The 71608-nt window shown below is 36.3% G+C and overlaps 6 protein-coding genes, 1 long non-coding RNA gene and 1 pseudogene across 8 annotated transcripts; 6 read left to right on the forward strand and 2 right to left on the reverse strand.

Moving 5' to 3' along the window:
- Positions 1-403: 403 nt before the first annotated feature.
- Positions 404-4732, forward strand: LOC133860834 (GDSL esterase/lipase At2g42990-like). Its single transcript, XM_062296459.1, has 3 exons — positions 404-1053; positions 1382-1871; positions 4248-4732. The coding sequence occupies exons 1-3, from the start codon at positions 682-684 to the stop codon at positions 4439-4441; spliced, it is 1056 nt and encodes a 351-aa protein (XP_062152443.1). The 5' UTR covers positions 404-681; the 3' UTR covers positions 4442-4732.
- A 13088-nt stretch (positions 4733-17820) lies between these two features.
- LOC133861162 (GDSL esterase/lipase At2g04570-like) lies at positions 17821-21012 on the forward strand. The gene is made up of 3 exons (XM_062296886.1): positions 17821-18285; positions 19325-19817; positions 20520-21012. Exons 1-3 carry the CDS (start codon positions 17920-17922, stop codon positions 20711-20713), a joined length of 1053 nt encoding a protein of 350 aa, XP_062152870.1. The 5' UTR covers positions 17821-17919; the 3' UTR covers positions 20714-21012.
- Positions 21013-23521: 2509 nt separating this feature from the next.
- Positions 23522-24431, forward strand: LOC133860857 (uncharacterized). The gene has a single exon (XM_062296489.1). It carries the CDS (start codon positions 23564-23566, stop codon positions 24173-24175), a length of 612 nt encoding a protein of 203 aa, XP_062152473.1. The 5' UTR covers positions 23522-23563; the 3' UTR covers positions 24176-24431.
- Positions 24432-27702: 3271 nt separating this feature from the next.
- LOC133861002 (centromere/kinetochore protein zw10 homolog) lies at positions 27703-34820 on the forward strand. Its single transcript, XM_062296691.1, has 14 exons — positions 27703-28405; positions 28613-28750; positions 28970-29143; positions 29365-29526; positions 29690-29923; positions 30006-30155; positions 30507-30599; positions 31091-31186; positions 31563-31691; positions 31866-31943; positions 32055-32213; positions 32303-32453; positions 32570-32652; positions 33322-34820. Exons 1-14 carry the CDS (start codon positions 27833-27835, stop codon positions 33403-33405), a joined length of 2304 nt encoding a protein of 767 aa, XP_062152675.1. The 5' UTR covers positions 27703-27832; the 3' UTR covers positions 33406-34820.
- A 2253-nt stretch (positions 34821-37073) lies between these two features.
- On the reverse strand, positions 37074-42691 carry LOC133861377 (protein disulfide isomerase-like 2-3). Its single transcript, XM_062297161.1, has 9 exons — positions 42475-42691; positions 41385-41543; positions 40871-40984; positions 38966-39123; positions 38712-38811; positions 38134-38310; positions 37899-38044; positions 37595-37741; positions 37074-37516 (listed from the first exon to the last, which is right to left on the reverse strand). The coding sequence occupies exons 1-9, from the start codon at positions 42619-42621 to the stop codon at positions 37342-37344; spliced, it is 1323 nt and encodes a 440-aa protein (XP_062153145.1). The 5' UTR covers positions 42622-42691; the 3' UTR covers positions 37074-37341.
- A 4539-nt stretch (positions 42692-47230) lies between these two features.
- Positions 47231-47871, forward strand: LOC133859243 (2-methyl-6-phytyl-1,4-hydroquinone methyltransferase, chloroplastic-like; annotated as a pseudogene).
- Positions 47872-62892: 15021 nt separating this feature from the next.
- Positions 62893-71480, reverse strand: LOC133861219 (triacylglycerol lipase 2-like). 2 transcript variants are annotated; one of them, XM_062296955.1, is made up of 13 exons: positions 71226-71480; positions 70974-71046; positions 69961-70025; positions 69375-69484; positions 67258-67365; positions 65216-65330; positions 64975-65115; positions 64624-64734; positions 64399-64542; positions 64280-64320; positions 64099-64178; positions 63899-63994; positions 62893-63432 (listed from the first exon to the last, which is right to left on the reverse strand). In XM_062296955.1, exons 1-13 carry the CDS (start codon positions 71343-71345, stop codon positions 63113-63115), a joined length of 1524 nt encoding a protein of 507 aa, XP_062152939.1. In that variant the 5' UTR covers positions 71346-71480; the 3' UTR covers positions 62893-63112. The 2 variants fall into 2 exon arrangements, with proteins under 2 accessions (XP_062152939.1, XP_062152938.1); XM_062296954.1 differs by lacking the exons at positions 67258-67365; positions 69375-69484; positions 69961-70025; positions 70974-71046; positions 71226-71480 and adding an exon at positions 65429-65679 and having other exon boundaries at positions 65216-65326.
- On the forward strand, positions 66253-66795 carry LOC133861221 (uncharacterized). The gene is made up of 2 exons (XR_009898979.1): positions 66253-66487; positions 66587-66795. It is a non-coding gene; the product is annotated as an uncharacterized LOC133861221 (long non-coding RNA).
- Positions 71481-71608: the final 128 nt, after the last annotated feature.

Genomic DNA, 71608 nt, shown 5'->3' on the forward strand with positions numbered 1-71608 from the left:
TTTGACCACAAAGACGCAACACATTCAATCTTGTACTCGAAGAACTATGTTCGATCCCATACTCAACATGATGACTAGTTATGAAACCAAATGATACGAACCTTAAGTACGTAGAACTCATCATTGAAAATCGGCTTATAAAGTAAGGGTGTTAAAAAACTTATATACACATGGTTAAGATTGTACGTAAACCATGTGAAAAACCAACTCTGATCCTTAGCCAAATAGAGTAATTGGGCCATTCCGGAAAGCCTGTTTAATTAGGATGACCAAAATACCCCCTTCTCAAGGGCGCGGTCGGGGCACCCCACCAAAACTACGTACCATCCCAAGCCACTTTCTTTCTTTTCTTCTTCTAGGCATTATAGGCACGATCTAAACATTCCATTTAAAATAAACGGCGAATGAATACGTACAAATGTATTGCAGCCCCTAAAATGCCCCAAGTAAATGGATCCCATTATTGAACCTCGTGTTGGCTTTCTGATCCACACCCACCTAGTTCGTCGATAAACTTGCCGCTAGCCATTAAAACCCCCACCAAACCAGTCCCCCACAAATACCAACGAAATTCATTTCTTCAGCTCCCACCATTATATTGCAATTGTCAGGAGCCCATTCCATCCAATCTCTAGCTAGTGGCCGGTACCCTGAGTCAAACAACTGAGGCACAGAGTACTCATGAGAATGGCATACATATACATTCCATGGCTCTTGGTAGCCCAGTTTCTGCTGCTAGTCCCTTTAACTACAAGTAAAGTTCCGGCCATCATAGTGTTTGGAGACTCAACCGTGGATGCAGGAAACAACAACGTCATTCCGACTCTTCTCAAGAGCAACTTCAAGCCTTATGGACGTGATTTTCCTGGCGGCCGCCCCACGGGACGGTTCTCCGATGGCCGTGTTCCTCCCGACTTTATTTCTGAGGCTTTTGGGCTCAAACCATTAGTACCCGCCTACTTGGATCCTGCCTACACTATAGCAGATTTTGCCACTGGAGTTTGCTTTGCTTCTGCTGGAACAGGCTATGACAATGCAACTTCTGATGTATTAGTAAGTTTCAAACCATGATATATCAAACTTAGATCACTTTATAAACGGAAAGGGATTGATACATCGAACACCAACATTGTAAATTTTTGAAATTTGAGAGAAATTGAATAAGCAATTGTAGTTTAGGAAGTACGTGAAGCAATTCCCATTAATATTCTCAAGTTTAAACTCAAGACGTTTACTTTATTTTTTGAGTTTTTAGCTGGTATAACACTTTTAGTTTAAATCTTGTTAAATAATCAATTATCTCAAAAGCTTAATTTGACATGCATGGCAACGTCTAATAGTACGACCCATTCTCAACTTTTGCTAATTTATTTTGCTGCAGAATGTGATACCAATGTGGAAGGAATTGGAATACTACAAGGATTACCAAAACAAATTGAGAGCTTATCTTGGCAAAGAAAAGGCTAATGAAATTTTTAGCGAGGCCTTATATTTGATGAGCTTAGGAACAAACGATTTCCTAGAGAACTACTACATATTCCCAACTCGGCAGTCTCAATTCACCATCAAACAGTATCAGGATTTTCTCGTTGGCCTTTCTGAGAAATTCATTAGGGACCTGTATGGTCTTGGAGGTCGGAAACTATCCCTTACTGGGGTTCCTCCAATGGGGTGTTTGCCACTGGAGAGACTCACAAATTTTCTGGAAGATCATGACTGCAATGAGGAATACAACAATGTGGCTTTGGAATTTAATGGGAAGTTGAACAATATGGTGAGAAGGCTGAATAAGGAGCTTCGTGGGCTCAAAATTGTGTTTGCCGATGCATATCACATTGTCTATCAAATGATTAGAAGACCTTCTTTATACGGTAAGTTTATCCTTTGCCATCACTTATTTCATATATATGATTGGTAATTTTCCTTTAGAATCATATAAAATCATATATGTTTACTTATGTCTAAGAAAAGAAAGCATATATCTTTGCTGTTTGAGGGTGAGGTAGAGACACTTGGAGACGTCGTTGCTAATTTGCTAGAAATGTTTGTTTTATTCTTCTTTAAATGTTTTTACTATTTTTTGTGGAACCGTTGTGATTAATTCTTTTTTTCTTTTTTCTTTTGTTTAGAAATCATTAAGATCATTAGAACATTAATTTTTATAGGTTTGTAGATCCAGCCTATTGGCTAATTAGCTTCCACTTCATGACGTTGTCGCAGAAGTCCTTGCAGGGACTCAATCGAATTAAAGCCAATTAAGAGTAAATCTCGATTGGATTCATTTGTTCGAACAAGTCTCCAACTGTCCGGTCTAATCTAGAGAATTATTTGGACAAGTGGAGATTAGGCAGGTGTTGTCAATCTCAATACCCTTGTATGATATTGGATGATAAAGATCTTGATAGCTCAAATCAATCCATCTATCTTACAAGTATCAATGGCATTCTACTTAGAAGTAAATGTGGCAATTCGTGTTGTCATGATGGGTTAGGGTCATGTTGAGATATGCATGCATGTATAGGTATATGACTATATATGTTAATTATGACCCAACTAATTTAATTAAATGGGTAAGACGTACCCTTTAATCTTAATCCATTAATTTCATGTTGGGTTAGAGTTCTGTCGAAACATATGTATAAGATTATATATATATATATATATATATATAGGTCAACCCAAACCCGACCGTTTAATTAAACGGGTTATACCTCTCAATCCTAATTCGTTAATTTCAAATTGGGTTTGCAAGTCATGTCAAAAAAATTGGACTCTACTTGGAGGAAACATATTATAAATGTGATGGATTAATTAAAACTAATTGAACTAGCATGATTGTGATGTTAATAACACAATTTTTAGTTTAAATTTTAGGATATATATATATATAGACATAATCAAACCCAATGGTTACTGCATGGTTTGACTGTTATTTGGTTGAAAGAGACTTTTATCAATATATAAGAGAGACTTGCCAAAAAGGGTTGCATTGACGACAGATCGACCAGGCAAAAGCCATGTTCTCTAATTTATGCTCAGCCTCCGTATATAGTGAGGTATGCCAGGACTGGGCCCAAACCCTAACCCTAGCCAGTGTTCCTATCATAATTCATAAAGTCTTTCACACTGGGCTTGCGTTAATTATAGCTAGGCATTAAAGAAGTTGGTGAGGGCTTTAATGAGAGTTTTAAAGCTAACCAGTTTTCGTTGGGATCGAAGATATTTAATTTATATTGTTGCAGCATTCATTAGTATCATCAGCTCACTTAACTAGTTTACTACGTTTGCATTTAATGCCTTGTTTGTTTTTGTTAAAAACTATTTTACGTCGAAAAGAACGGAACATGATATTTAAAAATATTACTACTTTCATGTCTATTTATTATATTCATTTCATTTAATATTGACTCATTTAATATTATACCCCACATCACGTTAGGTATATGTGACGGATGAATATGAAACATAGCATTATTGTTTTAGCACCCCCCTAATATTAAATCATCAATTATTCTAAAATTTTTAAATGAATATAAATAATGAATTTAATCATTTAATTAATATTTAATAATAATTTACTTCATATTTCTTGCTTTGACAAAATAAAATAAAATGCATTACAAATTATCCAATAATGCTAACGTCGCTGTTTCAACCAACCCTTAAATTATTATTATTATTATTTTAATTTTTAACAATGACAAATCTAAAAATTGGTTAGAATTATCATATGAACATGCATCATGAAAAAGTTGTATGATAAAAATGTGGTATATAGAATTATCTACTTTGTATCTCTCAAAGGACCAGGATTCGGATTCTACCCTTATTCAGTCATCACAATTATTCGAGGAAGTTTAACAAACACAAAAATTAAAAAGAATCTTTTTTTTTTTTTTATAATTAATTAATCAGTTATTATCCCTGCAAAAGTTAATTAAGCATATATTTTGTAAAATTATTCATACAACAAGTTATTTCAAAAATTCTTTTTTATTTTTGAGTTATTTGTTAATGTATTTAAAACGACAAATTAAATTAAAAAATGCAAATTGAACACAGAAAACAAGAATAACGTACAGTATGTTGGCAATGGCAAACATATATATATATATATATATATAGCCTGAAATTACAGCACCATGTTAGCAAATTCCATGCATATATATATGGTTAATCAGATCCTACAAATTGTTATAATTAATTATATAGGAAATTGAAATTCTTTTTGATCGATTGGCATGCAGGATTTGAGGAAGTAGGAATGGCATGTTGTTCGACGGGGACGTTCGAGATGAGTTACCTGTGCAGCGACAGCAGTCCACTTACATGCACGGATGCGACTAAGTATGTATTTTGGGATGCCTTCCACCCTACAGAGAAAACAAATCGCATAGTCGTCGATCATTTATTACACAGTCTTCGAGGAAAGTTTCGTTGATCGATCGATCGATCCATTAATTAATCAAAACTAATTAATAAATAAATCTATCATCAATTTCTTCTGGATTTTTATGATATATATACATATATATATATATATTTATCAGAGGATTTATTCAGCTCTAGCTGATCAAAGAGAGCATTAGGGGTTGGAAACCCACTAATGCATGTACTATTTAATTTTATGTTGCATATATATATCTTTGTGTTTTGATAATTAAATTTACTTATGAAAAAACAAGGTTATAAATTAAGTTGAATTTTGTCAACTCGATCAACATTTATCATATTTTAAGAAATTCTTAACTGTTTAATTAATTGTATATCACTTGATTTGAGCAATTTAATTTGAAAGTAAAAGTGCTTAGGATTCATGCATGCATGGAACTTTATTAGGAAGAAATCCTTAATTAAATATTATCACTATCATATTATCTTAATTGAATTATTTGTTAATTTTAATGTGAAGCTTGGTAACTAGGATTTGAGATTTTGAGATGATAAGATTAATTTATTCAAATGTTTTTTCTTATTTTATAATTAATTAATGAATGCTCTTAAAAAAAAAAAATACCCCTATAAATTCGAAAAAAAAAAATTAATTAATTAATTTTTTTATAAAAAAAAAAACCAATTTTTTTAAAATATTTTAAAAATGAAAACTTTTTTATTTTTTCTTTTAATTTTTAAATTTTCCAACCCTTGGTTTTTATGTATTTATTTTAGTGTTTATTTTTAGTTTTTTTTTTTTTTGGAATTCTAGTATTTTTTTTTTTTTTTTATTATTATTAAGGGTATATTCGTCATTAGGGGGAAACATTGATAATTTTTGGTAGTTTAGAGGGGGACATTGTCTAAATTAAAAGTTTAGAGAAGACATTGTCAATTAAATAATAATTTGAGGGGTACGTGGACTTTATTTTTTTTAAAAAAAAATCCTGTAGAATAATAATAATTAAAAAAAATAAAAACAGATGCTATACAAGAACACTATCTGTAAGTCCCCCAACTACTACATATTAAAGTTCATTCTCATTGTTTCTACAAAATCTTCCTTTAGCCAAAAAATTCTAGCTTGGACTTCCCACTTGATCTATCTGCCTTTAGATTTTCTCCTTTGTTTTCAACGGGTTCCCATGCCTTATATCATTCCTCAACCTCCACATTGAATAACCATAAGCACTCCAGCTGAGTCTGCCCAAAACAGCTTTTAATTTAAAGACTTTTGTTTTGTTTTAATTCCACAAGACTCCATTGAACAACACCATCCCACTCCACATACTCTGTATCAACTCTGCATAGCCCCAACCTTCGGCATCTTCACCCTAATGGCTTCCCATGCGTCCGTTAGAAAAATATAAAATTAACGAAAGCAAAATAAAAATGTATGTATGAGAATGATTGAACTTTTGAATAGTGAAGTGAATATGAATCTGTCTCTTATACAAATATTGACTCTCACTTATACAATAAGTTTTGCAATAAGAAATACATCAATTTTGTTCTCACGATACAATATTGTCTGAATGTAGTTTGCAGCTAGATTGCAAATTCTGAACATTACTTTAAACAAGAAATATTAATTCTGTAACAGCGGAAAAGAAGAAGAGAATAAAAGGTTACTAGTTATCAAATTTGCTGAAATTTTTATTTTATAGAATTACAAGAGCAATTTATTGCTGTTGAAATGGTAGTTTCTAATTGTTGAAAAAGCAGTTAAATACTTTTAAAAAATATGACTGTTGATCAAACAACAATTTTTTTATTTTTTTTTTACAATTAAAAAATGAATGTTGAAAAAGCAAGTATTTATCAAAATATTCTAATGAAAAATATGTATGTTAGAATAGCAGTTGTACACATCAGAAAAAATGCATACGTAAATAATAAGCTTGTGCATGGCTCGTGTGAGTAGGGGTGGGCAAATTATCCGACTACCGCCTACCGACAGCTTACCGAACCGACATCGACTGCCTACTGACAAAATTCGGTTCTGTAGTCGGTAGAAAATTTTTTAACCGAAAGCTGGTCGGTTCGATAGGCGGTTAGTTAAACGGTTAACTGACTTACCGAACCGCCCATTAACCGGCCGTTTAACCGAACCGCCAAAATCCGAAACAAAGTCATTTTAGTAAGACTTTAACCGACCAATTAACCGAACCGACGTAAAAAAAATCAAAACGATATCGTTTCATTACAATTAAATAACCGACTTAATCGAAATTTTCGAAAATATAGTTTGTTGGAATGAAGTCGGTGAATTAACCGACTTAACCAACAAAGTTGGCGTAATCGACTTAACGGCCTACCGAACTGACACTCACCCCAGCGTGGAAGTGTGCGATGATGTGTAAGGGCTAAGTGTGTCAAAGCGACTATGCGACGTGCATGCGAGTGGCCAATGCTTCGCAATAGATGACGCATAGCATGTGTGATTTGTTCCAAAGGGAATCAACCTTGGCAAATAAGTTCCAAATTAATATGCCTAAACATGGCTGATTTGTTCCAAGTATATATCCACCCTTTAAACCTCAATCCCCCCTTTCACTTTTTGGTGTGCACACAATCTTCCAAAAATCTTTGGCTTTGGCTTTAGTCAAATCAGAACCTGACCAAAGATATCTATTTAATTTTTTCTCCAACATCTTTATAATTCTCTTAGGAAACTCTAAGCAATCGAACGAAAAAAAAAGAAAATTTTTTTTTTAATTAATTCAGAATAAAAAGAAAAGCTGAAAGTTGGATATGCTGTTTACAATAAAAAAAAATCTTGGAACTTAATTGCATTTACTTATTTTCTCAATAAAAAAAATTAAAAAAATAAAATAAAATTATTTATGGTTGTGGAAATTGATAGATACTTAATTTCTTTATTTTTCAAATGGGTTGTTTGACTTCACTGTCGTTGAAATACGAGGCATCCCCCTGGCGTAGAATTTGCCTGGCATATGACAAAATTTGGGCCAACCATCTTGACTCTAGCTAGCCACATTAATTAATCATGCAACTCCACATCAATTTAATTAATTGCTGGCCGGTTCTAAAATTTATAAATACTTTCAGTAACTCCTAATCGATTCGATGTAGAATAAGTTTACATATGCATGAGACTAGGCATTACAATTTGTAAAGGAAAATGACGATAATTATTAGAAAAGTACTGGACCGATAACCATTTTATAGCCCTTTTATAATTCTATGATGTAGCGGTGCTTTCCGAAAAAATTATTAACGTACGCAGCAGTGCGATGTGGCTCTGTCACGTTAGCTCAAAAACAAAATATTGCTTAGTTTCTTTCATAGGTGGCCGACCATCTTTCATGGCTAGCTCAGGAGTGGTCGTGACTGAACCCAGCATGTCATCTGGTCGCTACAACCACCCAACTGTACCCTTGCATGCATGGTGGTTGGGGTGGCGCCAACTACAATAACTTGAATTATATATATATATGGGGCCGCCACATCATAAGCATAAGGATCAACAGTTAATTATATTTGATAGCTCGCCTAGAAATTAAAGTATTCAATTTAGCATGCATGTCCATCGAATACAACTTAATATATATTTTGAATCAAATTTCACGTTTTGCTGTGTTTAATTAATTAATTATAAAAATCTGCTTCTACGCATAACTACAAAGAGAGAAAGTTCTTTACCAGTTTTAGGCTATGGAGTTTTTTGTTCCTCCATAGTGTGTACCATTGGAGGGGTAGTTTTCTCCCAGTCATTAGGGCTGTGGAGCTTTAGTTCTCCGAGTCTTTACTGGGCTTTGGAGTTTGTGTTGGTTTTGGTTGGTTTTTCTTCTTCTTCTCGTTTTCTCTAACAGGAGGTTCATCTTAAGGCGTCCGGTGGGGAGTTTTGTTATCGTTCGTGTCGCCGGTGGAGCGTTTTTGGGCTTAATCTGCTTAGCTATTTTGATGCTAGATTTACGCTTATCCATTGGCTTCTGAGAGACACGCGCCACTCAGATGGGTCCACCGGTGTTTTATGGTTCTGCCGTTGTTTGTTTCGGCCGTGGGGGTCATCGGTGACCGGCACGTGATCGTCACGCGCCAGGGAAGTCTTCTCTTTGAGCAGCGCGTGGAGGTCTCGCTCCGCCGTTTTTCGCCGTGCAAAGGCGGTGCCTGGGCACAGGGTGGCTGATCTGTTGTTTGGCAGCTCCGGGGGAGGCGCGTGTTGTACACGCGCCGGTCTCCGGCGATGATAGTGCCCCCATTCCGACGACTTGGGTTGATTTTCTGTTAGATGTGTTTGTGTATTCTCCAGTTGCTATGTACAGTTTTACTTATGTGTGGCTCAAATTTTACTGGAATTTTTTTTGTTAGGGGGGCTTATTTATAATTTTAGTAGAATTTGAGATTCTGCATAGGTAACTGTTTTTTAAGTTAGTTCCTTCTGGCTTAAGAGTGTGGGAGGTATGTCCCTCATTTCTAAAGATGTAAGCATGTAGGCTTTTAAAATTTATAATAGCACATGCTATTAGTTCAAAAAAAAAAAAAATAATAATTATAACTTGAAGGATCACAGCTAATTAGGTCACTTTTTTGGTTATAATTAAATTGATTGATTAACCATGCTGCAAATCAAAATATCCATGGATATAGCTTAAGACTAAAGAGACTGCATGCAGGGAACACTCGCAATAAATTAGTTTGTATAGGAGATAAAAGTATTTAAAAGTCTCAAAACCTAGCACCTGCTGCACCTCCATTACTGTTGGGGGGCTTTCAATGCCTTTAGAGCTTCTCACTTTCTTGGGCGGTTGCAACCAAACGATGGGGACATTAATTAATATAATTCTCTCTCTCTCTCTCTCTCTCTCTCTCTCTCTCTCTCTCTCCAACCCCATTTGGCTCTCTCAAATTCAACATGAAAGAAGTTGGAAGCCGATCAGTGCGTACAAATAGTTACTGTTAAGATATTTTTAGCATTGTCTACTTTTGATGTTGCAACATCAGCATCAAATGTTCATTATGCTTGTGAAATACTTGTATCAAGTACGTAAAGGAAAACAAAGTTAATGTTGGATCTTTTAAGATTTTGATACGACATCACAAGCTCAAATGATCTTTTAAGATATATGAAATCGTGAATATTTGAAGAGTACGTAGGATAGAATTGCGTATACCTTGGTCATGCTAAAGCTATTGGAAAAAAGTATTGTTTGGATCGACCTTAATTTTATCAAGTCACCATGTCTTCAAATCACTCTCCTTAATTAGGGTTTAAAACTAATTAATCAATCCTTAAGGTTTAATATGTTATCAAATCACTCCTTCCATTTCACTTCGATCCATTAACTTTTTTGACAAAATGTTACATCAAATTCAATAGTTTTGCGACACTTAATTGTACGTATACATTATATAATCAGTTTCACCACGTCAAACACATATTACGTACGATGGATTGTGACGTCAATGACGCATTATAAAATGCCATGTCATTAAATATACTTTGTAAGCAAATTACTAAATCTCATGTAAAAGAAGAAACGATTAAAAAAAAATAATAATAAAAAAGAAAAGAAAAGAAAAGAAAGAAAAAAGTGTGAGACAGGGGCAGCCACATGACCATCCCTATGCTATGAAAGGGGTTGGCTATACTACCCCTCTACTGTAAGAGGGAGTGGTCAACAACGGATGGGCGGTTGCGTGACCAGTACTTCTCTCACAATTTATAGATGGGGTGACCGTGCAACCACCATTCCCTTACTTTTTTATTTATTATTATTATTATATATGAGATTTAGTGACCTGCTGATAGGCGTAGTTTTTTTAATAACATGCACTACCAAAAAAAGTCGATTTCTGGACTTTTTTTATAAACAGTTTAAAAAATCGTCTATAAAAGAATAATTATAGTCGTATTTATTTCAAACCGTCTATAAACATATAGACGGTTATAAAATGACCGTCCATAATTAGAAATTACAGAAGGTTTGAATATAATCGTCTAGAAATACATTGATGGTTGTTAAAAAACCGTTTGGAATTTTCTAATTCCTGAAAATTTCGGACGGTTTTCTACCAACCGTCTATAAATACATCAACGGTTGTTAAAAAACCGTATGGAATTTTCTAATTCCGAAAAATTCCGGACGATTTTTTACCAATTGTCTATAAATACATCGACGGTTATTAAAAAACCATTCGGAATTAGAAAATTCCAGACGGTTTTTTAACACCCGTCCATAACCCTAATTCTAAAAGGAGTAATATTCATTCCCTAGCTCGATCAAGATCCCCCTTCTAGGTCTCTCACACACACTCTCTCTCTCTCTAGCTCAGGATCTCACTCTCTCTCTCATCTGGCCGGCGGCCGTCTACCGACCCATTCTCCGGCGCTCTCTCACACTCAGTCTGGCCGGCACTCTCTCTCTCTCTCTCTCTCTCTCTCTCTCTCTCTCTCTCTCTCTCTCTCTCTCTCTCTCTCTCTCTCTCATCTGGCCAGCGGCCGTCTACCGACCCATTCTCCGGCGCTCTCTCACACTCAGTCTGGCCGGAACTCTCTCTCTCTCTCTCTCTCATCTGGCCAGCGGTCGTCTACCGACCCATTCTCCGGCGCTCTCTCACACTCAGTCTGGCCGGCACTCTCTCTCTCTCTCTCTCTCTCTCTCTCTCTCTCTCTCTCTCTCTCTCTCAGGATCCATCGGCCAGTTCTCTCTCTAGCTCGTACTCCGTTCGGCCGCTATCTCTATTAGATCAAGAAGATGTTGGCAACACCCGACGCATCCCTGCAGCTAGCAACCCCGGGAGCCCACCCCCGACGCCCGGTACGTGTATAGGTAAGTGCTTCAATTTTTTGGCCTTTTTTTTTTGTGTTCATGCTATTAATCTTATTTTTGTTCGAATTTCAAAGACTAAAGATATTATCATTACCTGCTAAAAGGATAAATTAATTTTAATTCATGCATGAACTGTTTTTACAATAATCCTTTTAAAAAATATAAATTTATGCAGGAAAAAGTATGCAGTAAAATCAGTTTATTTTAGAGCACTTTGTAAAATCTATCCTTAGAAGTATTTCAATATATATTAGATTAAAATCTAAAAATCGCCAAAAAAAAAAGAAGAAGTTTCTAAAGCTATATATTATATACATGGTAATATATATATATATATATATATATATATATATATATTGTATAATTAAACAAAAAGATATATAGTTATGTGAAACTTAAAAAAGAAAAAAAAGAGAGAGAAAAGCGACAAAGGAAAAAAGAAGAAGCAGTCCTAGAATTACTAGAAGAAGAGACAACGTAGATAAAAACAAAAAATGTAAAGAGGGATAAAGCTTTTAAATGTGGGGGTGTGGAATAAAGGCGAAGATAATAAAAAATAAAGTTTTTTGGATAATTTAATAAAGGAACTAACTCTTTTTTCCCTCCACGTAGAATGTGAAAAGGAAAATTTACCAAAACAACAATAGCTTAACTACTAAAAATTTGAACTGCTAGCTTCAAAGTTTCTTTACGATCGAGGTTATATTCTATAATTCTACCTAAAAAGGTTAATCCACTTTCATCTCCCTATATCTATAGATTTTCAGTAACACTTTCAGAATTAATTACGACATAATTAATGACCATGTTAGTCTTCATGGCATTTTGTTAATTATTTGCGGCATTGTTTATATTATATATATAATTACTACACATGCATCTTACCTGCATGTATATGATCGATCATAATTCCAAAAAACAACTAAAATCATGAAATTATCCGGTAGTAATATTATATATCAGTAAAACACCAATAGTATCATGGATATATGAATTGAGATCTTGGGTTCAAGTGAAGCTTTTAGCCAACAAATATACAAACAATAAACCTTTGGCTTGACAAGATATAATAGTGTTTTTTTTATATCTAAAAACTAAGATTCTTTCTGTCAAACATATAATAAGTGATTCTATTAAAAAAAAAATATCGTAATTGATACTCATTATGTTATACATCACTGTTGGATTAGAAAGTTGAACTATTCTCAGGTCTCAACTGTTACTCTCTCTCTCTCTCCAACCTTTCATGTGATGGGTATGAATTGGAATGGCATTGTCCTTGTTATTCGAAGTTTCAATATCATATTCCCGCTTGTATTTCCTAATGATAGAGCCTAAGAAAAATCATTATTCTAAATCATGATTGGTTTTGCAAACTAGTCTATATATATATATATATTATCATTATAGACTCAAGCTTGTATTAGGACTTCTGAGAGACTTTTGAATTTTATAATTCTATTTTAGTTCTCCCTGTGTATGAAAGAAATATGAGTTGGCCCGTATTCACTTGATGTTGTTCAAATTAGCAAGTAAGCAGTTGATAATCTTATACTTATATCAACTATCTTGAATTTTTCTGCTCTTGAGGTATCTAGTCCACCCATATATATATATATATATATATATATATATATATATATATATATATATATATATATATATTATCATTATAGACTCAAGCTTGTATTAGGACTTCTGAGAGACTTTTGAATTTTATAATTCTATTTTAGTTCTCCCTGTGTATGAAAGAAATATGAGTTGGCCCGTATTCACTTGATGTTGTTCAAATTAGCAAGTAAGCAGTTGATAATCTTATACTTATATCAACTATCTTGAATTTTTCTGCTCTTGAAGTATCTTATCTCGAAATATTTAGACTATTATGTGATGTAATTAGAAAGATGGACAAGAGTTGGATGAAGTTGCCGCGAAGTTTGCGAGAGTATAATCGTGGGGTTATGGCGTTTGTGAAATTTGCACGTGAACATGAGAATAAAAAATGGGTCATTGTGTGCTTGTGTAAGAAGTGTTTGTTGGGCAAATCATGGTCCAGTGAAGTTGTATTTGCCCATTTAACGTAAGGTGCCGGGATTATTGAAGGTTACATCGAGTGGATAATGCATGGGGAATCACTTGTCCCTCCCGTTGATAACGATACAGTATATGAAGCTCACAGGACGCTTCAAGTGGATAGCATTCCACTACATGGGGGGTCCAGTGGGATGAAAGACATGCTTAATGACGTTTTCGCGATGCACGATGTTTGTGTAGAAGCCGGTGGGTCTCAAGTGGGAGTTGAAGCCGAAGTCGAGTCTGTGGATGTTGAAATTGAAGACTCTAACAGGGGGGGCGAATAAGTTAGAAGAATTGCTAAAGAATTGCTAAAGTATGCTGATACACTACTCCATGGAAATACAAAACATAGCAAATTGGGAGCTATTGTGCGTCTATATAGTATAAGTGTATGGGCGGTTGGAGCAATACATCATTCTCCATGTTGCTTGAATTCATCAATGAACTAATGCATCCAGATGCAAGTTTGCCTAGAGACACATGCGAGGCGAAAAAGTACTTGAGTGATTTGGGCCTTAAGTATGAGAAGATATCGGCTTGTCGCAAAGGTTGTATGTTGTTTTGGAGGGAAAATGAAAAGTTAGACAAATGTACATTCTGCAATGAGTCTAGGTGGAAGGATGACTTAACTAATGAAGATGGGTCGACAAAAAGTTCGAAAAAAAAAGCAGGTCAAAGTGTTGCGTTGGTTTCCTCTAATAACAAGGCTGCAAAGGTTGTTTATGTCACATCATACATCGCCACATATGAAGTGGCACGTTCAAGGCCGTACAAAAGATGGTGTGTTCAGGCATCCGACCGATGGAGAAGCATGGAAGGCATTCGATTCACGTTATCTAGTCTTTGCATCAGACCGTGAAATGTGAGGCTAGGTTTAGAGTCAAATGGCTTCAATCCTTTTGGGAACATGTCTTCTAGTCATAGTACTTGGCCAGTAATGTTAGTACCCTACAATTTGCCTTCCTGGATGTGTATGAAACAACCGTATTTTATGTTAAGCTTAATAGGTATGAATTATCTTTATATTTGATGGTAGTCAATTACTTTGATAATCTTCTACTAATTTAGTAATGATCAAGTGTGACGTAAATTTTTTTTACAAGTTGCAAATGAGCAGGGTAGAAAGAATGTTAGGACTGTTGGTAGTCTTAAGGACATATGGCACATACCTGATGGGGAAAAGTTGGTGATCGAATTCAACCTATCCTACCAACCAACCAGCCCGGGGGTCGAGAAATTTAGACGGATTTGTGGGAAGATCATAAGAAATGGTCGATTTGTAAAGTTGCATAGTAACTGGAGGAAATTACCATTGGAAGGGAAGGAAGATATGTGGCGCACCCTAACGGTATGAAACTTTTTATTTTCATGTCAATCACTTATTATTTATAGTTTTGTAACCTTACATTTTCAATTACGTTATGGGATATCATTTTTTGTGTAGAAAAAATTTTATTTTGAGCCTGTTCACCTACTTCCACACATAAAAAGATTAACGTTGATGGACCTAGCAAAGAAAAGGAGGCAATACAGGTACGAGATCAAGAAGAGTCTCAATTTGAAACAAGGTGATACCGTAGAGTCTGTGATCAGTAGGGCTTCGATAGCAGAAGTCTTCGATGCAGAAGACTTTGAAATGCAAGTTGATACGTGGTTGTCTTCGGCTGATAAGGTATTTTCATTTATTTATTTATTTTGTTGAAGAAATCCACATATTAACATTACCAAGCCGTGCCAAAAATGCACTTCTTCACACTCTGGGATCGATGAGCATCGCACAGGTTGCACGAGAAATGGTACGTATAATAGATAAACGTTCACGACTTGTATGTACTGTAGTAAGATAATAAGCTTATAACTGATAATGTTAATGATATTGTAGGAGGAAGACATAAGAGAAATACCAAACCGAGATGATATATTCATCGTCTCGCATACCAAGAAAGATGGGAACCCTATGAATGCAGCGGCTGGAGAAACTATCGTAAGTGGTAAATACGTAATATTAGTTCTATGTTCAAGTTCTCACCCTTTGATGTTTTGTGCAGGCAAAGATGAGAGAAATTATCGAGAATCAATCGCCTACAGAACGAGTGTGTTCACAGGTCAGTCTATTGGTTGCATAACGATGCGTGTGCACAAGTGCTAGGACGAGAACATTCCGGTCGTGTACGCGGGGTGGGGCTAGGGCCGACTCCCGGTAAATCCACCTCTTATACCTCCGGACAAGGATCGATCTCTAGTTCGCCTACTCCCAAAGAACTAGAGATGGTTGTTGAGATGGAACGTTTGAAGACTATGTACAAAGTGCAAAACATCAAACTGCAAGAGCAAAACAACAAGTATGCAACGCAACAAGAAGAGCTGGCAGCCGTCAAACATATGGTAGCCATGATTATGGCAGGGAAACAACCATCAATGGGAAATAATGAAGAAGATGATGTTTTGGTTTACACTTAATTTTTTATTAATCAGTGAGTAATTGTCCCTTCTTACTGTTTATTGGGCTTGTTTTATTTTTATTTCAAATTCCACAAGAATAATTTATGGTTGAAGAGGAATGTTAATAGTTAAGAGGAATATTAACTATTATATGCTTAGGTTGAATATTGGGATCCTCGTAACCATGTTTTTTTTTGTAATTTTTGGTAGTGTAAGTGCTGAAATGGCTTTGTAGTGTAAAATACCATTATTGTTTTCTCCATTATATCATTAACTCAAGTGATATTGGCAGTTAAAAGTTAGCTACTTAATTCCTAATGCTACTACTAGTAGAGGTGGGCAAATTATCCGCCTACTGCCTACCGACCGCTTACCGAACTGCCATCGACAGCCTACTGACTAATTTCAGTTCGGTAGTTGGTATAAAATTTTGTTCCGAAAGTCGGATCAATAACCGAACCGAACCGCCTTTTAAGCGGCAACCGAACCAAACCGACTTTTAAGCGGTAACTGAACCGACATAAAACGAAACAACATCGTTTTAGTAAGAACAAAACGTTTGATTTTTTTATTTTATTTTTTCTTTAAAAAAATTAAAACGACGTCGTTTCATTACCCATTTTAACCGAATGTTAACCGATTTAACTGACTTAACCGACCGCTTTACCGACTTAACCGACCGCATATTAACCGCTTTACTGACTTAACCGACCTCCTATTAAACGCTTAATTGACTTAACCGAAATAAATTCACCGACTGAATTTCGACAAAAGTCGGTTAACTGACTTAACCGCCTACCCAACCAACGCCCACCCCTAACTACTAGTTCAAGGATCTATTCTATCATTTGGAGCGAAAAAGAAAAAAATGAAGTTGCTTGTATGAGTACATAGGCGATTATATTATAATCATTAGTTGTGTTTAATTTTCATTAAGATGATTCTTACCTAACAATTTGGGATTTGTATACCTATTGCAGCAAACACTAGAAGCATAAACGAACAAGATGGTTGAAGCAAGCAATGCACACAAGGCCGTAAATCGGATTCTCCTCTGGGCTTGCATGCATTGATGATTATAATGGTGCATGGAATGTAGGTTTTAATTTTTTTGGATTTTAATTATGTATTTATATTTGAATTCTGTAATAGGTATGCATGAATTTTTTAAATATGTAAGCTAAATAGACCGTTGTTGTGAAGAGTTTGAATTTGGATTTGAATTTGAGATTTTGGAAATGGATTTGAAATTTTGTATTAGGGATTTTTTTTTTTTTTTAATTATGCATTTAAAAAATATATATATACAATTCTAGACGGTTTGGGCCCAAACCGTCCAGAATAATGCACTTTTTCTATATACAATGTTAGGGACGGTTTGGGCACAAACGGTCCAAAAAATTAGGAAAAGATTTACGGTCGGTTTGGGCCCAAACCGTTCATAAATAGTTCCGGACGGTTTGGGCAAAAACCGTCCAAGATTATTTCTAGACAGTTCAGGCAAAACCGTCCGCAACTGAAAATACCGACCAATTGTCCTGGACGGTTTAAAACCATCCAGAAAAAACTGTCTGGACCTTTTTAGACGGTTTTTAATGATGTGTTATTTACACGACGATTCACTATAGTATATATATACCTGCTATATATTCATGGTGAAAGGCCATACATGCAGCATTGATGCAGAAAACTTATACCAGTACTTAACATGGCTTATGAAACCTACAAGATGGATCTCAATTTTACTTGAAACGGAAAGAAATCATTATGGTCCATATTAATTAGATTTGATAATATCTACGTTGACACATACATTATTTAAAATTTTCAAATGATGTAGATTTAATTTATCTACGTTATTAGATATTATAAAATTTAATCTAGACCATAAAAAAAATGGAAACGATCGTTTTCGGCTTTTAGCTAGGGAACCCAGCTCTATAAACATAACGTTCGTATCCGCATGCAGTAGTAGCTAGCAATTAAATCTCCCAACTACGACCCATCTACCCTTAAGTCAGAGTCAAGCTCACATTAATTTTCCGACCCATATTTATTTATCACAAGCCTCCCTCCAGTACCACTACATGCACCGGCCAGTGTAGCAGCTAGTAGGTCCAGGGGCTCTTTCTGACAAGCGAGACAACACAGGAGCTAGTAGTCTGAAACAATGGCGTATATGTGTATGATATGGCTCCTTCTAACCCAATTCCTAGTACTATCTACCAAAACAGGTGCCAAAGTTCCGGCGATCATCGTGTTTGGGGACTCATCCGTTGATGCTGGAAACAACAACCAGATTCCAACCATTGCCAGGAGCAATTTCGAGCCTTACGGCCGTGACTTTTCCGGCGGCAAGCCAACTGGGAGGTTCTCCAATGGCCGGATTCCTACGGACTTTATCGCCGAGGCCTTTGGTCTCAAGCCAACAATTCCAGCTTACTTGGATCCTGAATATAAGATCTCAGACTTTGCCACTGGAGTTACCTTTGCTTCTGCTGGGAGTGGCTATGACAATGCGACTTCTAGTGTTCTAGTAAGTCCTAATTAATCAAAGCAAATTTCAGTATATATGTGAATTCACTGAACTATATATATATATATGCATGCTAGCTTCCATGGCTGTCTTTTATCTAATTATACTGTTTCTTTTGGTAGGATTTTAATTATACACTAAATGTGTTCTATGCAAATATAACATACCTCTTGTAACACTCCGATCTCATTTTGAGAAGAGATTAATAATTTATATAGAAGTAGTTTATAAAAGATAGTCATGAGTGCTAAGTCTCACGTTACTTAGTTGCTAGGTGAAACTAGGCTTTATAAAAGATTCTAAGAAAAATTCAAATTGACTAATCGTTTTGAGGTAATAATGATGAAGATGTGATTAACGTTTTTTCCTAATTAGTTACACATCTCTTCCATAATGCTTCTCTTGTACCCATTAATCTCCGGATCCATTGGACAAGGACGGAAGTTGGAAACTATTATGGCAGGCAGAGGCCAAAAAAATTCGTTGTTAAGAACCAATGCCATCTTAAAAAACTTTTGTTCTTAAGAATTGGTCCCCCTCCTCGATCTGTCCCTGGGCGGACCTACATGGTTCATTGGGGTCTTTAGCAACCAAAATGTTTTACAATTCGTATAAAAACGTTGTTTTCTATACCATGAAACCAACCTTAACTTTCACATGTACCTCCAATGGTTTTAGCTTTCTATATACTCTTAGGATTCTTGTCAAATATTTTCAAAATTTTAAACGTGGATTGGCCAACATGCTACAGATTCTCCAAGGCAACATACTATATGTTAAGCAAATTGTTTTTGGCAGGAATACTTGTGTTTTTTCTAAAGATTATTTTATAAACATGTAACTTTTATATATAATTATGTCTTATGACTTAATATAAAATTAAGTTTAAGATTTTTTGCTTTTATTGCACACACATAAAGAGATTATATGCATCAATGTATTTGTTTATGTACGTTGGCTTGGATCATCTACGTATATATATACACACAAAAATTCTGATTCCGCCCTACTGATTATCACCAAATGTTTTGCCTTGCAGTCTGTGATACCACTTTGGAAGGAATTAGAGTACTATAAGGACTACCAGAAGAGGTTGAGAGAGTATCTTGGAGAAGCCAAAGCAAACGACTTAATAAGCGAGGCTTTACACTTGACGAGCTTAGGAACCAACGACTTCCTCGAGAACTACTACGCCTTCCCTGGCCGGCGGCAATCCCAGTTCACCATCACGCAGTACGAGGATTTTCTGATCGGACTTGCCGGAAATTTCATCAAGGCACTCTACGGTCTAGGAGCTCGGAAAATGTCCCTAGGAGGTTTACCTCCAATGGGGTGCTTGCCACTGGAGAGAGCCACCAATCTGATGGGTGGCAACGAGTGTTCGGAGAGGTACAACAAGGTGGCTTTGGAGTTCAATGACAAGCTGAAAAGCTTGACAATTGAGCTGAACAAGGAGCTTCCTGGGATCAGGCTGGTGTTTTCAAACCCCTACTACGCATTCTTGCATATAATCAGAAGACCTTCGTTGTATGGTAAGTAAATGATGCATCCCTCATCTCCTAATCACAATCCTCTCAAATTCGAACAGTTAATTAGGAAAATTCACTTATAAAATTATCTTATCAGATAAATGGTTGAAGAACTCTACTTTTATTTGGTCTTGTGAATCGTATAAATTATCTTTTACAAATACCTTTTCGAATTCTGAAAATATCCTGATCCCAACCATCACATGAAAATCAGTTGCATATTTCGCTTTCGCATTGATTTAGTTAGACGATCTCTTTAGTTGGGGCGGTAGCTAGATTCAATGAGTTTCCTTTGACGCGCCCCTTCTGCAGGAGAATTTAATGACTTTTTGGTAGCTAGCTAGCTAGGTGGCTAATGTACCTAGGAGTAGTAGTGTACCTATGGGTGTACGGGCTCTAACACCTGTTCACAGGAACGAGACTGAAAACTTTAACTCTCAAGGGTTCGGACTGCATTGAATTTTTTTTTTCCATTTTTTAAAGGGTGCCATCATAAAGACTGAAAGAGGACTGGAGAGGTGTCATCACTTCAGTCATGGCTGTTCTCGGTCCCCACTTAGCTTCGTCTTGCCTGTTCGGGCAAGTAAATTGCAGCTTGAATAAGAGAATCCCTACTTAGCATAGCATATCCATGAGTAGGATTTATAATCCACTTATTTATCTTATCAATAGGTAATTAACATCCTTCTGCTGAATTGATCACAGGAATTGAGGTAACGTCAGTGGCCTGTTGTGCAACGGGGGTATTCGAGATGGGATATGCATGCAATCGAGATAATTTGCTCACTTGCACAAATGCCGACGAATATGTGTTCTGGGATGCCTTCCATCCAACACAGAAAACCAGTAGCATCATCTCCAATTACCTAATGAAGACCGTTTTGGCTCAGTTCCTTTGATTTAGGTTGCTTTGAGCGTAAGAAATCATTATCATGCTATATATATATATACATATATTCATGTCCAGCGCGCAGCATGCATTGCCATGTTCATATGTTTTAAACATTAGCATTAGGACGATAGCATATATATCGTACGTTCTAGCAAACGATAAATGGCTTGTAATTTAATTTCTTAGTACTGCTATATGTTTTTATTTATGTATGTATGTATGTATGTTCCTAAGCACCCATCTTAGATGGTTTTGGAGGATTGAGCTATATATATATTCAGATCAAAGCTATTTCACCATGGTTAATTAGTGACATTAATTGGTGTTTTGGAGCTTTGTAGCGCTTACTGGTTGTTGGATACCTCAGCCTCGAAAATGCGATGAAGATCTTCTCCTGAAATTTCAATTTTACTCGAGCCTCAGCATCCTTTTCTGTCATTATTTTGCCCAAATTTCTTAGAATTTAGATAAAAAATGAAATTAATGGATTAGAGTTTAGAGGTCTGACCTATTTAATTAAAAGAGTTGGGTTAAGGTTGACATATATAGTCTAATACTAATAGATCGATACGACCTGAATTCGACACACGACATGAGTACTGTCAATTTTTGACACGACCCCCCGAATTTAACACCAAATTAGTGGGTTCGAATTTAGGGGTTTTACCCGTTTTCTCGTTTAATTAAATATATATATCAAGTTAAGATCGACATATATAATCTTATACGCAGGGACGGAGGGAGGGGGGCCATCCCCCAATTTCCTAAAAAAAAAAAATTATTAGGAAAAAAAATTATTAGGTGGGAAATTTTTTTTTTTTTCTAAAAAATTAAAAAATATAAAGTAAAAACAAAAATTTAGCTTACTTCGCCCCTACAAAAAAAAAAAAAATTTGACCATTGGCCCATGCCCATAAAAACTTCTGGTTCCGTCCCTGCTTATACGAACACATGTCTTGAGAGTACTCAACACGAATTTGCATGAACCTAACACGCGGAATGAATGGACCGTAAATTATAAGATCTTACACGAATTGTCGCTCCTAAAATTAAGGTAAAATTTTTAGGAAATCCCAATCCGAAAAATGAATGAGGAATTAAAAGTGCGTTAAAAATTTCATAAAAAGGTTTTGTCCTAAAAGACAGCATAGAATGTTCGGTTTTTATTATTATTATTAAATAGTCTACCTCCATCCGGCCTCTTTGTTTTCATTCCTTTTGGAATTTATGATTCAGCAATCGATTCTACTGAAATTGTTACTTGAAAATTAAAATAATAGTAGTAGAATTTCAAATTTATCTTAGATTTTGATTATGTAATTATAATTAATTGTATGCTTCATAATTTCGTAATTCTCATAATCTTTTGTTTTTTTAATGAGCTTATAATTTATATAATACAAGATTAATCCTTTTCAAATTCGATCTCTAAACTCATGACTTTTATTTGATACCAAAAGACTTTCTTTGCCACTTATATTCTAGTTGCACTTCAAAAATCATGTTTCCAATAATCATAAATGAGTCTAATCTTTTCTTTCTTAATTTCATCTATATGATATCTTAATATTTGAAGCTAAAATGCATACCATCTCATTGCCAAATAAGTCCCAACTATAATTTATTATGAAAAATAATTGGGGTATTATAAATTTTACTAAAAAAAATAATATACAAACTAATATAACGTACAATTCATATATAATTGATAAAATAATTAAGAGAAATTAATAAGCCAATTTTTTTTTTACTTAAGATCCGTTTAGGTTTACGATTTCAAAATGTGCGATTTAAAAATATCACTTTGAAAATACAATTTTTAAAAATGCAGTTATCTATTTGGTAAAATGACATTTTGCTCTTTAAAAACGTGTCATTTTACATGCGATTTGAAAATAAAAATTTTCTTATAGAGTATAACTTCTATCAGGTCTTGGCATAAAATAGCCATTCTCTGCTCTCCAATAATAACATGCCACGTCAGTTTAGCACACCAAAGCATGCACTATAGGCTGAAAACACCCGTTCACACCAAATTCATGAAGAAAAAAAACGCCATTTGTTCCGCCCAAGCTCCAGCTCGACGCCGCTACCGCTCGTTCCGCTCCTGCGTGGAACTTGGCTCCACCACAACCACTGGCGAAGCGACGCTACTCCTTGTTCTGCCCAAGCCAGCAAGCCCCAAGCTCAGCTCTCTCGCTCTCAAGCTTCAAGTTGCCCCCAAATTTTCCCACAACTCTCTCTCTCTCTTCTCGTTTGAGCGTACACAAGAGTGAGTGATCTGAGTTTTGTGATGGTGGTGACTGCAGTTGTGGTGGCAACGGTGGTAGGTTGGGTTGGAGAGTTGGTGATGGGGAATGAGTATGGGATTTCAGCGTATTGGGGTCCTCGGTAGCTTGAGTTTTTTTGTTTATTTTTTTATTTTTTTTTTTTCATGAATTTGGTGTGATTGGGTATTTTTAGACGTCTATGGTGCTTTAGTGTGCTAAACTGACATGTCGAGTGCTTATTGGTGAGCAAAAAACTTTTGTTTTCTTCCATGACCGTATAGAAGGGGTTCTCTATATTATATTTTTAAATTGTAATATATTTTAAAAATGCATTTCCAAACAATATATTTTTTATAATTATTTTATTAATTATAAACTGCATGTTCACGTGTGAAGACTTGACAAGATCAAAGTCATTGCAGAAAAGACAAAGTTTGTCTCCTCCATCTTTTTCCTCGTCCTCATTTCCACGAGACTGGAGTGGAGAAAATACCATTCAAAGGTCAAAGGTCAAAGAAAGCACTCTAAACTATTTATAATCAGAACCAAAGAACCAAAAGCTTGAAGAATTCCACAAACCCACAACCATGAAGAAGCTTTACAAGAAAGGCCAAGTGCACCCATCATCACTGCCATCCATCGCCGACCACTTGGCTTTGCTTCCGGCGACAATCCTAACCCTCTCTGCTTCCCTCTCGGCTGAAGACAAAGAAGTCTTGGCCTACCTCATCTTCTCATGCTCCGGCACATCTAACAACTTGTCCGGCCATCCAAAAACTGTTACTGAAAGTAAAGGCGGCGATGGCGGCGGCGACCACAGTCCTATGTTTGAGTGCAACTGCTTTAGGTGTTACATGGGTTTTTGGGCACGATGGGATGCTTCGCCGAACCGCGAACTCATACATGAGATCATTGAAGCTTATGAAGAGGAGTTGCTCAAGAAGAAGAAGAGGAGCGCCGCCAAGATCAAGAAAGGGAGAAGGAAGAGGGCGTGTGATGAGTTGAAGGACGGCGGTGAGAAGGGCTCTGAAGAGAGGCCGGTGATCGCCAGGGACCAACTGGGTGAGTCAGAAGTCTCGGCGGATGTGAGCGGCGGTAGCGACGGTGATGAGGTTGGGAGTTTGGAGAAGGGGTTGGTGATGAGGAAGATTGCGAGTTTTATAGGAGAGAGGATTTGGAGTGTTTGGAATATATATTAGGGTTTAATTTAGTTCTCGTCTTGATCAGGACACAGATAAGTTTCTTTTGATATTTGCTCTCCACATGATTTCCCATTTTAATTTGTGTATAGAATGCGATTGAGTGATTTTAATTTTCACTTTTTTTTTTTTTTTTTTTGCCCTTTTTTGGGTTCTAGATGTTAAATCAAAATTTAATTTCAGTTGATCGAGGGAGGTCATGTACTGTTTGATTCTACATGCAATATTTATGTGAAGATTGTAAAATTAATGTGAATTTTAGTTGTTTTTTTTTTTTTTTTTTCACTAAAGGCAATTTCTACCATTTATTTTTATAGAAAAAATTATTAATAATTTTTTTTAACTGGAAGTAAGCCAAACTAGCTCCATTTTCCTTGAAATGGAGCATGCCCAATTCGATTTTTTCACCCGGCTCTCTCTTTCTCTCAATGCTGCTTGTTGTTGGAACTGTTTCCAGAAAAGAAATTGAAAAAATAAAACAAACAAATTAAGAGAAAGAAAAGAGCAATATTCCACTTTAGATTTTAACTCATACAATTTTTATTTTTTATTTAAAAAAAAAATGATTTGGTCACTACAATTTTTATTATTTATTTGGTTACTATAATTTCAAAATAATAATAATAATAATGGAAAGTAAGCCAAACTCCAGTTTCATTGAAGTAGAGCATGCCCAAGTCGATTTAATAATAGAAAAATGCTTTCTTTCTTTCTTCATTGACAGTTGTATTCAATTCAGAGAGTAGGCTTGAAACAGAAACTTTTTTGGTACCAAAATTTTTCACTATGTGCCATGTATCAAGTGCTTGTAATGGATGAATAAGGTTTTTCTTCAAGAATTAATAAATTAAGTGGGTTGTAATTTTCAGATCATTGCCAAGGTTTTAAATTTTCAGTTCGTAGTTTGTATATTTTCTACTTTTCAATATATTGGAATTGGGGTGGAAATTGGAGTAGCATCTGATCGATATTACTTATAGAGTAATGCTATTTTCACATTTATTTATTATATTTATTTCATACCGATTGACGTTAACTGTTTTAAATGGCTTTTTATGTCAGTCACTAAAAAAAATTCATTTAAAACACGTTACGTTAGCCAATATGAAATAAGTATGATAAATAAGTGTTAAGAAATATATATAAGGGGAAGTGGGAGCTTCTCGATTGAAAGGGCCAAACCAAAGAGGATTATATCCATCGACATGAGATTTTTCACTAGGGGTGGGTATCGTTCGGTTCAGTCGGTGTCGGTAGGGGTATTTTCGCCCACCGAACTAGCGAAGTCAGTTGAAGTCAATTAATTTACCAACTTCATTTCGACTATTTCGGTTAAGTCGATTAACTCGATAAAGTCAGATAATGTCGATTGATTATGTCGGTTATACATGAGAGTGTAAACCACTAAATTATTAACTGAGTATACCAAAATCCTCAAATTAACACTTATAAAATAAAAGTGTAAAGCATACCTAATAGTCTAAGGATGACGAAGAGGGCTTGCCTTGATGTGGTAAAGATAAGATTTGCAGGTCTAATCATAGGTCGAGATTGTCCCGTCATATAGTGTCAAGGTGGTAGATGGCTTTGAGTGGGGCGATGGCGTCGAGGTGTGCAGCATTGTTTAGAGAGTGGCGACGCCACTATGAGAGAGAGAGAGAGAGTGGCGGCGTAAATCGAGAGAGGTTGAAAGGCTAAATGAGTTAGGATTAAGGAAAGAAAAAATGAAATAGATGAATATATAATAGGCTCAAAATGACGTTTAATCATTTTGATTTCAAGTAAAACGAGGAGCAACGTCTTTGTTTCAAATGAAATGATATCACTTTGATTCAAAGTAAAACAATGTTGTCTCTCAAGTTTCGGTTTAGTTCAGTTAACAGACAAAATAAATTGTATACTAATTAACCGAACCAAACAGAAGTTGGTATACATTTTTTATTCCGATTAACCAACCGGTAGAAGTCGGTAGAAATGGTAGGCGGTCGATAGCTGTTCGGTTACTATCGGTATGAGGATATTTTGATCACTCTTATAATTTTCACTTTTTTCTTTCATTCAAAACTGCACAGTCTTTAATCTCGCATTGCTCCTAAATTATATAAATAAATAAATAAACTGTTTTATATATTTATTTATTACCTTCACCGCATACGTATAATATAAGATTGAATCTATTTAATTTGTAAAATGGATTAGAAATCCTTCACTTTCGAGACATATACTTTACGCGGTCAAGCATTTTTGGTTTGAACGTGTCAAACGGTCGAAATTCTTTCCGCGTTGATCAACTAACCATAGACAACCTCACTATCCTTGAAAATGTTGATAGTGACCTTTTTTTCAAGCTCACTATAAAAAATAAATAAATAAATGTTGATTTTCAAGCTTTGACTAATAACAATTTATTTATTTTTTAATTTTTTTCCCTTCATTCTATTCTCCTTGTCTTTCCTCCAAGTACTACCACCTGGCCTCTTTCTCTCAATGCCCGCTCCTTGTTTTCACTTTCGGAACTGTTTCTTAAAAAAAAAAAGAAAAAAAAAAAAGAAAAGAATGAAAGAAAGAAAGAAAAGAGCATCCCTGTTTAAAGAGATATTTTATATACACAAAAAGCTTGAATGAGAAATGAAAAAAACTAGCAAATAATGCCATGTTTGTTTCGACGTAAAATAGTTTATAAAAAAATAATTTCAACATTTTTAAGTATTTGGTAAGGGCGAAAATAATGGTCAATTGAAAAATAATTTTTGTTTGATAAAAAATGTTTAGTAAATTTCAAAAAATTATTTACGTTTTTTAAAAGCGTAAATCATTTTTCGTAGATGGCAAACGTGGGCAGTCGACCCTCTTTTAAACGAAACAGTTGACATTTACATTCAAGCAATTGACTATCGCTGGATTTCGACAAGCCAGATTCCGGCACATGTCAGTGCCGAAATCTGAAAAATTATGTTGAAATCTAGCGACGTTCGGCTACCATCGCTAGATTCCGGCAGTACTGTGCTAGATGCCTGGCAAACTGGTCGGATCTGACAATTCCAGACGGATTCGGTCGTTCTAGCCGGATCCGTCTGTTCTGGCCGAATCCTCTGCCAGCTGGCTAGGATCTGGCCAGGACAACTGGCTTTCGGTCAGCTGGCCGGGATTCGACACAAATGGCCTGATTTCGACTACTTTGCCGGAATTCGTATGCGCCAAATATATATAAAAAATATTTTTCTATTATTTTATATTAATATTTTTTATGTTGTAAATAAAATTTATTTTTGTTTTTAAATTAATATGATTGAATAAAAATATAAAAAATATTTATAATTTTCCGTATGCGCCAAATACCGGAAAATGATTTTGACGGAAAATATTTTTTTGAAAAATGACTTCCTTAAAAATATTTTACGACGAAAACCATTTTTCACCGAAACAAACGAAGCATAAGAATCATGGGCCAAGATTTCAGTTAGACTAGGCCAAACCTTAGCCCATTAACCCCTGCTTCTCCTTCTCAAAATGGGCCCAGTGTCACACCTCACCACAGTCCACAACTCCAAAAACTTCCCGGCGCACGTTAGGCCTCTCCGCCATCTAATCCTACACTAGCATTCAAAAACCGCCTGGCATCCCAGCACAGCCGTGGGATCGCGGCGAGGCCACATCATGGACGCGCTCTTCGACTCGATCAATGTCCGGGATCTTCTCTGTGCCCGGGACCTATCGGACCCGACCTGCCCGCTCTCCGCACCGGATCTCCGCCTCCTCATCCAAAGGCTTGAGTCCCACTCGCTCCACATCAAGTCCAAGGTCGGCTCCTACCTCCTCTCCCACCACCACCACTTCGCCTCCCTTTTCTCCCTCTGCAACGACGCCGTTTCGCACTCCGACCTCATCTCCTCCAACCTCTCCGATCTTCTCCGGTTTATCTCCGACCGTCCGATCGACGTCGAGATTCGGGACTTGATGGAGGAGCTGAGCGAGAAGACCAGGGAGGCGAGGACCAGGAGGGAGTTGTTGGAGCTGGCGAGGGCAGTTGTGGAAATTAGCGAGAGATTGAAGGGCGTGAGGGAGGGGATCAGGAATGGACGGCTGAAATTCGCTGCTGAGGAGGTGAGGGAGTTGAAGATGGCGCTTAGGGTTCGTGACGGTGGTGACGTGGCTGATGAGAGTGTGAGAGAGAGAGAGCCGGTGGTGTACGGGCTGTTGAAGAAGGAGTGGTCGGATTGCTTTGAACAGGTATGGGTTAGTAAAAGCTCTTTTTTTTTTTTTTTTTTGGTTAGGTTCTGTTTGGTTTCCGAAAATTTCCCGGGAAAGTGAAAAGAAAGCGACCGAATAGGTTCTGTTTCGTTTGTTATTTTGAGTCTTGGTGAAATGTGATCGATTGGTGATTTTTTTATTGAGTTTGTGATTGTTTGTTTAGAGGTCTTGGATTTGGCTGTGTAGATTCAAGAGGTGCTAGTGAATTTCATGAAAAATGCGGTGCGCTTCGAGCGAGACACTAATAGACTACTAGTCGGGTATCGGCTGAGCCTTGACGGAGTTGATGGGATTGAGCTCCAAACAGTTCTTGAAGCCATGGATGTAAGTCAAAGTCAATGCTTTTATATATGTATATATGGATGAGTGTGAATGTTTCCCTCTCTGTGTGTGTGTATTTACTTTCACAAAAGCTAAAGATGCCTATTGATATTTCTTTAATGGAATGATTTTGGCGACTCTAACTCGAAAGTACTTTAGTTCATGGAAAAATTCATTGTGATGAATTCATTTCTCTTAAGTTTGTTCATGTGACTTTTTTAGGTGGTGGGAATTTTGGATTATGGGCTTGCTAAGGTAGCGGATTTGATAATCAAGTATGTTGTCTCGCCGGCCGTAAATCCAGGATCACCGATTTCATTTGTAGAAGAGTTAAATCAAGACTCGAAAGGAATGACTGAAGCAGTATTGAAGATAGTACCATCAGTAGAACCTAAGGTAAAGACCATCTATCAACATTGCCTAAATTTTTCATTGCTTTATGTTGTGTATTCACATGGGCTTGCTCAGGAGTGTTTGATTGGCATTATTTTGAAAATTTTCTACTTCAGGCACTCATTCATTTAACTATGGTTGAATTCTTATTTTCTTCATACATTTCTGTTTTAAGTGGATTCTACTAATTGTGGGACTCAACATACTTTTCTTAAAATTTTCAGATTGAAAATGTTGAAGGTGAGGCAATCTATTCAGCAATTATACAGCTCATTAAGTTTATTGGCAAATGCATATGCTTTGAGAACGGTTCATGGATTCAATCTTTTGGAAGATTGACATGGCCTAGGATATCGGAGCTGATTATTTGTAACTTTCTTTCCAAGGTCTGTTTTTACCAATCTTTGTACTGAAGATAGTTTGTACTTGGTTTGTCTGTAACATTTGATTAGATCATTTGTTTGTATATGTCATTCATTTGAGATTTTACTTCAGAAAGTTTGCTTGTATACAGCTATTTATGATATTATGTAAGGTTTCTTGTTTCAGGTTGTACCTGAGGATGCTTCAAAACTTGCCGATTTTCAGAAGATCATCGAAAGTACTTCTCAGTTTGAGACAGCTTTAAAGGAAATTATGTTTATTTCAGCATCCGATAACAAGGATGAAAGGTTGAGCAACTTCGCTGAAAATGTTGAGGTTCACTTTGCATCTAGGAGAAAGACAGAAATCTTGGCAAAGGCTCGAAAATTGCTTCTACAATGCAACTTTGACGTCCCTCAAGTGAGCTTTTTGGCCTGGTATGAATACACATATAGTTATTGTGATATGTTAGCTTTTGATAGTGAACGCTTTTTCCCTATAGGAGTACACAAGGAGAGGTCCTATGTTGAAGAAGGATAGAACAGCCGTAAATTCTTATGAACAAGTTGTTGACCTGCTTTTTCTGTCCGAGAGGTGTGTGGTGTCTAAAGCAGCGACTCAACTTATGGAGCTAGTGCATCAGACACTTAAGGTAAATGACCAAAGAATAGAATAATTTGATTCTCTGTTTGTAAGGCAGGAACCATTTAAATGTAACCCTTTTTGCCAAAATGCGAATTCACAAGTGAAAATTATTCTTGAAACTATAAACCAGATCTGAACTAATGAATCGAAAAGGAATTTCATAATTTTTTACGTTAACAATTTGGTTTGAAGTCTCTTAAGGGATAGGTAGTAGCATTACTATAGTAATAATAAGAACTTGGTGTGTCTGTTTGATTTTGAAGGCATCTTCTTATATTCCTTACACTCTTTGGTTAAATTGCAATCAGCATTTATTATTGCTTTGAGAGTATGAATATGATTAATGCCAACTCTGCAGGATGTTTGTTTGTCTTCCACAAGAGTTGCTCTAGAATTCTATCGTGCGGCTAGGGATGCTATACTTCTCTATGAAGTTGTCATTCCTGTCAAGGTTAGTGCATGCAAGGCAATAGCTTAAAATGAAAGTTTAACTTCTAAACCTTTTTAGGGTTTCATTGTTGGGAATTTTTTTGTGTTGAATGCTATAAAGCTACCTTATGTATATGCAGTATACAACAACAGATTTTGGAAGGCATGGATTCAATGTTATTGAAGATATTTGATAATGGTTCTAACAATAACAATAATAAAGATATTTGATAATGGTGGTGGTGATGATGATGACTATCTACTTTTTTTTTTTTCTTCTTTTTTAACTATCCACCTCCAAATTTCTACTTGTGGTTCTCTTTTAACTTAATGTTACTTCTCAGATTTTAAAGTTTCATTAAGCTAATTTTTGATAGGTTAATCCTATGCATCTTCTTCTTTTCACCTAAGCATTTTTTGTTTTTGTTTTTTTTTTTTTTTTGTTCATGATTATATTGACAACTAGATTAATATTCTAATAATTTGTATTTTCTTCTTTTTTGACTTATGAAGCTAGAAAAGCAGCTTGATGGCATCAATCAGGTTGCTGTTCTCATGCACAATGACTGTCTTTATCTATCTCAAGAGATACTTGGGCTTGCATTTGAGGTATTAACGAATGCTTCTACATGCTAATGTATTCAATCTGTGAAAACCCACATGCATGCATATATAGCTGTTCTGGTATGGTCTAAAATATGATGAACCACAATGCACCTAGTAATTGAACTTATCATCTGAGAATCTCTTCTTTTTTTCTTTTTCCCTACTTGGTTAGCACAACTTAACAAAGCCTAATGAAATGCTGATTTCCTAGTTTTTTATAATAGAGTTCAATAAATAATGCTTCTTACTAAGGAAAATAATGGAATAGAAATTAACCTTACTTATCAAAAAAAAAAAAAAAAAAAAAGAAATTAACCTTATATGTTTTATACTTGTAAGATTTTTTGTTGGCTCATACATCTGAATGTTATTGTTTCAGTATCGTTCAGACTTTCCAAGTTCCATTAAGGAACATGCTGTATTTGTTGATATGGCTCCAAGATTTCATCTTATGGCAGAAGAAATATTGCAGAAGCAAATTCAGCTTATTTTATATAATTTGAAAGAGGTACAGTCTAGTCTTAAATGTATACATCATTTAAATCTGACTTCTGCCAGAAATTTTAGGTTTTTATTTTTATTTTTTATTTTTTATTTTTTTTGAGATAAGTAGGTTTTATCTGCCTTTTAGAACTTGCAATGTGCTATTTTATTACTTTGTAAATACTTCGTTCTATTACAGGCTGTAGATGGTGCTGATGGATTCCAGAATACCCATCGGAAGCAACAATTCGAATTAGCAAAGTTTAGTATAGATCAGGTATTGTTGTGAATTTTATGGGTGCCCTTTCAATTCCCCCTTTTTCATTGTTATGTTTATAGTAGCCTTTCTTTTCCCAGTTAGATTGAGCTATAAACATTCTTTGATTAGGTCATTTTCATTCTGGAGAAAGTGCATATCATATGGGAGCCACTATTGCTACCTTCAACTTACAAGAGAAGCATGTGTATGGTTTTAGAGTCAGTTTTTTCTAAAATTACGAGAGATATTCTCCTTTTGGATGATTTAGCAGCAGATGAGACGCTACAGGTAGTCTATCAATTGTCATTATAGGTTTTTCTAACTTTTACATGCTAATGTTTAAGACTTTATCTAATCGATTGCTATAATGTTCCCAGCTTCAAAGACTGATTTATCTGATGTTGGAAAATCTATCTTCTTTGTTTGAATCCCTGGATGCTGTCAGCCGAAAGGAGAAGTCACGAGAGGACCCTACACCCTCTCTTGATAATCTCATACCATCTTTATGTAAAATCCGTAAACTGGCAGGCATGCTTTCTCTCCAATGCTTAAATTTTCTCTTTAAATTGGCAGACAACTGATCAATGTCTTGCAACTAATACCTGATATCCTTTATTAACTTTTTTATCTTTAATGTTCCCCAGAATTATTAGATATGCCTCTCAAATCCATTACAACTGCTTGGGAAAGTGGAGAACTGGTCAGTTGTGGTTTTACAGTATCAGAGGTATGATATGATTTATTTGAACACAAATATTTTATGGGTTTAAGTAATAAATAATTATTTTATTCTTCTTGTTCTAATTATATATTGGCAGATAATTAACTGGAACTTTCGCTATGCTTTTATCAATTAGTAGGTTTAGCGTTAAATGTGGTCTGAAATAGGACTTGACAACAAAAGTAGTTCATGAAGCTTATCCCTATCAGTTGGGGATAAGGCTTAGTTAAGTTGATTATTTCATTTATACTCGAATAATGCTACTTTTCACACCCTTTTGTTATACCCATGTCACACTGACTAACATGGCATGTTTTAAGTGGCTTATAATGTCAACCACTTCAAAAAATAATAGTGTAAGTCACTTAAAATAAACCATGTCAACCAGTGTAAAGTGTGGCATCACTCTTTATTCTCAGTACTAAGGTTTAATTATTTTTTTTTTTATTTAGAAAGAAAAAAGAAAGATTTTTTTTTTTTAAAAAAAAAAAGAAAGATAAGAAAAAAGCAGCAGATATTATGATTGGACGCTAATTTAAGATAGTTCATATTGGACTAGTTTAAGTTATTCGCGAATGATGAAACCTCGTATTTACCTTTAATTTTCTTTATCTGTTTCCTCTCTGTATCTCATTTATGTTTCTCGTTGTGTTTATAATCTCTTCGTTGTTGCAGGTGAAAGATTTCATCAAAGGCATATTTACAGACTCACCCTTAAGAAAAGAATGCTTATGGAGGATAGAAAATCCCAGCTTTTAAAAATTTTATTCAATTTTTCCTTAAATTTCTGCCAGAAATAGGGGAAGAGTAAGATAAGATAGTAACAACTTCTCACGGCACCAAGGCACCAAAGATAAGAGTTTATCCGTAGGGGAAATACAATGAAAGAGAAAGCAAAAAAATGTATTCATGAGTTCTTGTAAGCTTGTCAGTTTTTTTTTTCCTCCTCTCTTTCTATTGGAGGTGGGGGGCTGAGGTTGAATAGGAAACTGAGAATGTGTTGAAAGTATAGGTGATGTATATGTATGTAAAATGATTATTGTTTTTCTTCAAGCCCATTTATCACCCTCACTGAATGGAATGGATTGAGCTAGCATTGCAAAGATGGAGTCGTTTGGAGAGCAGCCAAGTTGAATCCTTCAGCCGCACATTGTAACAGCTCAAGCACAAAGCAACCATCTAGCACTGTCATTTGGACAAATTCATTGCTACTAAGAGTGGTTAACCCTTTGTAAAGGGTGCATGTGTTTTTTTAAAGTTTTCTTACAAGTTAAAAGATGGTGTTTTAAGTCATGCATGGTACGATAGAAGACATAGTGAAGCATATACCACTCATGGCCATCCATTTGGTGAAAGCGTTTGTGATCTTGGTGGTAAGGCCTCAGGGAGAGACTAGTTCAAGAACATAAGCTTTTTACTTGCTTTCTTATTCTTGTAGGCCGTGGGGGACTCCACAAATGCACATCGTTTTTTGTAAACATGATGCATCATTTTAATTCGTTTGCTTAAGTTTTTCTTCATGGAGATCAACCAATCTTATTGTGGATTGCAGTGATTTTGATGGTTCATGTTGTTATGCCAGCTTAACCATTAGAGTCACTACAATTCATAATAAGAATGGTTGATCTTCATCGAAGAAAACTTAAGCAAGCGAGTAAAAATGATGCATTATGTTCACAAAAAAATGGTTTGCATTTATCAGGTCCCCCACGGCCTATGAGAAAGCGAGTAGAAAGCTTATGTTCCCCAATTGGTCTCCCTGGGGCCTTACCACCATGATGGCGAATGCCTACGCCAAATGGATGACCATAAGTGGCATACCCTTAACCTTGTCCTCTATCGTACTAAGTATGACATAAAACACTATCTTTTAACTTCTAAGAAAACTTGAAGAAAGCGCATGCACCTTTAACGAAAGGTCAATCACTTAACAACAATGAGTTTGTCCAAATAACAGTGCTAGATGGTTGCTTTGTGCTTGAGCTCTTACAATGTGCTGCTGAAGGATTCATGTGACTTGGCTACTCTCCAAACAACCTCGTCTTTGCAATGCATGACTCAATCCATTCCATTCGGTGAGAATTGATAATGTTGTTCTACTCTTTATACTCGATCTGCTTATGGGGCTTCAATTAGGAAACGCAAAAAAGAAATGTAGCCAAGCTTTTACCTCACTTCTTCAATGCATTAATTTTAACAAATGAGTTATCGCTTGCTAATAAAACATCAAATCCATTGTGTTCTTCAACTGGCGAATTTAAAAACTTGAATCATGTTTTGTGCGATGAACCTAAACCTAATGACAATTTTCTCACTTTTGAACGATCAAAGATCCCTTGTAATTGGAGATATCAGCTTTTACCTATGTCCTTTCCTTTTTAGACAAGAGTAATGATTCACTACCACCTAAATATACAACTTTTCACCATCTTGCCTATGTGGCAAGGTGGTCCCCTACCTTAATTTATTTTTAAAAAATAAAAAATTTCAAAAAGTAGTGGGGGACCACCTTGCCACATAGGCAAGGTGGTGAAAAGTTGTATCTTTAGGTGGCAATGAATCATTATTCTTTAGACAAGGGCATGTGAGAAGAGCTCCCTCGTCGAAGTACGAGAGTGTTGTCCGAGCAAGGAGTCCCTCTGCATAAGCAAGAGCTCCCTGCTCAAACAAGAGAGCCCCTTTAGCATTTTGATGTGCAAATAACGTGGGCTCCTATAACAAACATACATGATTTGTCTGGACAATGGTCCTCTAGGCTCTGTGACTCGATGAATGGCGAGCACTTGTATTGAAGTGCATTAATTGTTGTTATATTATATAGTACATAACACAAATCAGTTTTGAAGAAATTTATGATAGTAAGTGTACAAGACTCCACTATGCTAAGTATACACTTATCTAGAGTGTACACGTGGATGGATATTAACCGCTCACATCCACTATCCGCAACTATCCAGTATTTGCTATCTGTACACGCAGATGCAGTTAACAAAAATTATTATATGCATACCCTTTATATATATACTTACGAAAACGATGTCGTTTTGATTTAAGTATAGGTTATGTTTACATTGGTTTAGTTGGCTGTGTTGTTTACTCGTGTAACATTTGGGTAAAAAGACAAAAGTAATGTGAAATCCATATATTTAAAAAGATTAGGGCTTTAAAATGAAAAATAAAATAAAATAAGCCCAAAACACTAAAAATCAGTTTAATTTACTTTTAAAATCGTTTAAAATAGGCCTTTTTTCTTTCTTTTTTTTCTTCTTTTTCTTTTTAAGGAAAGTACTGCAATTTTCACTTATCAGGTGAAAAAATCTAGAGTTGAAAGCTCTAAGATACCAGAGCAAATTGCTCTAAAATTACAACGTCACAGATACAACTAGGAATTTCTTCCATCTATATCCTATCTATGACATGAGAAGTGGCCTTCTTTGCTAAACCATGAGTAGCGCAATTGTTGATTCTCTTGATGTGACAAATCTGTCAGTCCCTTAGCCCTTGAAGTACTATTTTAATATCCCCTATAATATGTCCATACCTGCTCCAATTCGGGCTTGTGTCCTTGACCGCAGTGACTACTTGCAGCGAGTCACCTTCCAATAAGATACTAGGCAACCCGAAGTTACGACTAAATTTCACTGCATTCAATGTGGCTAGTGCTTCTGCCACCACCGGCTCTGCTATGATGCTGATAGTTTGACTTCGAGCCGCAATCACCATGCCCTAATGATCCCGCATTATGATACCAACTCCCAATCTTCTTTTGACAGAATCAATAGCCACATCCTAGTTCACCTTGTAAATGCCTTGCAGTGGATTTTTCAATTCACCACGCTCAACCACCCTTGTGGGAGACTAATCCTCCTTATACACAATATTTCTTTTCACACCCTTCTATAATATATCCAATTTTGTGAACTCTAGGTCAATATAATGTGAACTCATGTTATTTGTCATGACAATCACTATAGGTGCGAACTATCATGTGATGATCTATACGACACTTATCATATTTGCAAACTCACTTGGCACTACATGTGTCACTTGTCATATTATCCCCTAAAATGCATGCTACCACATGGCATGCCACATGTCAATCATTTTTATAACATATAGACTGTCACATGAGTTTGTCAATAAATAATAAGAGTTGTAGTACCTCTATATTTTTTTATAAATCTGTTGCGCGTTAAAACAAGCACCCGACAAGCGAACTAGCGCGAAATTAAGGTAGTTTTATCCATTTGGCAACTTTTGAGCTTTGATATGATGCTCCTAAAAAATAAACCATTACATGGCGACAACTTGGTGAAGATTATTGAAGGGGTATTCCATGAGAGAAGTTACAAATGCCAAATTTGACATGACCACGGCTTACTTAGGAGGGTCTATTTCAATTGGTTGGTATAATTACACATATTCGATTAACAAACAAAATATACTCGTATAAACTCGACTCGACTCAATTAATGTCCGTAAACACAAGTTGCTTAGGAGGGTCTATCTCAATTGGTGGTATAAGTTCAACTCTCAGACGGAAGAAAGAACTAGATAACATTCCTCATAGGGATCACTTTCACTATAGCGAGCAGTCATTAAATAGAACGAAGAAGAAATACATTGCTTGTAGCATCAAAATCGTTTTTAGCCTGAAATCCCATTCTCTTTCTCAATTATTACGCATCAAGTAGATCATAACTCATCCTTGCTTGCAGCATCTTCCCCCATGAGTTCTTCAAGGGAGAATTCATCCTCTTCAATGATCTCTCCATCTTTACCATCCCACAGCTCCGTCTTTACAATCACGGGAGCGCCATCCAGAGGCAAATTGCCCTTCCCTCCACGCCCAGCTTCCTTCACAAACTCTCTGAGAAACCAAATAACATATATTCATCTTTCTGTCCATATCTATATTGGTATTTGAGATAGCGCAGAGATAACTTACATAATATGTTCAAGCTCAAATGCGCTCTTAAGTGGGGCATATGCACCTTTCTTCACGTTCAATGCTACCAACGCTGGATACCCATACCCACCGACACCTACACGTGTCTCAAGATCCGGCTGCTTACCAGCTGCTGCCCAGACATAGCTGTAACATGCACAAAAAATTAATTTCAGTTATGATATATTCAACTATTAAGCTGAAGAAGTTTCTCAAAACATCTGAGGTGTTGGCATAAATTATTTGATGCAAGAACGAAGTTTGATATCCAATAGAAAAATCTTAAAAACCAAACTCAGATTACCTGTATGGACTCCTTCTGAACTTCTCTGCAACTGATAATAACTGCTGAATGTAATTGTTCCTCCCTTCGGCCTTGGAATCCAAAATGTCAGGAAGGAAAGCAACAAAACAGATGGCAGCTGAACCGCATTTCTCTTCCATGACATCCTAAAAGGAAAAGTTGCATAAAGTTAATGCATTCCCCCCTTGGAAATGATTCCATAATAGAAGGTTTGGAAGTAAAGAAAAGGGCTTACTGGGCCAGTCAGCTCGGTCACTTCAGGAGGTGCAACATTTGTTTCCAGCTGCTCTAGAGCAAATGATTCAATGGCCGAGGCAGTTCTTGCACCCTCATAGGGGATTGGGCTATCTTTGTCAGCACCAAATATTAAGATGGTGGGAAACCCTTGAACATTGAACCTGCTCATTAGAGACTGGTAAAGCCAACATGTCAGAACCATGCGATTTAAAAAACCGAAACATGCATGGATTATACTTTATGAAGATAAGTGCAGAAACCATGGCAGTACTGCTGTAGTCCATCTACAACGATGTAGATGAGATATTACTTCAAAGGCATATTAACCCATCACATGAGATATTACTTCAAAGGCATATTAACCCATCACGTGGAAGAGTTTACCTCTGTGGCACAATATCTACACATCTCTTAACAACCTTTACCATTCAACCTAAACTTAACGCTACATCAAGTAAAAACAGGGACTAGCAAATTACATCTCTGCACCTAGAGGAAAATGTTAATAAATGAAATTTAGATTCAAAATTCGCATGATTTCTTGTTCCACATCACTTTCTAAAATTTCACGCTTACCTTTTCTGCATCGCAGTCAACATGACCTAGCTTCACCTTCCCCTTTAAGTTATGAGCAGCCTTCTTCCACTCAGGAGCCAATTTTTTACAATGTCCACACCTATTAAAGAAGAAAATAGGAAAAGAATCATCACTAAAACTACAAATTTGAAAGTAATTTACGTACTGCCAGCGTGTTATGATGCATTCAATTCATGCTCAAAACGTGCTATGACAGAGACCATAAATCTAACTTAGCTCACAAAACCACTTACCAAGGCGCAAAGAACTCCACAATCCAGAGTTCTTTACTTTTAAGTACCAATTCATCGAAATTGTGGGAATTCAATTCTACAGAAGCACTAGGTTCAGATTTTTCATTTGATCCTCCAGTTGCTTTTCCATTTAATCGTTCCTTTAGAAGTGCCTTTACCTGTAGAACCATGTAATGCAAGTTATGCAATTTCTAAGTTCATGCATCACACAGTTGAGTTTGATAGATGATCCACCGAGTATAAAGACATTGCACATGATCAACCAAATACCAATACTTTCAAACGTAAAACTGCAGATAACAATATAATCTACAGTTCATACAACCATCCAACTAGCCTAGACTGTCACCAATGAGAGCGATTCAAGATTTTTGTTAAACAGATTTGCAAATAACAAATATATAATCAACACATCACCCACATACACATTTGTACACAAACAAATCTACAATGAACTTTGAATTATGTGGAAGATGAAAACCTGCCAATCATGATTCAAATATCCAACCCAATAAGCAAATATAAGTTGAACCCTTTTTGAGTACATAGTAAATATCATTACCACCTGCCTGTTTAGCATATTTCTCTCACCTTGTAAATCCTTTTTTTTATGAGTTCCTCGTACCTTGGAAATTGATAATATTTACCTAATGACAATCATTCTCGTGCTTAAACACAACTATTTTCCAGAATCAGTACAAAGGAAACCAGTACATGATAACTTAAATGCATTGAAACTAGTAGCACGGGAGAAGCAGTAAGTGTAGGTATCTCACCAGCAGAATTTTTTTTCTTTTTGGTTATTAATCTGATATAAGAAAAATAAAAGCAAAACTAACAGTGAATTAAGTAGTTATTTCAAGGAAGATAATAGGTAAAGTACTGTATTCTGTGAAGAAACTGTTTTGCCTTTTTTGGAGAAAGACATCAGACCCCCATCACCAAAATCATAGTAAGGGCACATCTAATAAGAGAAGGAACATTATGTGGTGATTTAAACCAGCCAAGTTTTTCATCAGAGTAAAGGTAGAATCAATGCAGCGCCACATGTTTTAAAGATGGTTGGCCCTTTCTCCCCTTCGAGAGGCTGCCAATCTCGAAATTGGCCGGTTGGATTTGATCATAACGGGGAGGTTGTGGTTTGGGAAGACATCAATGATTTTTGGGATTGTTTGCCCTTGGATTGGGATATGGATGGTGATTTTGAGGAGGAGGCTTTGGCTATTCGGGATGCCATGGAAGAGGAATTTCTGCGTGAGAAGATGATAGCGCGCCAGAAATCGAAGGGAAAGAGGGAGTTGCTGAATTTGCAAAGTTCCGTTAACTATGGTGTTGCTTCGGACTCCTCTAGGCGTAGGAAAGGAAAGGGCCTCAAGTTGTAGGGTAGTGTTCTTTAGAGGGCTTTTGGGTTGTCTCTAGGTTTCTTTTGTGGGTTGTTTTGGGTTTTCTTTCGGGTTCTAGGGTTTTCCTTTTGGGGTTTTTGGTGGGTTTCGGGCTTGGTCCTCTTGGGGTTTTTTTGGGTTTTTTTCTTTTTTTTGTGCTGGCTTTGGCTGCTCGTGTATACTCCCGGTGTACTTAGGGGCGCCTTACGCTTTTTAATAAACTTACTTACTTATCAAAAAAAAACATTGCTATGCAGCCCATTAATTTCAGCCACTGTTTGTAACTTCACAAATGTGCACAATCATCGTCTTTTTTGGCCTCAAAACAAGCAATCTCATATTCAATTTGTCACTTTTCCAATTAGAGTATGCAACTAGCCAAAATTTAACCCTTTAAACATTTACTGGTAACATCAGCTTGCTACACATCTATCCAACCGAGAGAAATAATGTACACCAAAGAAACAAGGAAAATCTATTGAATATTTATCAATTTACAGTTGGAGTTAAAATCAAAACAAACCTGTTGAAGTGCAAATTCTGCAATGGGTTTGACGTCTCTAGCCCCTTGGTAATCTGCCGGAGGCTTTCCAGGTGCAAAAACCTTTATGGTAGGAAATCCTCTAATCCCATATTCCTACAGAGCAACCAAACAGCCCAGCCATCCAGACAGAAATTCTGGTTAATCTTGATTCAGCAACGGTATGTTATAAATCACAATAACTTCACACCAAGCACCTAATATCTTAGGTAAAAAACATACCCTCCTTCTCTTCTTTAACTTTTGAGAAAATCCACATGATTATCAACAAGTAAAAGTCTCAAATACAACATACATTATATCTCTCCACATGCATATTACACAACTAGTTTTGCTTACATGTAGTGCAATCTACTTTTCAAGTCAAGTAATTTGCCATCAATAACAATTAGAATTCCAAGTTGGCAATTACTGATTCCAAAATTACTAAAAACTATTACTCACTCTAATTGTGCGGTTCTCGGAACAAATTATCATTGAGGAAAGAATTCCAAACCTGAGCAAGGGACTGGTGTGCATCAGCGTCGAGCGCTGCCACGGTGGCGACACCTTTCAAGACAGTAGCTGCCTTCTCCCATATCGGCGTTAGAGCCTGACAGTGGCCACACCATGGCGCAAAGAACTCGACCAGTACAACTCCATTTGAGTTCAGAACCTGCCATAGGCAACATGAACTTGTCATACAGAGTCTGATCAATACTAGAATTCATCCTGCTTTTCAGATAATATCGTAAATTACAACTATAATACATAGCCTAAATTAACAGTATCAGAAATTTTACAAAAGCATTAAACAAGAATTATGGTACTTTGCCTACAGAAAGAAGAGAAATCAAGGAAATTATGTCATTAGCATTACATATCCGAACCACATGCCCCTAATGGTCGCTGAATGATAGACTATTAGGATCATACTAGAATTTTGCTTTTAAGAAATTGCCTCAAAACATTAGTCAAAATGACAGTTTTGGGACAGAGTGAGTTTCCTAACAATACACTTCGTTTGGCAAGCTAAAGACATCACTTAAAATGCGTAACACAAATGTAATTCAAACTCTTTATTAGTCTCTCAAGGTTTGTTTAGTAAGCAAAAGCTAACTAATTGAAGTGTTTTTCAAATAGCAGCAAAATGTAACCAAAATAAAATAAAATTATAGACCCACTAATAGGAAACGACATGGAACACGTGAATGAACACAATATGATCAATTTCCAGACAAACCCGTAAACAAAATGAACAAATAATATTATGGGCACACACGGCTCTTCAAATAGAATCCAAACCCCCAAATCCTATTGTTTCTCAATCAAATTTTATGATCAAATTACATTCAGTAACGCAACATTAGTACACAATTGCTACCCAAATTAAGAAATTAGTAATTTCAGTATTACATTCTAAAAATTCAGATCTAACGTTTGAACCATGCGAATCCAAATTAAGCGTCACTCCAAAACATCTGAAGAAAGCAAAAACGGCGTCGTACTCCCATATTCGAGAAATGTGAGAATTAGAGAGTGATCAAGCACTAGAAAATGGTAAAAACCACAAAAATAGAACATTTTCAAAGGATTTGAAATTAAACCTTGGACTTGAAGTTGGAGGGGTTTAGCTGAAGCACTGGTGAGGACGCCCCGTACAGTGCATCACAGCGATCGAATTTGAATCCGAAGAAGAAGCATAACAAGAAGACTGGTAGAGCTGTTGTGAGCAACGCCCTGTGATTTCTCATTCTCTCTCTCTCTCTCTCTCTCTCTGTGTCTCTGCGAATTGGGTTCGGAGCTGAAAGCTCGCAATGCAGAGAAGAAAAACCCCCTCCCTCCCCCTCCCTCTGTAGGCTAGCTACGTGTGTGGACCAATCGGAGACTTACACGTCTTTTCTCATTTTTGGTTGGGACACGGGTAAGGGAGAGGAATGATTGGGTAAAAACCCCTATTTTTCATGGGTCAAATGTCCATTACGATGCCACGTGTTAACGAGGTATTTTCTTGTAGTACGTGGCAATTTGTGATTGGTGACAAATTCAGACTCTCGCATTGTTTCAGAAAATTTCGGGTTACAGTAGGGGGTAATGTTACTCGGTCTCCTCGTACCCAATTTATGTTGCCGATATGAATTAGAATTTTTAACAATTTATTTACCAAATTGCTTATAAATGGGAGACAGATTACTTATTTGGATAAGTAGGGTTAGAGAATATATTTTTTTTAAATATATTAATATAATATTGTACGTTACTTATCTTTTTATAAGATTGATTGTAATCAAGTTTGATGATAATCAAATTTAATTAATTTTCTTACCAATTATCCTATAAATATGTGTCTTCAATATTGTAAAATCATCGAGAGAAATAAGAACATAACGTAGCCATTTAAGCTTTATCGTGTAAACGTAGATCATAGGCCAAACTACGTATAATTCTTTATTCTTATTTTTATTATTCCGCTTTGTCTTTAATTTTTTTTTTTTTAATGATTATGTTTTCTTTCAGGTGGGTTTCATAATTACAATATCTTTAATTTTATTTTATGATAATGTTTTCTTTGAGGTGGGTTCCATAATTATAAGCAATTTGGATAGTTAATTGTTGCAGATCCCTATCCGACTAACCTGACATACTTAAAGTAACTTTTTATTTCAATCACTTAAAAAAAAAAAAAAAAAACCCATAAAATACGCTATATCAATCAGTGTAAAATAAGTGTGAAAAATACCCAATTTTTTTTTAATTTTTTTTTTTAAAAAAAATCCTTATAAAAATATTATTTTCTATATCATGAACCCACCAATGACTTTATGTAGATTCAAACCCTATGCGATAAAAATACGTTCCTAGTATTTGCCCGCGTACAAGAGCAATTTCCATGACTTCTTGAGCCTAAGCAACTCAACAAAGAAGGAATCTCACAAATTAAAGATGTTTGTGGTCATAGAGTGAATTGACTTGCGATAATGTCATACATAAAACATTATTTTTTAATCCGAAAATGATTGGGATACTGCATAATCAAAATGACGTGGCACGCACAAACCACAAGCAAATTTAATTGTTTAATGATTAACATGATAATCATCACCTAAACTTCTAAAGTAACGTGACAGCCTATATAAAACTTAGCAGTTGGCGTGGTTAGTTTTCTAGGGACTATTGCACTGATTTTTAGGAAATACATAATAAAAGTTAGGGAAAACTTCACTTATAGCATCTGAACTTTCACCAATTTTGAAAAAAATGTATTTAAACTTTAAAACATTTCAATATAGGGTATTTATTTTTCAGAAAGTTTCAATCTCAATCTTCCTTAGAATTTTCCGTTTAATCTTGTCAAAATTCTAAAAATACTCCTCATTTTTTTTTAAGGGAAAATAAAAAAAATTGTTAGGATTTAGGTGTTAGTTAGAATTTAACTGAATTTATAAAATTTCCATGTCTAAATTTTTGAAATTTTTTTTTAAGAAAATAAACACATGGGTATTTTAAAAATTTTGATAGAATTTAACGGAAAACTAAAATTGAAACTTTGATACCCTAAATTGAGATGTTTTAAAATTTAGGTACATTCTTCTAAAATGTATGAAAGTTTAAAAGTTATAGGTGAAGTTCTTCCTAAAAGTTAAAATCAACTTCTTATAGCACTCTTTTTTTTAATCTTTCTTTACAAAAGAACAATTATTTTTTAGAATATATAACATATGTGTAAGTAATTAAGAGGTAACCCATACGTTACTTTTGAAACCTTTATGCTTTGCCCATCATTATTATAAAAAGGATATATATATATATATATAGATATATCCAAAACGCATATCTTTCTAACAAAATGGTGTCGTAACGTTTCCAATCTAAGGCTGAAAAAAAGGCTCTAAAAGCAAGACAAAAGACGAGGCCAATCAGTTTCCTCATTCATTTGTGAAAAAACAAGACGAAAAGCAAGCTTCACGAAATAAGCAAGCCTCCAAAAAGGCATGCACCATGGGTATTCCATGTGAGGCTGGCATGCAGTTAACTCCCTCATCTAAGAAATATGTAAAGCCATGCTTAATTGCCAACTCTGAGAAACCTGGGGAGAGAAACTAAGCAGAAAGGCCTATGAGAATGGAGAAGCTCATCAAATATGCCAGAAAGTTGAAGAAACTGCTCTTGTCTTGTAGCAGAAGTAATGATCAAGAAAATTCAGCTTCACCTCTTTGTACCGTTTACTGTGAGGAGCTCTTCTTGAAGTCTGCAGGGAAAAAAGGCCGGTTCAGGAGGAATGAGAATGACATGGATCCCTTCATCCTTGCTCATATTGCAGCCCAGAATCACTTCAGTTTTAGGCCAAACATCTATATTTGAGAAAGAGAGAGGGACCATGGTTGATGTTGCTGCTGTATCTCATGTCATCTCAGAGTCCTCTTGTAAGTTATAGAAGAGAATGTTTGGTAAAGAACAGAGGTTTTGTGGTCCTTTAACTAGCTATTTCTGTTTGTTAACATAAGGCCTTTTTAGGGTGTGTATAAAACTCATTGTTGCTTGTTGGAAAATTGAACTGAACAAAGGAATTAAAATATTAGTACCTCACTTGTACTGCTGCAGTTGGTTGTTCCAAATGATCCTCCAATAGTTTTCTTTTCTCCTTGCGGTGGAGCACACTACTAGAATTACTAGAGTAATACTCACAAGGCCTAGAATCTAAGAGCACTCAAAAATACAGTGAGATAGAGAGTATGAGAATCATTCAAATTCTGATTCAAATTGCTGAAAAGTGATCCGATATCTTAACTCATCCAATGGGAGGCTATATATAGCATCACCCCCATTGATGGGGAGGAACAAACACTGGAGTAACACCTGAGCATTACTCCATATTTACACTTCCAGGCATAATGCCTGTCAGTCATTAAGCCAGGCGTTTATTTATTTGAAATGTGGTTTTCAAAAGCACGGGATAGAATTTTAATTAAATGATTAAATTTATCTTTCTTATTAGCTTAAACTTTTGGTATAAGTGATAATTTAACACAGTATGAGGTCTCGAGTTCAAACCCAACTCTACAGTTAAACACTCATTTAAGTTAAATATTTCACTGGTTGAGCCTCACTTATTAAAGGAGAATTTAAATCCATACATGAGAGGAAGTATTAAAATATTAATCAAATTCACATTTCATATCAACTTAAGCTTTGGGACATAGATGGTGATTTAATATCATCATTTACTTCTTATTTCCAATTTATTCTCTTCAATAATGAAAAACTATATGAAAAAACCAATAGATACCATTTTTACTAGGGTGGCAATTTGTGTTCACGAGTCGAATTCAAGTCATATCAAGACATTGATATATATAAGACTATATAAGTCAACCCAAACTCGATCCATTTAACTAAACAAGTCAGACCTATCAACCTTAACTCACTAATTTCGTGTCGGGTTTGCCGGTCATGTTAAAAATTGACAGCCCTAAATGTCGCGTGGATGCATAGATATAAGACTATATAAGCTAACTCTAATCTGACCCATTTAATTATACAAATCAGACCTCTCAACCATAACCCACTAATTTTGTGTTGGGTTCGTTTTGAGTTCGGAAATACCCTAATTTTTAAGGTTGAGTTTGGAAAGGGCAACTCATATGCAATTATATGTTTTGCAGTTGTTGCATATACCAGTTGCATTTCAACTGGTCTTACCCTCCCGTAGCTTACAAGTTCAATGGAGGCATCTAAAGCATGCTCAACCTACCAAAAGTGTTGAAGAGTATTTTGATTTTGAGAAATGATGTGGGGAAGGATTTTTTTTACTCTGTTTGTATGACGACCTATTTTTTTGTATATATATACAAATATACAAAATGAATTATTACAGTAGCACGACTATTTGTCGCAAAGCCAACATGTGGTACACATTCCATAAGAGCATTCTTAATAGCCTCATTAAAATAGCTAAAAAACTATTTTTGGTGAGCCAATTTGATGAAAACACGGAAAAACCACTCCCAACAGCTTCACCACTTTAACCAAAAAAATTTGGTGAGTGGAAATACTCACTAATTTTGATGAGTGTTATTCACTTACAAACTCACTAATTTTGTTTCTCATTTATCTCTCATACGATCACAACACACTTTTTCCCTTTCTTCTCCCAACTCTCACGCACAGCATCCCTAAGCTCATCACCACGACCCCGTCGACCTCAACGTCACCGTATAGCGAGCCCACGCCGTCACCATAGCAGGTTTCCTACCTGGGATTGTATTGAAGTTAGTGAATAATCACAACCCCAGATGCGCATGATTCTCACTGAGTTACAAACTAAAACTGAAAACTGCTTAGGTTGAATTTGCATGTGGGTTTCTATATTTTCATCAAGTCACTGAACCCAAGTCGAATTCACTAGTTTTCCTTTGTGGGTTTTCAGTTTTTGGATATATTCATGGCTTCTACAATGCTCCATGGAGCAGAAAACCTCACACTCATAAGAGGAATAACCCCAAATGGGTTAGGTTTTATGGGGTCAGGTTTTCGTGGGAGGCACTTTCCCAAGCTGGGTTTGGTGTCTTGTACTAGGATTTCGAAGGGTCGAACCATAGTACCCAAGTGTAGTGTATTGCCTCCGGGGCCGGCTTCACAGCCTATGTTCATTCAGCACATGCAAGAACCATTTTGGTTCTATAGATTCCTTTCAATTGTGTATATATGACCATATCATAAACCCTGGGCATTGGACTGAGGATATGAGGGAGGACGCACTTGAGCCTGCTGACCTCAATGACCGGAATATGATAGTCCTAGATGTCGGTGGTGGAATCGGGTTTACCACTTTGGGGATTGTTAGCACGTTGATACAAAAAATCAGTCGCCTCATCAGCTTGTTGAGGCTAAAGCAGAAGGAGCCCTTGAAGGAGTGCAAAATAGTTGAGAGCGATGCAAAAGACCTCCCTTTTCCTACTGAATCTACTGACTATGCAGATAGATATATATCTGCACGAAGGTAAATTGTGCAATCTTCTTATTTGGTCTTACTCTACCTTTTCTTTACACTTTATCCTGTCGGGTATACTTTGACAGTTTTCTGTTCACTGATTCAATTCTTTTAATCATGTCATGATTTTTTGGGATTGGAAACGTGCTCTTGATTTTAGATGATACTTTACTTGGTCAGTTGCCAGTCAGTTGGTCATGTTTGTTAACTTTATGGGTTGGCTTTGAGGTAAATATCCCTCTCCACATACTTGACATTTTAATTGCCATCCCCCTTGTAGAATATATTCCTTTGGGTGCATTGAATTTTCGGTGGTAATTTTGTTACCATAGCAGGTTTTCTACCTGGGATTGCATTGAAGATATTCCTTATATTGATGATGACCATTACAATAAGATAAGTATTCAAAAATATAACCGTGAAGAAAAGATAAACATTTAAAAAAATTAAATAGAAAAAGGATAAATAAATCTAAATAAAATATTATTTAAATAGAATAGTGATAGTTAGTAGTTAAAATGGTGAGGCTGCTGGGAGTGTTTTAAAAAAGTGACTCACTAGAATTGAAAAAAATAATTTTTAGCTATTTTAGTGATTAAAATTTGGTGAGACTACTAAGAATGCTCTAATATGCACCTGATATTCAGAGTCGACATCTAATAACTTCTATGCTACGGAAAACATAATCTGAACAGTGAAAATCACATCAATAAAACATCAACTGTTAATTACAACAAAAGAGCCATACAATAGTCTATCTATTTAAAGCTTATCAAATATTAGTTATATCATAAAAGAATGGCTATCACAAATACATGTCACAAGTGACACATGCCATATACAAAATCTACAAAATAATGAACTACCCATGGTCCAACAAAATTCCATTCATCGCGATATGCTTCGGTCGTAATATCTCAAACACAACACTACAAGGCCATCATCTACATCCGGTGTACCTGCAGCCAACGAAACAATGACTACACGATCGTAGCGTTAGCCACGTCCGCATAGGTGAAAGTGTGAGTTCACCACCTCAACAGTATAATAATCATTGAGTTTTCGCATATAACCGACATTTCATTTTATCATTCGTTTACAATAACAGCCATCATTTTGGTTATAAAAATCATTCCCTTGAAATCATATTGTAGCTAATAAGGTAAACACCGATATTCCAGAAACACATGAAGGCATACTATGTAGCTGTGAACATATATAAACATTCCAATTTACCGCTTGGAATTGCATATATACAAGCTCATCTACAACATATTACTTTTATACAGAATAGTTCAGCCATACACGTATACAAGCATTCCTACTTGGAAAACACAAGCATACAAGTACGTCTGAGGAGAAAAAGAGTGGCATCATGCCTAACTATACAGAGATACAAACGTTTCCAAACATTTGGAAACACAGGTATCTAAGCACATTCCAACTTAAGTGCCTTTAAAACATTTATGCATACTAGCCAATTAGAAATATACATATGCTCTTTTTCACTAAAACTTACATACATATTAATACGCTAACATGAAAACTAATATATATAATCATGTAAACATCTTAAACATCACAAAACAATGCTATGGATGCTCATGTATATTTTTATTTCTCTAGGACTTGTCCGGACAGCTTCAAGGATATCCTTTCGTGTACACATACTTAACATTATGGGGCTAACCTCGAGGTAGTGAGAGCTTGCAACTCACTCCTTCTAAGGACTTGTCCTTCATAACGTCATTATCATTCTTTTCACAGCATCGAGGGCTTATCCTCACGGACTTGTCCGTTCATGTCATGCTAGAGACTTGCTTGATTCTTATAGTGTCTTCTGCATTTCTTTCACCTCTATGATCATGCTTCATGCTCAAACATTGTATACATTTACATTTCATGATCATGCTTTTAACACATACTTTCTCGTAAAACATAAACAATTTAACATGTCATTTCTCAAATCACAATTTAAATCTCAACCCCAATAGGCAATAAAACATCAAAACATATCTCAAATCATGTTTTCATAATCATATCTTAAATCACATAAACACCATTGTTATATCTCAACATACTAGAAATTATTGAAATCATTCAAACACATAATCAACATATTGTCGGTTAAATATAAAATCAGCATATCTTTTCAATTCTATAAAATACGTAAATTATAACATCTTTTCTTAACGCGTAGAAAACTCACTTTGACTGCTCGGTAAATGGTTTAAAGACAAATTCCCGACATGAGCCTTGCAATGTACCACTGCATTAAATATTGATATAACACATTAAAATTAAATCGAAATACCCTAATTCTAAACACCACATAAGTTCTTGGCTTGTCTCAAGAACCCATCACTATGACAACCTATGTAATTTCTAGGGTTTACTTTTATTACCCATTAATTAATTAGGCCAATACTTAGAACACTCATAGGTTTTTAATTAAAAACATCTATTTTATACAACTCATTATCATTAAGACCTAAACCCCTAAATACCCATTTTCCATGGAATCTATAGATAACCTAGGATTAATTAACACTCTAAATGCAATTAATCCACAAATTAATAATCTAGGGTTCAAACACCTAAAAGCCCCAAATTAAAAACCCTAAATTTGAATTTACATAAACCATAGCAATCCATACTACTTTCTAGCTCCAAAAATTAATTGGTATATTAAAATGACATTGAAAACTTTAAACCCTAACATTTTAGCATCTAGGGACAAAATGCCTTAACAAACAACCCAAAAATTAACAATAATCACCCAAAAACCGAAACTCATACCCATTTTAACCTAAAATTTGAATCTAAGGAAATTTCTAACGATCTACATACTTTTCTAGCTCCAAGCTCAATTGGTATCACAAAAACACGAAGAAATGCTAGAAATTTACCTCACAAACCCCAATGGTTGGATTCCTCTTGCAGTAGGGTGTGTGCATGTGTTAGGGGTAAAAGGAGAAAGAGATAGGGAAAAAGAAAAGAAAAGGAAAGGGCGTGTTGTGCAGCAGGGGGAAAAATGAAAGGAAAAAGTAAGGGGAAAAATACAAAAAATGCCCATTTTGTTTTATTTTGAACCTCCCACTATTCTAAATTTCTCATTTGTTAATTGTTATTTAACCCACTATTTTTAATTCAATTAAAACTTACCCCTATAATTAATTGTTTACTATACTAAGACTCACTATTAGTATTTATTTTCTAATAAACCAATTAGATATTTTCTTCAACATTACATCTCTCCCACCTAATAAGAAATTCGCCCTCAAAATTTAGACCTTAAGTCTTTTTACAAGCGTCTAAACATGAAATTTACTCAAAGAAAAATGTGAAAATGTAATGAATCAAGTGATCATACCTGAATTTACTCGAACAAGTAGGGATATCGATCCCGCATCTGCTGCTCAAGCTCCCACGAGGCTTCTTCAACACCGTGATTCCGCCATAAGATCTTCACAAAGGGGATAGTCTTGATCTTCAACTGCTGCTCTTTGCGATCCAACACTTGAATGGGCAACTCTTCATATGTCAGATTAGGCTGAATATCAAGAGGCTCGTAATTAATTACATGCGATGAATCATGAACACACTTCCGCAACTGAGAGACGTGGAAGACATCATGAACGCTCGCCAAACTTGGAGGCATCTCGATCTTGTACGCTACAGGGCTTACTTTTTTCAGCACTTGGAACGATCCAACATACCTTGGACTGAGTTTGCCCTTATTGCCAAAACGCCATACGCCCCGCATTGGCAACACCTTGAGGTACACAAGGTCACCAACTGCGAATTCAAGCTTGCGGCGATGCTTATCTGCATAGCTTTTCTGTCGACTTTGGGCAGTGAGCATCCGCTTTCGGATGAGTGCAATCTTTTCCCTTGTATCTTGCACCAATTTAGGGCCCAACAACTGCCTCTCGCCAACTTCATCCCAGTACAATGGCGATCTACACTTGCGCCCATATAGAGCTTCATACGGTGCCATGCCAATAGTCGTCTGAAAACTGTTATTGTAAGCAAATTCAATTAAAGGCAAGTAGCGTATCCAACTTCCCTTGAAGTCCAGCACGCACAACCTAAGCATATCCTCGAGTGTCTGAATGGTTCTTTCAGATTGGCTGTCGGTTTGCGGATGATAAGCGGTGCTAAAATTCAACTTAGACCCCATTGCACTTTGTAACCTCTCCCAAAACTTCAAAGTGAACCGTGGATCACGGTCCGACACAATGGAGACAGGCACTCCATGTAGCCTAACAATCTCCCGCACATACGTTTCTACCAGTTTGTCCATTGAATCTATAATTTTGATGGGAAGGAAGTGAGCACTCTTCGTCAATTTGTCAACAATAACCCATATGGCATCTTGTCCGTTTGGCGTTCTTGGTAGACCAACAACAAAATCCATAGTTATTTTATCCCACTTCCACATAGGCACTTCGAGTGGCAGAAATTGCCCAGTTGGCATCTGATGTTCAGCTTTCACAAGCTGGCATGAAGGACACTGTGCAACGTACTCAGCAATATTTCGCTTCATGCCACACCACCAAAATTTTTTCTTCAGATCTTGGTACATCTTGTTGTTACTTGGGTGAACAGTATACCGTGTCTGATGAGCTTCATCAAGAATGTCTCTTCTCAACTCAGTATTATTAGGGATAACTGTTCTCCCAATACGAGTCTTCAGCATTCCCTCACCTGTGAGATAGAACTCAGTTGTTTCTCCACGCCGGGTCCTATCAATAAAATCTTGCAGCTTAAGATCATTTTCCTGTGCATGTCTGATTCTGTCCAAACTTTGTGGTTGTACTACAAGTGCTGCTAGAATTGGTGGACCACCAGTCATCACTTCATCAATCTGTGCAATAGGATACTGTTGTGACAGCTGGTCCATGAGCTCTTTAGGATCGGTCTCATCATCATGAGACTTTCGGCTTAATGCATCAGCCACCACATTGGCTTTAGCAGGATGATAAAACATCTTACTGTCGTAGTCCTTCAACACTTCAAGCCATCTTCTTTGCCTCATATTTAAGTCTCTTTGAGTGAAAATATACTTGAGACTTTGGTGATCAGTGTGAATCTCACACTCTTCACCATAGAGGTAGTGCCTCCATATCTTCAAAGCATAGACAACTGCTGCTAACTCCAGGTCATGAGTAGGATAGTTCTTCTCATAATCTTTCAATTGTCTTGAGGCATAGGCCACAACCCGACCTTGTTGCATAAGCACGCATCCCAATCCCTTCTTTGACGCATCTGTATACACAACATACCCAACAGATTCCATAGGTAGTGTAAGAACAGGTGCAATTACTAGTCTCTGTTTCAACTCTTGGAAGCTTGCTTCACACTCATCACTCCATACATATGGGGCGTTCTTATTTGTGAGGGCGGTGAGTGGCCCTGACAATGAAGAGAATCCCTCTATGAATCTCCTGTAATAACCTGCTAGGCTCAAGAAGCTTCGAATTTCCCGAACGCTTGTAGGCCGTTCCCACTCAACCACAACCTTTACCCTCGCTGGATCAACTGCAAGTCCATTCTTATTCACCACATGACCTAAGAAAGACACTTCTTCAAGCCAAAAATCACACTTCTTCAATTTGGCAAACAACTTCTTTTCTCTCAGCTTCTCCATCACAGTCTTCAAATGCTCTTCGTGTTCGACATGATTAGCCGAGTAAACTAATATGTCATCTATGAAAACCACCACAAAAGAATCCAAGTATTCATGGAATACCTGATTCATCAAATCCATGAACACTGACGATGCATTTGTCAATCTGAATGGCATCACCAAAAATTCATAGTGGTCATACTGAGCTCGGATCGCTGTCTTCGAAACATCTTCTTCTCGCACCTTTAACTGATGATATCCCGAAAGAAGGCCTATCTTCGAGAATACCGAAGCTCCCTTGAGTTGATCGAACAAGTCGTCGATCCTTGGTAAAGGATACTTATTTTTTATAGTCACCCTGTTCAACTCACGGTAATCTATGCACAGCCGCATAGACTCGTCCTTCTTCTTCACAAATAATATCGGCGCTCCCCATGGTGACACACTTGGGCGAATGAAGCCCCGATCAAGCAACTCTTGAAGCTGCTCTTTTAATTCTCTCAATTCTGTTAAAGCCATGCAGTAGGGTGCTTTGTGAATAGGCTGAGTTCCCAGCATCAAGTCAATGGAGAACTCAATTTCCCGATCCGGAGGCAATCCCATGACTTCTGAGAAAACATCTGGATAGTTGCATACCACTGGAATGTCTTCCAACTTCGCTCTGACTTCGGGCTTGGCTTGGACATAAGCCAAATATGCTTGTGCACCCTCTCTGACACTCTTTATTACTTGAACGGCAGAGAGAAGTGGCGGAATAGCACGCACTTTAGACCCGCGGAACTTGAACTCTTCTACACCTTGAAGGCAGAACGTCACTTCCTTCCCGCGACAATTTATGTTAGCCTTATACTTTAATAGCCAATCCACTCCCAGAATGACATCGAAGCCCAACATACTAAATACTGCAAGCTTTGCTGGCAAGGTCTTCCCCTCTATCACAATAGGACAGTTATCCACATACTTTCTACAAGTAATAGCATCACCAATTGGGGTGACCACGCATATGTTCTGATCTAAAGGCTCAGTGCTCAACTTACATAACTTCACATAGGTCGACGAAATGAATGAGTGCGCAGCACCCGAATCAAACAACACACATGCCACACTACCAAATAATGGTATAGTACCTGTGACGATATCAATAGCATTTTCTTCAGCTTGGATATTGTCCGGTGTGAGTGCATACAACCTTGTTGGAGCAGTATGTCTAGGCTGATTGATACTTGCTTGAGACCCTTGACCTCTAGTAGCACTTGCTTGAGGACAATCTCTAATGAAGTGGCCAGTTTTGCCACATCGGAAACATGAATCTGATCCCATCTTGCATTCTCCTAAATGCGGCCTCTTGCACTTGTTGCACCGTGGGTTACTATTACCAGCTTGACTTGCAAAAGTATTCATTTTTCCAAAGGATCCGAAACTACTACCACCCACTGAATGCCTCTTTGATGGAGGTGGGGGAGGAGGCGCTCCCATAGACATCAACCGCTTTCTATTTACATAGTCCGCAGCCGCTTCACAGATCCCTTTTTCGACCATGGTGGCAGTGTGCACCATCTTGTAGAAGTCAGTGATAATAACCCTCTCACGAATCTGCGGCGATAAACCGTCACGGAACCTCTCGGCCTTTGTCTCTTCATTGGGAATGAGGTGAGGGGCATACCTCGACAACTTCTGAAATTCAGCTGAGTATTGCTCAACTGTCATATTCTCTTGCCTCAGGTCTTGAAAATCTCGTGCACATTGCTGCCTCTGTGCCTGAGAGAAAAAACGATTGTTGAACTCTGTTTTGAATCGCTCCCATGGAATGGGAACTCCGTGCCCTAACTCTTCAGCTATGAGTTCTTTTCTGGCCTTCCACCAGAATCGGGCTTCTCCGTCTAGCTTTAGCCCCATAAAGTTGACCTTTTGACTGTCGGTGCACCTAAGTGTATCAGCAAGGTCTTGAAAATTGGAAATCCAATTGTCAGCTGCCATAGGCCCTTCACTTCCGTCAAACATAGGTGAATTATGCTTCAAGAAGTCGGCCGATGAACAACCAACCGTGTCATTTTGCTCAACTGGTCTAGGCATGGAGGCCATCAAGGCTGCCAGAAATTGAGTCATGTTAGGCATGGGCGAAGGAGGAGGAGGCGATGGAGGTGGTGGAAGTGCATTGCCACCAGGTCTATTCACGTGTCCCTCTTCCTCATTACGTCGAGCTGCTCTTCGTCGTCTAGGCGGCATAGCTCTGCGCAATTACATTGAAGTTAGCCAACAATGTGAGAGTGAAAGAGATACCACATAAACGAATACAAGTCATGATAGATGCATCACAAAAATCATGCAATGCATACAAGGAATTCCTTCTTAAGTTTTCATATCTTTGTTGTAAGCTTTTAGAATTCTAAGGCATTTTTGTTATCCTTAGACTCTAATACAACCCTAGACTCCCACTTTTAACAACCCTAGAACTAACTACTCTGATATCATTAGTTGTGACGACACATTTTTTTTAATACAAAGATACAAAATGGATCATCACAATGGCTCGACTGTTTGTCGCAAAGCCAACATGTGGTACACATCCCATAATATGTATCTGATATTAGGAGTCAACATCTAATAACTTCTATGCAGCGGAAAACATAATTTGAACAGCGAAAATCACATCTATAAAGCATCAACTATTAATTACAACAAAATAGCCATACAATAGTCTATCTGTTTAAGGCTTATCAAAATTTTAGTTACATCACAAAAGAATGGCTATCACATATACGTGTCACAAGCGACACATGCCATATACAAAATCAACAAAATATTGGACTACCCATGGTCCAACAAAATTACAACCGCCGTGATATGCTTCAGTCGTAATATACTAAATACAGCACTACAGGGTCATCATCTACATCCGATATACCTGCAGCCAACGAAACAATGTCTACACGGTCGTAGCGTTAGCCACGTCCGCATAGGTGAAAGTGTGAGTTCACCACCTCAACATAATAATAATCACTGAGTTTTCGCATAGAACCGACATTTCATTTTATCATTCGTTTACAATAACAGCTATCATTTTGGCTATGAAAATCCTTCTCTTAAAATCCTATTTTAGCTGATAATGTAAACACTAATATTCTAGTTATCATTTGTTTACAATAACATCTATCATTTTGGTTATGAAAATCTTTCCCTTGAAATCATATTGTAGATGATAAGGTAAACACTAATATTCCAGAAACACGTGAAAGCATACTATGTAGCTGTGAACATATATAAGCATTCCAATCTACCGCTTGGAATTGCATATATACAAGCTCATCTACAGCATATTACTTTTATACTGAATGGCTTAGTCATACACGTATGCAAGCATTCCTACTTAGGAAATACAAGCATACAAGTACGTCTAAACAGAAAACGAGTGGCATCATGCCTAACTATATAGAGATACAAACATTTCCAAACCTTTGGAAACACAAGTATCTAAGCACATTAAGCTTCTAACTTAAGTGCCTTTAAAACCTTTATGTAGACTTTTTTTTTTGATAAGTAAAACCTTTATGTAGACTAGCCGATTAGAAATATACATATGCTCTTTGCCATTAAAACCCATATGCATATTAATACGCCTAGCATGAAAACTAATACATATAATCATGTAAACATCTTAAACATCACAAAACAATGCTATAGATGCTCATGTATATTTTTATTTCACTTTGGGACTTGTCCCGAAACTTCAAGAATATCTTTTCGTGCACACATACTTAACATTATGGGGCTTCCCCCAAGGTAGTGAAAGCTTGCAACTTACTCCTTCTAAAGACTTGTCCTTCATAACGTCATTAACATTCCATTCACAGCATCGAGGGTTTGCCCTCACGGACTTGTCCGTTCATGTCATGCTGGAGACTTGCTCGATTGTTATAGTGGCTTATGCATTTCTCTCACATCTATGCTCATGCTTCATGCTCAAACATTGTATACATTTACATTTCATGATCATGCTTTTAACACATACTTTCTCATAAAACATAAACAATTTAACATGTCATTTTCTCAAATCACAATTCATAATTTAAATCTCAACCCCAGCAGGCAATAAAACATCAAAACATTTCTCAAATCATGTTTTCATACTCATATCTCAAATCACATAAATACAATTGTCATATCTCAACATACTTGAAAATATTGAAATCATCCAAACACATAATCAACATATTGTTGGTTCGATATAAAATCAATATATCTTTTCAATTCTATAAAATACATAAATTATAACATCTTTTCTCAGTGAGTAGAATACTTACTTTGGCTACTCGGTAAATGGCTTAACGATGGATCCCCGACATGAACCTTGCAATGTACCACTGCATTACATAATGCAATAATACATTAAAACTAAATCGAAATACCCTAATTCTAAACATCACATAGGTTCTTGGTTTGTCTCAAAAACCCATCACTATGACAACCTATGTAATTTCTAGGGTTTACTTTTATTACCCATTAATTAATTAGGCCAATACCTAGAACATTCATAGGTTTTTAATTAAAAACCTATATTTTATACATCTCAATAACATTAAGACCTAACCCCCTAAATACCCATTTTCTATGGAACCCATAGATAACCTAGGATTAATTAACACTTTAAATGCAATTAATCCACTAATTAATAATCTAGGGTTCAAACACCTACAGGCCCCAAATTAAAAACCCTAAATTCGGATTTACAAAACCATAACAATCCATACTACTTTCTAGCTCCAAAAATTAATGGGTATATTAAAATCACATGGAAAACTTTAAACCCTAACATTTTAGCATCTAGGGACGAAATGCCCTAACAAACAACCCAAAAATCAACAATAATCACCCAAAAACCGAAACACATACCCATTTTAACCTAGAATTTGAATCTAAGGAAATTTCTAACGATCTACATACTTTTGTAGCTCCAAGCTCAATGGGTGTCACAAAAACACGAAGAAAGGCTAGAAATTTACCTCACAAACCCCAATGGCCGGATTCCTCTTATTTTTCTTCTCTTCTTCTTCCTTTTTCTTCTTCTTCTTTTACTCTTCTGCAGGTCTCCCTCTCTCACACAGCGTCACTCTCTCTCTCTATCTCTCTCGGCAGCAGGGTGTGTGCGTGTGTTAGGGGCAAAGGAGAAAGAGATAAGGAAAAGAAAAAGAAAGAAAAGGAAAGGGGAGTGTCGTGCGGCAGGGCCAAAAAGGAGAAAAGAGAGAAAGAAAAGGAAAAAGGAAAAAGGATAGGGAAAAATACTAAAAATGCCATTTTAAACCCCTTATTATTTTAAATTTCTTATTTGTTAATTTTTATTTAACTCGTTATTTTTAATTTAATTAAACTAACTTCTATAATTAATTGTTTACTATATTAAAACTCATTATTAGTATTTGTTTCTTAATAAACCCATTAAATAGTGGGCAGAAATTTTCTACAAATCAATTTATAAAAAATTTCATACAATTCACTTATAAGAGTGACATGTATTCTTTAAACATGTGAAAAGCACATATTTTTTTATTAATACTATTAAAAAAGCATGTGAGAAGCACATGTTATTAAAACAACTTATGTTTCTCATATACTTAGGATACATGTCAATCTTATATGTGAGTTGTATGAAATTTCTTACAAACTAGTGTGTAAGAAATTTCTGTCTTTAAATATTTTCTTGGATAGTACAGTTTGCAAGCACTTTGGACACTAACTTATACAAGACATCACATAAACTGAATGGTCTAAAATCATTAACTTTGGAAGGTTGTTTCTCTTTTGGATAAGTGCAATGCGTTTATCATTGATAGATTCAAGGACAGCTTGACATACCTCATTGCTCACTATTGGCCAATATTTCTAGTACAAACTGGTGGCTTATCGAAAGCTTCATGTCAAAGTTTATGCTTTGCCCATCATTATACAAAGGATATATGTATCGTATCGAAAATGCATATCTTTCTAGTAAGCTGATGTCTGAAAGGCTCTAAAAGCAAAAGACAAAGACAAGGCCAATCAGTTATCTCATTCACTTGTTAAGAAACAAAACGAAAAGCAAGCTTCAGGACATAAGCAAGCCTCCAAAAGGGCTCCAGGTATTCCATGTAAGGCTACAAGTTGTTAACTCCCTCATCTGACAAATGTATATATAAAGCCAAGCTTGCCAGCTCTATGAGAAGTTTGAGGAGAGAAAGATGAGTGTGGGATCAGACTAAGCAGAAAAGCCTATGAGAATGGAGAAGCTCATCAAATATGTCAGAAAGTTGAAGAAATTGCTTTGGTTTTCTAGCAGAAGCAATGATCAAGAATTTTCAGCTTCACCTTGTTGTACCGTTTACTGTGAGGAGCTCTTCTTGAAGTCTGCAGGGAAAAAGGGCCGGTGCAGGAATGAGAATGGCATGGATCCCTTCATCCTTGCCCATAATTCAGCCCAGAATCACTTCAGTCTTAGGCCAACCATCCATACTTGAGAAAGAGAGACGGACCAGTTGATGTTGCTGCTGTATCTCGTGTACCTCTGAGTCCTTGTAAGTTATAGAATAGAATGTTTGGTAAAGAAGATAGGTTTTTTGGTCCTTTAATTAACTATTTCTGTTTGTTAACATAAGGCATGTTTAGGGTGTGTACAAAACTCACTGCTGCTTGTTAGAAAAATAAACTGAAGCATGGGAGTCAAAACATTAGTACTCACTTGCACTGTAGTTGGTTGTTCCACGTGATTCTCCAATAGTTTTCTTTCTCCGGGCAGTCACTTAGATTGTTTTGACAATTGATCTGATACTTCAACCCGTCCAATGGAAGGCTATATATGGCATCACCCCATTAATTGGGAGGAGTGCACACATTGTGGGCGCCCCTCCATTTAACATTGCTAATTGAATAAACCTTCGAAACCTATTATCATGATCATCATTTGTTAGAATGTTAATTAAAAGATTAAATTAATTTACCTTTCGTATCAGCTTAAGCTTTTGGTATAAATATTAATGATTTAACATAGTATGAGGTCTTGAGTTCGATCTCAACTCTACAATTTAACACTTATTTAAGTTAAATATTTTACTTGTTAGAGCCTCACTTATTAAGGAATAGTTTAAATCCACACGTGAAGATCAGTGTTATAATATTAATTAAATGATTAGAAATAAATGGTAATTTAATATCACCGTTTACTTCTTAGTTCCAATTTATTCTTTCCAATAATGAAAATCAAGGGATACCATTTTCACTGCTGGTTTGGCAAAGGATAAATCATCTGCAATTATATGTTTTGCAGCTGTTGCATAAATATACCTCTTACCCTCCCGTAGCTTACAAGTTCAATGGTGGCATCTGGAGCATGTTCAACCTACCAAAAGCGTCGTATTAGTATAAGAACTGAGAACCTCTTCACCCCTTCCCGGGGTAAAATTGCTTTTAGTTGTTTACTCACCCTCCCGGGACAAACTCACGAGACCCAACCAGTACAGTTCCTGTTAAATAAAAACAAAAGAAACATTCTTGGAATCCAAAAATGAACAGGAAGTGTTTATTTGTTTGTTACCTCGACAACAAACAAATCAGCAGCAGCTTTTGCAAACAGCGAGGGTATCTTAATCTGACCCTGATAAGCCATTGGGCTTAGCAAAGCAGCTGATCTTGACATGTTCATTAGCTTGACTAGCTTGTGAAAAGGCAGCTACAGCAGTACATGCCTAAGGAAATGGCCAACATGGTGCAGTTTCTGCGCTCTCTGCTTATGCACACATTCAAAGAAGCAGGAAGATGATGGTACAAACTTGTTTTAGTTCATTGATTTGTCAGTAGTCACACATCACTCTTTTGGTTTTTGCATTTTTCTTTCTTTTCAAATGATAGGTCTACATCAGGGCTTCTAGCCATCAGATTCTGTTCTTTTTATGTTCTTGGCAAACATATATATAGCCTCGTGTCTCTACAATGGATTTGAAAATACCATCACACATCACTCTTTTGGTTATGTTTGACTATAGATTGAGTTCAGCTATGTTATTGCTTCAGCAGCTGCAATTCTGCAAGGTATTTTAGTGACCCCAATGAAATAATTTCACACTTCCAGCTATTTGTAGCAGACAGTACCATGTTTCATGTACAATGAAGGCTAAAACCTTCTCCTTGAACTAAATCATTGATTGTGTGATAGGGTCCATAAAACAAATATTTGGGAGTGAAATTATTTTGTGCATTATCCTCGAAGGGTGACTCTTTGGCCGGGATCCTAACTCTCGAAGATATCCATCTCACATTAGACTGGAAGATCTCCATCTTATTGTTACGCAGTCTTGGTTTGATGTCCTCCCTCACTACCAAATAAAAAAGTAAAAAAAAAAAAGAGGGTTTTTTGACGTGTTTACAGTAATGTGCTTTTTGACACGTCACTAAGTAGTCAGCTTTTAACGATGGCGGAGCTAGAAATTTTTGTTTGATGGAACCGAACTGAAGCATGAATTTCTAGCTTTGCCCTTAAAGGCGCTTGCTTAAAAATTGGTATATACAAAATTCTCCACTAACACGGAAATGGTAACATCGTTGTGACTTATTCAACTACTCTACACGTTTCAAGCTACAAAATTAAATTCATATTACACTATATAGTAAACACATTAATCACATCTCCCACAATACTTTGTTTATGCAATCTAATATTTTGAATTATCATCTAAAAATAAAATAAACAAGACTATAAAGGAATTAAAATAAAAAATGAAAGAAAAGGCATCTATCATTTAATTGGAAGAGAAGAAGTAGACTCCTTTTTTTTTTTTTAAACGCTAGTCAGACTTTGTTTACACCATGTCCAATCTTTAATATTTTTTTTTCACTTAAGGTTTAAACTTTTCAATAAAAAGTGAAACAAACAAAGTTTTGTGAATTTTTGTGTGATTTTATTTCGAAGGGGCAACAAAATTTGTAGGGACCCTTAATTCTTGCATGGGATGAGCTCTCTAGAAATATTTGTTTTTTCAACTATTGCAGGGGCCATGGCCCCCGCAGGCCTATAAGTGGGTTCGCCACTGACTTTTAAGATTCACAGCAGCGCTAATTTTCGCACTCATAATTTAGTAACTTGGCCGCTTTGTCCAATTTTTTTGGTAGCATTCTAACTTTTATTTTTCCTTTATTAGATCTTACCCTTAATAGTGGGAGAGATCCTATCAATCCAAATAAGTTACTTCCATTACGTTATGGTCAAGTTGATTTGTTAATAACATGAACACAACTTATCCAAAAAAGCTATTTTTTTCCCTTATTTAACATCGTTTTTCAGTATAGAAGTTATTGTATCAATAGAAAATCTATTTTTACATCCAGAGTATGATTTTTCACTGAAGAAACAAAATTTGATCAGGCTATACACAATCAACATGTAAAACTGCATGCCAATAGCACTGTGAAACGAGCACATGTATAAACAAAGTAATGCTATATACCACACAAATATACTACTATTATCTCACTCTACGAATGTGGCAATACAAGCTATAATTGACACTGTGACGTCAGCAGGGTGTGATGCTTGTAGAATATTGGTGTGGTAAACAAAATTACTCATATTAACACCTTATATGTTTTCCATGTAATATCCTCATTGAAGCCTAAAGAAAACCATGAGAGGATCATACACAAGTTGCTTAGCATTTTCTCCCATGACATAGTCTGCATGAGCATAATCATCTCTGTACTGAACTACAAGCTTATCTCCATCGTGATCTTTGAGGCTATCCAGCAAGAGCTTCACATCTTTGACATCAGAAAGAGCATCGGCCCCTCCATAGCTGAGGAAGAGAGGAAGGTCATTTGGAATGCTTGTCATGTTGTACAAGGGAGGAGTGGGCTGCCCATAGTGTCTCCTGTTCTCATCCGCGTTATTGTAATCATACATAGCTATATTTCCATATCTGATCACTGTTAAAAATAATAAATAAAAACGACTCAATTCAGAAACCATATTTGATTTGCTTAGCTTTATAGTGTTAGAATATATGGAAAATATAATATATTTTCCGTATATTCCTTATTTGGTTAATATTGTAATATTCTCTATTTACGGGTTAATTGTAATTGATTACCATATTAGTATTTACCCTAAACCCTATAAATATGGACTTTTGTATTGTAGACAAGCAAGTTGATGAGCATAATGTAGCCCTTTGGGCTTTACCCTGTGGACATAGGTCATAGACCGAATCACGTAAATTCTGTCTCTTTTCTCTCTCTTGCTTACGCTAATATTCCATTTATTATTCAGTCCAATTTGACATATAGTTGACAGGATTTCATATACTTCATACACAGTCGGCTTCTCTCTACTTTATGATTTATGAAAGTACTAATTTTAGTAAGCAATCATGGTATGTATAGGAGCACTTACTCTGAGCCAGATGGATCATGTTCTTTGTAGCCGTTGACTGAGGTTCATGGTCTAGAAAAACATCTACTATGGAAGAGTTCAAGCAGCAATTCTGGCCTATACATAATTATAACAAAAATTTGAAGTCACTAATAAAAGATGAACTTTTCCAGGTATAAGTGATTAAGTGCTAAGTAGCAAATTAGGGACACTTATATTACCAGTGAAAGAAGTTAACAAGTTGGTGCAGTCAACACCTGGCCTGTTGCAGATATCCTCAAGAAGTTTAATTACAGCCTTCCTGTTAGATTAGGGAAAGAAATAAACCGACATGAGTTCTTTTTCACCAAAATCGATTGGCACTGCCATAGAAAAGGTCAGAAACAAGGGTTGCTTGCTTACCCTGTTGGATTAAATTCTTCAACACCCAACCAGTATAAGGCCTGTTATAAGAAAACAAATGAATTGTCAAAGCATTCAATTCAATTGGATAGCTCAAATAAGACAGTGTCAGCATTTACCTCCCCAACAAAGTTGTCAGCAGCATTTCTTGCAATTGGTGAGGTCATCTGACCCGCATAAGCAATTGGGCTAAGTAAAGCAGCTGATCTCAACATGTTCACCAGCTGGTCTTTCGAAAAGGCAGCCAGAGCAATCAATGTTCCCTGCGATATATAAATTCAAACTTAGTATTTTGCCTCTAGGTTAAAGGAATCCCAGTTGTAGAATGCATGAATGAAACTCACAAGTGAATGCCCAACATAGTGCAGTTTCTGTCCTGCTTGATCATGCACATACTGGAATGTAGCTGGAAGATCATAAGCTACCAATTCATCCCATGACCAATCCCAATAAGCCTGAATAGCATATTTAAGTCTTTTTGTAGAGAATGTCAAATGCCATGGCAATAAAGACAACATGTTGTTAAAATATTAATTAATGAATTAAATTCATATTTTCCTATTAGCTTAAATTTTTTGGAACAATGATAATTTAAAATGATATCAAAGTTATCATCTTTAACCTTATTATTTTCTATCCGCCGATACTTTTGGGACAATTGGTGAATTAAAACGTAAAGTAGAGAGAAAAATAACCGGATCATTGGGACTTAGTGATGCATGCCCACGGCTATATTTGGTTCCACGGGTGTTAGCAAGCCACACATCAAACCCATTATCAGCCAAGAGGAAAGCCAATGATTGGTCTTGAGATAATAGCAGCCATGTTATCCCATCCTGCCACCACACCATAACTTGTTATACAGTCTACAGACAAGAACATATTCTGTCAATGAATCTTGTGAGGAAACCGATCATTCAAGGAACAATTACCAACCATCAAGAGGCCATGCTGCAACAAAACTGGCGGCCTCTGTCCCGGAGTCTTCCCTGACCGCCCCTCTGGAATTCTCTGCATACTGAGTATATAACCATCTTGTGTTGTTACCTGAAACCGATCAAAAACCCCCCATTACACTCATTCTCTTAGTGGTTTTTTCACAAATCTCAAAACCTGGTTTAGGAAAACCAACAAATGCAGGCATACTACCGTATGTTCTTCACAAACATAGCCTTGTCTCTGTACCATCGCTTTACAAATACCTTCACTGGCCACTGGTGCCATTGCAGACATACCATCCTGACCTTTGACTGAAAGTAATCTTGTTCTAGTACCAACTGCTGACCCACGAAACAGAATAACTAGTATTATTGAAAAAACAGTGTTGGGCATGTTGGCCATGTTCATATGATTTGATTCCACTTTGAAAGTCCTGGCATTTTTATTTTTATTTTATAGTTGAAGAGAACCGGATAAAAACAGAACTTGGTATTCACATGAAGAGCGCTTATACGCTTTGTCAACAGATTTACACTAGTTGTTTGAACAAAGCATCTTTGTGGGTCCAACCCAATTCCTATTATCAAAGAATAAAACTCTAAATCTAGTTTGGATTTCGTCACTGCCACGATTCTATAGTTTAAAGACAAATGCCTCCAAGGTTGCTTTCCAACATGAGGGTGATCAGACCAATGAGGCAAATCAGTAAAGCCAAAACATGAGTGACAGATTCTTTTTGTCTCCTCAGTAAGAATTTGAAACGTGCTTCCAACACAGGATTAGAAATCTAAGACCTTCCCCCCTCTTTCGATACGGGACAAAGCAGATTTCTTTATAAACACCAGAGTCATGAATTTCAAGCGGCATATGGCAGACCCTACAGAGCCGTGCTCCTAACGGACTTCTTCCGCACCTGAAAATGAATAAATGATAACTACATTTCTTTTTTTCTTTACTTTTTTTTTTTTTTTTAAAGTACAGTCTATTACTAAAAAGCCGGGTTACAATCAAACAAAAAGCCAATAAGGGTAGACTCTCCAACAACATACCCATACGGAATAAATAGTGACGAAATTGTAAACCGAAAATAGGCAATGAGTCCAATAATGATCTCAATAAACCAGAAAAGACCTGGACCTCTATATCTTGGGCAATAACTGTATTCTAGGTAGAAGGAACACGGGTTGAAGGAAGAGAGGAGGAGGGGAGGAGGAGGGACTTCCTCAAGCTTTTTTCGACCTGGGGGAAGGGGTTAACTTGTCCTTTGTGGTATGATAACTATATTCTTTTTTCTTTTCTTTTCTTTTCTTTTTAGATAATGACTATATTCTTTGATCATGATGGAACCAACTTCTATCTTACAAAAAGAGAGTTTTCTTCCTGCAACCAAGACAACAAGCATGCTGTCTGCAACGTTAGCTGTACCAATTGTTCTTCACAACTCGCAGCACCTTCACTCTTAACACCTTTCTGTGGCCGAGCAACCCAAAAGAACAAGGGATACTCCAAGAAGAACAAGGGATAAATGTATTCCTTTAATTATTAGTAATAAATTTGTAGGATTTTAAGAATGTAAATTCCTTATCTCTCTAATTGCAGACTGTAAAAGTTGATTAAATCAACCCAAAAGGCCATAAAATGGACGTGTATTTCAACCACCTTCTGATTACAAAGGTTTTCCATTAAACCAACCAAGATAAGCAGAGAAAACGAAGAAACCATTTTTAACATATCTTGAGTACTCGACACATGAAGGCCCAATAGAAAAGGCAGTAAGAAGAAGAAGAAACTGATAAATTTTATTTTCTTCTGACAAATTCCAGTTCAAAAATAAACCTTAATGGTATAAAACTATATTGATAACTTTTCCCATTGAAAGTTTCCAGCAAATGCGCTACAAATGATTTACTCCAGAACTATGTGTGGTAGGAGTATCCTCAATCAACTTTTCAGGGGTTTTGGCAGCACTTTCTGGCATTCTAGATCTTCTTAGTTGTCTTTTAAGGAACTGGAATTGCAAACCTCTAGGTTTTATTCCCCCAAGCAATTGCCACCCTCTAGGTTTTATCTGTCCTAGCAACTTCATCTGCTCCTTTCTGAACTTCCTATTCGCATACCACGATCCACCTCGCCAGCCCAAGCCATACCTGCAATTCAGAAAAAGGAGGTGGAAATATGAGAATCTAATAAAGCCCTTCAAACTGTTAAGGGTAGAGTTTTTCTTCAGTTCAGGTGTGAGGGAGCAAATTGAAAAAAAAAAACAAACAAACAAACAAACAAACAAACAAACAAAAAACACTCAAATCTGTTTTAACCAACTCTGAGCTATTCCATTCTTTTCTTTAAAACAGAGCATTTCTAAATTTATTACACTTAATTAGAATTTCACAGATCACACCAGAAATAGAACAGGATTCCAACAATCCAACTTGGAAATGGCCCATGAGAGAGGCGAGGCAACGATGCATGATCTGCTTTACATGTTTATCCAGAAATCTTTATCAAAAGTCACATCTTTAATGAGACCTCGCCTATCATATCCATTCTCTCACTTCATCCCTTCTGGCTTTCCTCCCATCAGATAACTGCTTTCTACCCTTACTAGCTGCATTTATACATAGTCATTGCAAATCGCAAAACCATCCAACACAACTTTCCCTCACCGCCTTCAAATAGTGATGGCTTTGACTCAACAGTGATGCAATAATTTGCATTCTTTTTTGGATCTTATACCTTTATTTTGGCCAAGCTCATTTTCTTAGCGTTTTTTCAAACACAAACCTATATTCAATAACATATACCTGAGACAGTTAATTTGAATGCATGTTCAAGCCGTATTGTACAATCAGAAAGGGCTGAAAAAATTATCCAACATCAGTTACATACAGAAAAGGAGTTCCTCAGGAACCCACATTGGTCTCGCATGTCTTATATCTGGTTTTGCTCCTCTTGCATGACACTTCTCATTTTCAACATCCTCGCAGAGGTATCCTTTCTACTTTATCCTACAGTTGAAATGCTAAGGATAACCATGGAAACTTTTCAACGACAAATAAGGGATAGTAGTTTGTCGCTGTGCTCATTAGGACTGCGGGTCCGTTTGGATTTGCGATTTCAAAAAGTGCGATTTAAAAATAACGATTTTAAAATGTGCGATTTGAAAAAAGTGATTTTTAAAAACGCAGTTAAACGTTTGGCAATATCGCAGTTTGGCCTTTAAAATCGCATATTAGCCTTTTAAAATACTGTGTTTTTAATAAAGCACTTCATTGCCTGCGATTTGAATAAGCACTTTTCTGTGTTTTCAAATCGCAATTTTTTAAAAACGCAGTTTTCAAACGGTTCATTTTCTGCGATTTGGTTTAAAATCGCACTTTTTCTCTATGAAATCGCAATCCCAAACGCACCCTGCATCAACAAAGATCCTATATGGCAAACACCAAGTCTCTTCAGCATGCTCTACCCTAGAGACTAGAACTGCACACCAAGTCAAGCAAACGCATCCTGTAAGCAACTTCTTCTGTACAATAATAAAATTGAAAAGAGGAGAACCTTTTTAGCCCACTTTTCACATCCTAGGAATAGACTCCCCTTATAAAAAACAACATATGAATCCAAACAATCAGACCACCAGCAACCAAGAAACCAAGCCTTATGTCAAGAAGTCCATAATAATATTCTGTAATTAACCCCTATTGTTATTTCTATGTTTCATCATAATGATGAATCTAAATGCTCCAAATATATTGCATTAGGTGCAAAATTAAGCCAGATGTAAGTGCAAATTATACCAAAGACTGCTCAAAATCCTAAATTCTGAAGCAAAATTAACTTTCATTTAGAAGAATGCCTCTATAGTGAATGACATGTACAATTTCTCCTCCACCAAAGATGCAATGGTACACCCGTGTGAAAAAAGTATCACTGTCAATTGGCATTTCGCATGAGAGGTGTACAACCACCTTGATCCTCTTATATTCACATGGCTTAGGAAATTCATTTTTACCATAAATGATTCCTTTATTCTAGCACCAAAAAAAAAAATAACTAAAGAAAAATAACCGAAAAGACCCTGAATCCCTGAATAGATCAATTCTATATTTCAGGAAAATCATGCGATAGAATTTGCGGTTGGAATTAACATTTAGGAACAAACCCAATAATTAAAGCAGTTCCAGCAGTGGCAAAACAAGCAGGAGAACTGATACTTCCGAAACCAGCAATCTTTCTAATTTCTGAATGGTCAAGATTATAATTGTTACTCATCTGCCATAAAACAAGAACAAGTACATTCAGATGTAATGAACAAAACAAAATAAAGAGGAGGGGAGGGGAGGGCCAGAGAAACTAGTTTAAACAGTTTTCCCAACCCCTGCAATCAAAGCAATTCCAACATGCTGTAAAGACAATCCAGACAAGGGGGAAGAGAAAATGTTTGCATAAGGCATATGACAAGTGATCAGGGGCAGAACCACGGGGGGGTCCCAGGCCACCCCAAAATTTAAAAAATGTCACAAAAAAAATATGTAAATCTATTTTAAATGTAGGTATTTTTATGAAATGGACCCCAAAAATTGTATTTTTTCAGTTTTGTCCAAAAATTTTGAGAGAGAGATGTTGCAACTTCAAAATTTTCTAGTTAGGAAACTATATTTTCTCAGTCATTAGAACAACATATGATCCATAAGTGAAGAACAAAAACACGAGTCAACAACTATCTACTATTATGCAACAATACTCACAGCTTTTTCAATGGTTTCAAGCCTTTCATCAACTCTTATTTGATGATAGTGACGTAAAGAATATCCTGCACCATCAGATAGTGTTGTTGATTAGACATACGTCCAAAGACTTCATTGAAGGAGTCACTATGCATACTTTAACAACTGCCCACTAAACTGATATATCCAAAAGTTATCAACTTGGACTCAATTGACATACTGAGTGTGAAGTACATGATATAAGCCCCTTATCTATTTGTCATTACACCTCCCTGAGAATAACCAAGTTCATATTGACTTGGTAAACTGTTTTCAATCTCATTTACGTGGCCAGACATGCCACAAAAGGTTTTATAAGGATTAGGCTTTAAGTCCATCTCATCAAAAAGCCGTCAGTCAAGAGTATCAAATATCTACAGAAATCAAGAACAGGAATGGTCTGGATATGCCACACAAGTCTTGAGAAGATGTGATCAGTGAAGGAGATATGGAGGAGACACTACAATCCCACAGAGTACTAAATCTTAGTTCAGAGCTGTACTACAAAGTTAAGATATTCTCTTCATAACCTTTACCGTGTTCAATAACATATTCTTCCTTACCAACCTCCATGCTGCACTGCATCCTTTTGCATGAAATAAACTTTTCATTCCTAAGTAATACAATAAATCAAATACAATTCATCAAAGAATTGCACTTCAACTTTTAGTTTGGATTTGTCTCACAGTGGCACTGGGATGCATTTGAAGAACACACGTAATTTCACAAACATTTGATTTTGGCTGATTTTGCCAAAATTCACTGATAAGAGATTGGTTTTTCTACAAGTGACTAGAACAAGAAACCAATTTTTTAAAATTATGATTAGCCACTTAATTATAGTTTGCAAATCCATATCAGTGGCACTCAATTTTGTTACTAAAAATCTAATGAATCACTAACAAATTCAGAGAAAAAACCACTATAAATCCTGAAAGGCAATCAAAAAAAAGATAATTGAAGAGGAAATAATTATGAATTCAAGGATAACTCACCGATCCATGCTGTAGCAACCGATGCAATAGAAGTCCCAACTGTAAATACCACCCTATGCCTCTCAAATATGTCCTAAAACATCAAAATCCAACCAAGAAAAAAAAACGAGTTTAAAACGAAAAACCCTACAACACCCCTAAATGGCACTGATCAAAACCAAACAATCAGAATCAGACAAATCACATGAAAAATAACTGACACCCATTAACCCAAACTCAATATAGAATCCAGAAAACGAAAAAAGAAAGTACCTTGGTTGAGAAATAGGTGTCCTGCACAGCGGCCCATGAATTCAAGGCCTTCCTTTTCAACCTGGGAGCTGCCCCTAGATTTCGCAAAATTGAGGTCCCTGAGCTCCTTAATCGCTGCATAGTGCATTCTAATCAAGACCCACTTGGCTTCTGATCCAACGGAATTTCCCGGTTCAACCAAAATATTCCAGGGAAACAAACGAGGAAGTTTCTGGGAGGGAAAAAAGTGTTCTTTTTGCTTTCTTAATGTTAACAACACGACAGAGAGGTAAAAACTTGTGAACAATTTGGACCGTCCATCACAAAGATGGGCTTGGAATTTGGCTGTAGCTCGGTTATGCTTGATTCTTCATTCTTCAGAAAAAAGAAAAAAAAATTTACTT

This window comes from Alnus glutinosa, chromosome 2 (genome assembly GCF_958979055.1).
Source record: "Alnus glutinosa chromosome 2, dhAlnGlut1.1, whole genome shotgun sequence".
Classification (NCBI taxonomy): domain Eukaryota; kingdom Viridiplantae; phylum Streptophyta; class Magnoliopsida; order Fagales; family Betulaceae; genus Alnus; species Alnus glutinosa.

Coding starts and splice junctions, on each gene's coding strand:
- LOC133860834 (XM_062296459.1), top strand. CDS start 682: ATGAGAATGGCATACATATACATTCCATGGCTCTTGGTAGCCCAGTTT. Junction 1,054..1,381: donor ATGCAACTTCTGATGTATTA/GTAAGTTTCAAA, acceptor ATTTTGCTGCAG/AATGTGATACCAATGTGGAA. Junction 1,872..4,247: donor TAGAAGACCTTCTTTATACG/GTAAGTTTATCC, acceptor ATTGGCATGCAG/GATTTGAGGAAGTAGGAATG.
- LOC133861162 (XM_062296886.1), top strand. CDS start 17,920: ATGGCGTATATGTGTATGATATGGCTCCTTCTAACCCAATTCCTAGTA. Junction 18,286..19,324: donor ATGCGACTTCTAGTGTTCTA/GTAAGTCCTAAT, acceptor TTTGCCTTGCAG/TCTGTGATACCACTTTGGAA. Junction 19,818..20,519: donor CAGAAGACCTTCGTTGTATG/GTAAGTAAATGA, acceptor AATTGATCACAG/GAATTGAGGTAACGTCAGTG.
- LOC133860857 (XM_062296489.1), top strand. CDS start 23,564: ATGAAGAAGCTTTACAAGAAAGGCCAAGTGCACCCATCATCACTGCCA.
- LOC133861002 (XM_062296691.1), top strand. CDS start 27,833: ATGGACGCGCTCTTCGACTCGATCAATGTCCGGGATCTTCTCTGTGCC. Junction 29,144..29,364: donor TACCATCAGTAGAACCTAAG/GTAAAGACCATC, acceptor TAAAATTTTCAG/ATTGAAAATGTTGAAGGTGA. Junction 30,156..30,506: donor TAGTGCATCAGACACTTAAG/GTAAATGACCAA, acceptor CCAACTCTGCAG/GATGTTTGTTTGTCTTCCAC.
- LOC133861377 (XM_062297161.1), bottom strand. CDS start 42,621: ATGAGAAATCACAGGGCGTTGCTCACAACAGCTCTACCAGTCTTCTTG. Junction 41,544..42,474: donor CCTCCAACTTCAAGTCCAAG/GTTTAATTTCAA, acceptor TGCCTATGGCAG/GTTCTGAACTCAAATGGAGT. Junction 37,517..37,594: donor TTTGAGCTTGAACATATTAT/GTAAGTTATCTC, acceptor TTGGTTTCTCAG/AGAGTTTGTGAAGGAAGCTG.
- LOC133861219 (XM_062296955.1), bottom strand. CDS start 71,345: ATGCAGCGATTAAGGAGCTCAGGGACCTCAATTTTGCGAAATCTAGGG. Junction 71,047..71,225: donor ACACCTATTTCTCAACCAAG/GTACTTTCTTTT, acceptor TTGATGTTTTAG/GACATATTTGAGAGGCATAG. Junction 63,995..64,098: donor CTTGTTAACTTCTTTCACTG/GTAATATAAGTG, acceptor AATTATGTATAG/GCCAGAATTGCTGCTTGAAC.